At 47.8% G+C, this 71,724-nt stretch overlaps 2 long non-coding RNA genes across 2 annotated transcripts; one reads left to right on the top strand and one right to left on the bottom strand.

Annotated features, from left to right (window-relative positions):
- Positions 1-22,951: 22,951 nt before the first annotated feature.
- Positions 22,952-23,811, bottom strand: LOC147363708 (uncharacterized). The gene is made up of 2 exons (XR_015137379.1): positions 23,747-23,811; positions 22,952-23,216 (listed from the first exon to the last, which is right to left on the bottom strand). It is a non-coding gene; the product is annotated as an uncharacterized LOC147363708 (long non-coding RNA).
- Positions 23,812-27,104: 3,293 nt separating this feature from the next.
- LOC147363709 (uncharacterized) lies at positions 27,105-47,530 on the top strand. Its single transcript, XR_015137380.1, has 5 exons — positions 27,105-28,290; positions 33,507-33,871; positions 34,798-34,904; positions 46,229-46,364; positions 47,138-47,530. It is a non-coding gene; the product is annotated as an uncharacterized LOC147363709 (long non-coding RNA).
- Positions 47,531-71,724: the final 24,194 nt, after the last annotated feature.

The raw sequence follows: 71,724 nt of genomic DNA on the forward strand, positions 1-71,724 counted from the left end.
CCAGTCACATCCACAACCGGGTGTTGTTTTTTTTTGGCTTCGTCTCTTCATTCTTTCTGGAGTTAGTTCTCCACTGATCTCCAGTAGCATATTGGGCACCTACTGACCTGGGGAGTTCATCTTTCAGTGTCCTGTCTTTTTCCTTTTCATGCTGTTCCTGGGGTCTCAAGGCAAGAATACTGAAGAAGTTTGCCATATACCTCTCCCGTGGACACAGCTTGTGAGACCTCTCCACCACAACCTGTCTGTTTTGGGTGGCTCTAGATGGCATGGCTTAGTCATTGCGTTAGACAAGGCTGTGGTCCATGTGGTCAGATTGGCTAACTTTGCTGTGACCGTGGTTTCAGTGTGTCTGTCCTCTGATGCCCTCTCTGAGCTCTTACTTTCTTACTTGGGTTTCTGTTAGGTTGGACATGGGTTATCTCTTCTCGGCTCCTCGAGCAAAGCGCTGTCCTGCTCCTTACTTTGGATGTGAGGTATCTCCTCACAGCCCCTGCTCCTCACCTTGGACATGGCATATCTCGTCTCGGGCGCCACTCCTGACCTTGGACATGGCATACCTCCTCTTGGCCACCCCTCCTGACCTGGGACATGGCGTATCTCCTCGGCCTCTCGCTGCTCCGATTTGCCTTGATTCGTGTACATAAAATTCCAGGTTCCTATGCAGTATTGCTCTTTACAGCATTGGACTTTGCTTCCATCACCAGTCACATGCACAACTGATGTTTTTGCTTTAGCTCCGTCTCTTCATTCTTTCTGGAGTTAGTTCTGCATTGATCTCCAGGAGCATATTGGGCACCTACTGATCTGCGAGTTCATCTTTCAGTGTCCTGTCTTTTCCTTTTCATACTGTTCATGGGGTTCTCAAGGAAAGAATACTGAAGTGGTTTCCCATCCCCTTCTGCAGTGGTCCAGGAGAAGGCAATGGCACCCCACTCCAGTACTCTTGCCTGGAAAATCCCATGGACAGAGGAGCCTGGTGGGCTGCAGTCCATGGGGTCGCTAAGAATCGGACACGACTGGGCGACTTCACTTTCTCTTTTCACTTTCACGCATTCGAGAAGGAAATGCAACCCAGTCCGGTGTTCTTGCCTGGAGAATCCCAGGGATGGGGAAGCCTGGTGGGCTGCCGTCTATGGGGTCACACAGAGTCGGACACGACTGAAGTGACTTAGCAGAGCATAGCATAGCATCTGCAGTGGTCCACTCTTCGTCAGAACTCTGCAGCATGACCCGTCAACCTTGGTGGCCTTATAGGGCATGGCTCTTAGGTTCACTGAGTTATACAAGGCTGTGGTCCATGTGATCAGGTTGGCTACCTTGCTGTGATTGTGGGTTCAGTCTGTCTGCCCTCTGAAGCCCTCTCTCAGCCTCTACTGCCTTAATGTGGTTTTTCTTACCTTGGACTTGCGGTATCTCTTCACGTCTACTCCAGCAAAGCCCAGCCTCTGTCCCTGACCTTGGACCTGGCGTGTGTCCTCTTGATTCCACTTATGACCTTGGTCGTGTGGTATCTCCACTCGGCCGCCATTCCTGGCCTTGGATGTGGGATTCTCTTCTCAGCTGGTCGCTACTGCAATTGGCCTTGATCCGTGGACCTAACATTCCACGTACTTACACAATATTGCTCGTTAGAGCATTGGACTTGACTTCCATCACCAGTCACATCCACAACCGGGTGTTGTTTTTACTTTGGCTCTGTCTCTTCATTCTTTCTAGAGTTATTTCTCCACTGATCTCCAGTAGCATACTGGGCACCTACTGACCTGGGAAGTAATATTTCAGTGTCCTATCCTTTTGCCTTTCATCCTGTCATGGGGTTCTCAAGAATTCTGAAGTGGTTGCCTTTCCCTTCTCCAGTGGACACATTTTTTGAGACCTCACCACCATGACCCATCTCTCTTGGGTGGCCTTACACGACATCGATATTTTTATTGCGTTAGACAAGGCTGTCGTCCATGTGATCAGATTGGGTACTTTTCTGTGACTCTGGTTTCAGTCTGTCTGTCCTCTGATGCGTCTCTCAGCTGTTACCGTCTTAATTGGTTTCACTTAGCTTGAACGTGTGGTATCTCTTCACAGCTGCTGCAGCATAGCGCAGTCATTGCTCCTTACCTTGGACATGGGATTTCTCCTCTGGCCGCCGCTCCATCCCTTGGACGTGGGGTATATCCTCTCGATCGCCACTCTTGTCCTTGAACATGGGGTATCTCCTCTCGGCTGCTCGCCGCTCAGTTTGCCTTGATCCATGAACCTTATATCCAGGTTCCTGTGCAGTATTGCTCTTTACAGTATTGGATTGTCCTTCCGTCACCACAGTCACATCCATAATCAGGCGGTGGTTTTGTTTTGGCTTCATCTCTTCATTCTTTCTGGAGTTAGTTCTCACTGATCTCCGGTAGCAAACTGGGCACCTACTGACCTGGGGAGTTCATCTTTAAGTGTCCTATCTTTTTTCCTTTTCATACTGTGCATAGGGTTCTGCCAGGGTCCAGCCCCAGCAGGATCCAGGGGTACCCTCAGGATGATGGCATAGGCAGTAAGAAAGTAAAAAGGGAGGAGGAAGAGGCCTGATCTTCCTTGGTTTACACAGAAAGCCAATAAAGCTCCTGTGTTCCAAGGAGTCATCCTGAAAGAAGAACAGAGAGAGAAAAAAAGAGAGAAAAGGAATAAAGAATGACATGGGGAGACCAAGCTTCAGTGTGCGAGGCCCATAACTTTATTTTCAAAAGGAACTTTTATATCTTGACTTGTACATAGAGGGAAATGAAAGATGCAAAGTCATGCAGAGTCAGCCCAAACATTACATCTGTTTTGTCTTTATCGAAACCAGGATTTTTTCTGCATACCTTTCCCACAAACAATGTTGTGTACATTATCTTCTGGCCTTGGAGGCCTGTGGACATTTTATGACTCTTTTTTGATAAAGGCTGCTCAACCAGAAAACTTATTTTCCCTTGAAGTGTGTTTTCTTTATATTTCTAATCTATGTCAGCCTCAGAAAGTGCTAAACAGAATTGCATTCTCACGGAGCAAAGGTGCAGTGAGTTACAACAAAGAACGAACCAATTAGCTCAGAGGTCTGATGTGGTTAATTCCAAGGCTACTGCTTGTTTTCCTTACATTCCAACTATGTTAACCAATGCACTCCCAAGTGCACAATGGATAAGGGATATGGGAACTTGGCAGCAAGCATTGGCCCAATAATGAAGCCCTTTACCAGTACTATCTTTTCTAATAATTTTTCATCCCATAAAGGACTCTAAGCTCATTAGGACTTTTAGAATGTTTTGGCTTCCCGTGCCTTTCAAGGTTGGGGAGTTGTGAACAATCACGTGCGTTAATTGCAAGAGTCTGGATAAATCTGTCAGGCAAGCTAGAAGCCATCAGAGGGGTTTGAATTGAAACACTCCTGTCATGTCCAGGAGACTTACTAACTAAAGCCCTAAGTTGACTTCTTCCAGAGAAAGGTGGTCGGGGATAGCCCCCTGTTAATGTCAGAAGAGTTGGTGAAAGGCACAATATAGTAAGACAGCCAGATTCTGGTTTTGGGGTAGATGCTCAAGCAGATCCAGGGAATCCCTCGAGGCCTGATCTGCCTTTGCCTGTCAGGTTCTCTCCAGGCATGACCTTTGTCATGGGTGGGATCTCCCATGGTGGCTCCTGGCAGGGTTCTCAAGCTGGGAATACTTAAGTGGTTTGCCATCCCTTCTCCAGTGGACCGCATTTTGTGAGACCACCATGACCCGTCTGTCTTGGGTGGCCCTACACGGCACGGCTCACAGTTTCAATGAGCTAGACAAGGCTGTGGTCCATGTGACCAAATTGGTTAATTTTCTTTGTCATTCTCTGTCTGCCCTCTGATGGAGAAGGACTAGAGGATTATGGAAGCCTCCCAGTTGGAAATATTGACTGAGGGGTAAACTGTATCTTGTTCTGCTGGGCGGGGTCATGCTCAGTAAATCTTCAATCCAATTTTCTGTTGAAGGGTGGGGCTGTATTCCCTCCCCATTATTTTACCTGGAGCCAAACCTTGGTGGAGGCCATGAAGCTATGGGGACCTCCTTAAACTGTTCCATGCGCACACTGCTACACTCAGTGCCCCTAGCCCTGCAGCAGGCCACCACCGACCCACGCTTCCGCCAGAGACTCCTGGACACTCACGGGCAAGTCTGGGTCAGTCTCCTGTGGGGTCACTGCTGCTTTCTCCTGGGTCCTGGTGCACAAGGTTCTGTTTGTGCCCTGCAAGAGTCTGTTTCCCAGTCCTGTGTAAGTTCTGGCAACTCTATGCTGGGGTTAATGGCGACCTCCTCCAAGAGGCCTTATGTCATACCCAAGTCTGCAGCACCCAGAGCCCCTGTCCCTGCAGCAGTCCACTGCTGATCCGTACCTCCTCAGGAGACACCCAAACACAGTTCTGGCTCAGTCTCTGGGTCCTGGTGTGCAGAAGGTTATATTTGAGCCCTCTGAGCCTCTCTGGCAGGTATGGGGTTTGATTCTAAATGCGATTTCACCCCTCCTACTGTCTTGCTGGAGCTTCTCCTTTGCCCTTGGACGTGGGATATTTCCTCAAAGTTGCTCCAGCCCTGGCACAGCTGCTGCTCCAGCCCCTACCGTCTTGCTGGGGCTTCTCTGCCCTTGGACATGGGGTATCTCCTCACAGTTGCTTCAGCGCCAAGCAGCTGACGTGGGGTATTTCCTCACAGGAAGTTGATAATTGGGATATCCAAGGGCAGGGGGATTTATTAAACATTCCTTTAAGATTTAAAAAGTCATGCCATCTGAATCTTCCCAGAAGACAGGGTTAAGTTCAGTAGTTTTTTAACAAGGTATATAACAGTTGGTTCATAAGGGAAAAGTTTGGGATCCAGTTGTGACAGTTACCTGCCAATCCTGAAAACCTTGCAGTTGGTTTTGAGCTTTAGGGCATTCAGGATGCAGTGCTGCTGTCTAAATGCAGTCCTTGTTTTGAGATTAAATGTCCTAAATAGTGAACTTGAGTGTGAACAAACCGTAGTTTTTCCTTAGAGACTGTGTCACTTTCAGACTAGAAGTTTAGCCGATAGAGGCTATGTTTTCTTGTGAGAACATTCGTGGAGGGGAGCAGAAATATAAGTCACCCTCAGGGAGGGTGAAGCCTTCAGGGAGCTTGATACCATCTAGATCAGCCTTTAAAGTTTGTGAGAAATCAGAAGGGCTTGCAGTGACCCTTTGGGGCATTAATCTCCAGGCGTATTGCTGTCCTTCCCAAGTAAAGGTGAAAAGATACTGTCTGGCTTTATCTACTGGGGTACTAAAGAAAGCATTGTGTAAATCAGGCACAGAAAAAATACTGCTGTCGGGAGGGATGAAAGCTGATAAAGTGTGGGGCTGAGGACAGCAGTATCATAATCAACAATACTGATCATGTCTCATAGATCCTGGACAAACCTGCATCGCTGGCTCTTTGGTTTCTTCACAGGTGAAATAGGAATGTTGTGGAGAATGGTGCAATGGATAATGAGACCCTGGGCTTTACAGTCTCATATTCCTGAATTAATGTCTTAAAGGGCCTCTATTTATAAGATACTAATTCTGGGGAAAAGTTTTGAGGGATCTATTTGGATCTCCGTAGAAGGTGCACTGTGGATTCTGCCAATATCGTTTGAGGATTTTGTCCATAAGGAGGGTGGTAGCTGATCCAATAGAGATGTATGATTAGTGTTCTTGGAATTGGCCATCAGAGACAGAGCAAATAAAAGATATTGAAGGGGCATTTGATTCACCTAATTGGCTATTTTTGTTGCTGCTGTCAAGTTCTAGAATTATTTCCACCTTTTAGGAGAATAATATTCTGTTATGATATTTTTCTTAAATCTCAACCAAATAAATGAATAAGAGCAGAGGAGCTAAGGAGAAAAGGATGGATATCTCCAAAAGGGACTAAGCAAAGGGGGGTAAATTTAGAGCTAGAAAGCTAGTGAGGTTTTTTAGAGACCCAAATATTTGAACTGTTTAGAACTCTGAAGCAGGGACTGTTGAATGGTAATAGGATTGAGCACTGAGAGTGTAGCTCTGATGTCAGTAGGGACAGAAAGAGTCTTTTCCAGTCTGGAGAGTGGTGTTTCTCCAGGACAGTTGGGAGAAGGATTGGGAAGACCCCCTGGAGTCTTTCAGGAGACCTGTCACTGGGGAACATTGGAGAGGCCTTCTGGAGGGCTGGAGGTACCTGGAGCACTTAAACATGGAGCAGTATTTCTTTCAAGGTCCTGGCTTTTTGAAGTAATGACAGAGACCCCTTGCAGAGAACATTTGGTCCTGTTCAAAACATCCCTGGGCAAACTACGGGAGATAATGAGGGATAGGAAGGCCTGGTGTGCTGCAGTCCAGGGGTTTGCAAAGTGTAGGACACAACTGAGCAACTGAACAGCAACAACAAAACATCCCTCGAGACATCTGGTCTATGATTTGTCAAATAATGCAAACATTTCACTTTGTTAAAATTTTATTATTTTTATTGCAGTTCATGATGATTTCGATTTCACATTTATTCTTGTTCTTCCTTATGAAGTTCAGCGAGGTTATTCTGCAGTGGATGAACAGTTGCTGTTCTCATACACATACTGACCTGATTATTGGCTTTATGTTAGTTATATATGTTAAAAATGTTGGTTGTGTGAACTTGATTTTGTTGGTATCTTTATGAAGTTCGTGCCCATATTTGAGTGTGACCACCAAAAGTCTGGATGATGACTTGTTCATTGCTGTGCTGTTCATCTTTTCAACTTCAGTAAACCTCTCCATTGAAGGATGATGCACTGCCATCAGCTTTTGAAATGTGCTTTGCCAGCCTTCCACAGTGTAGTTTATCCTTTGATCACCATTCACTCCTGATGTATAAACATTTCAAGTTTCTAGTGGAAATCCTGGAGCTCTGGTTTTCTGCCTCTGCCATGCCTTCCACAAACCTATACTCTTTCAACATAATTCATTCAGTCATTGACATCTTCTTCTGCAGTCTCCACAGTGTACTCAAAAGTTCCTTCACATCTTCCAAAGGTGTAAGTGGAAGTCGCCACTCACCTACAGGTGTGTCTTTCTGTTGTCACGTATTCTTGTGTTAGACCCAAAGAAGATACTTTTTACCAACATGATGGTGACAGTGAAGCAAGCATCCTTTAATTTCTGTATTTGGTAGGAGTCGTCTAATAACATTTATATTCGCAATCTTGAGATCTGTCGTGCGCAATAAAGGGTTAATGTTTGATTTCTTTCCCATGCAAATGCAGGTAGCCGCTAGTTTTCTTTAACTTCATTCAGAATAATTTTGTTAGATTGTATGGTGACAGCTGTCATATCAGCATGCGTATTGAAATTGGTGAATTTTTGTGTGCGTGCTAAGTCGCTTCAGTCGTGTCTGACTCTCTGAAACTGATTGGACTATAGCCCCCCAGACTTCTCTGTCCATGGGATTCTCCAGGCAAGAATACTGGAATGGGTTGCTATGCCCTCTTCCAGGGGATCTTCCTGACCCAGGGATCGAACCCACATCTCTTATTTCTCCTGCATTGGCAGATGGGTTCTTTATCACAGTGAAAGCAACATTTTCAGCTTATTATGCTTTATTATTTCAAGAAAGGTAAAAACACAATTGAAATGCCAAAAAAAAAAAAAAATAGCTCAGTGACATTTTAATTCATCATGTATCATGAAATCCCAGTCTCAGCTGCTACTGCAGGGTTCGAGCCCTGACCCCATGTGCTGTTACCAGCGAGGCTACTGGGCAAGAAGCAAGACTGTCAGCAATATAGCTACAGCACAATTATTAGACTAATAAAACATCATAGTATTTTTCAGGTATTAATCCTGTAAACCAAAAGTATGAAGAAATGTTACTGGCTGTTTGAACCCAGGGATGTTTCCTAAGCCTGGGTGTTTTTTGACAGGACCAAGCATGTTTTTGACAAGACCGTTGAGTGTGGACCAGATGTCCACATGGATGTTTTGGACAGGACCAAATACCGCTAATCAGATAATTTGTGAGATAAACTTTGAGTGGATAGATTCTGGATTTCCAGCTGGACCAAGTTGTAGACCTCTGTTTTAGTGTAGTTACATATGTATATGTATCGTTGTTCAGTAGCTGAGTCACATCCTACCCTCTTGTGACCCCATGGAGCCACCAGGGAAGCCCGTGTATATGTATTGCTGCTGCTAAGTCACTTCAGTCGTGTCCGACTCTATGCGACCCCACAGACAGCAGCCCACCAGGCTTCCCCGTCTCTGGAATTCTCCAAGCAAGAACACTGGAGTGGGTTGCCATTTCCTTCTCCAGTGCATGAAAGTGAAAAGTGAAAGTGAAGTCGCTCAGTCGTGTCCGACTCTTCGAGACCCCATGGACTGCAGCCTACCAGGCTCCTCGGTCCATGGGATTTTCCAGGCAAGAGTACTGGAGTGGGGTGCCATTGCCTTCTCCATGTATATGTATTGGTGACCTTCAAAATAAAATAGGGTTTTTATCAGCAACTTTGGTTTATCGGTAGTCGATTTCTGGTAGGAGATGCAGCATACATCTTTCCCAGTTGGGGCCTGTAATTGATGATCCCTTCTTGTTGATGATTCTTCTTTTGGGGTCTGTAACTGATGGCACTTCCTGTAGTTAATGTCGGAGTGGTATGGCATGAGCAGCCCTTCTGGCTTCCTGACTCCACTTTAGTGAAGTTTCCCTTTAAAAAGTTTCACTATATATATTTTATTTGCATTAAAATTATATATGATATAATATTTATAGTGTAATTAATATATAGTGTTTGTCGCTCAGTCATGTCTGACTCTTTGTGACCCCACGAACTGTAGCCCTCCAGGCTTCTCTGTCTATGAGATTCTACAAGCAGTAATACTGGAATGGATTGCCATTCCCTTCTTCAGAGGATCCTCCTGACCCAGGGATCAAGCCCAGGTCTCCTGCGTTGCAGGCAGATTCTTTACCGTTTGAGCTACAGGGGAGTCCTATAATTATATATATTATATACATATAATTATATATAGTCCTAAAATTATATATAATTTTAATGCAAAAATACATATACATACACATATAGGTAGATAGATCTCTACAGTTATCTTTTATTTTCTCCCCTGTGTCTAAGTGGATATTTTTCCTTTTCTGTTTTTCTTTTTTAAAAATAGTTTTCTGTGTCAAGCCTTTAGCCCCTGAACTTGAGGTTTTTCGTTTCCATCTGACTGGAGGGAGAGGGGGTGGAGAAGAAACCTGCAACCTCAGGCAGAAGCTCTCCCCAGGACAGCTGCCGACTGCAGCACCATCCATCCCCGTTACCCCTTTTTCTTTTAATTTTTTTCAGGATGGCTTGTATCTTTTTTCTTTATCTCTCTCTCTTTTTTTTTTTTTTCGGTCTCTCATCTGTGCATAACTCTTTTTTTTTTTTCTTTTTTTCCTTTGGTGTGGCCTGATCAGCTCCTCATGGTCTTGAGAGGCCTCCTTTCTATGGTACCCCAGTCCACATCAGAGGGGGCTGGTCTTGGTCCAGGAGAGCAGAGGTGCAGCATCCTGATTTGGGAGGAAGATTGTAGCATTTTCATAGGCAGCAACACGCATGATGCCCAGACACATTGGCCAGGAGATCTGCCGTTTCCTATGAGCTGAGAAGCTTCCCAGGTGGCTCAGTAGTAAAGAATCCTCCTGCCAGTACAGGAGACACAGGAGTTGTGTGTTCAATCCCTGGATCAGGAAGGTCCCCTGGAGAAGAAATAACAACCCACTCCAGTATTACTGCCGGGAAATTCCATGCCCAGCGGAAACCTGGCAGGCTGCAGTCCAGAGGGTCACAAAGAACTTGGTGGAGCAGACACAGGCTGAGAAACGTCCTCAGGTCCTGGGGGACTGGGGACAAAGCACTCCTTACCCATTTCCTTTTCCTTTCTTTAGGAAACTGAGTTATAATTTACACAGAGCAGTGGATGTTGAGCTGCCGGTCTCCTCAGAAGGGATCTGTAACATCCCGCTGGGTCAGGGACAGGCCGCACAGCAGCAAGGCAGGCGACACTCACTCTGGAAGCAGCCTGCACACGTTTAGGCCCATGGCTTCCCTGAGGAGGGCTCCTGGCACCGTGTCGGCCTTTCCCACACTGGAACCAACACCTGGACTCTGCTGGGGACACCCCTGAAAGGGCAGGCCGGGGGGCCCATCACTCATAGAACGGGGAGGGTGACTTAGCTGGGCTTTTACCTTGGTTGCTGAGACTCAGATTCAAACGCAGACAGTTATCCTAGTCACCCTCCAGTTCGCCATCCCAGAAGTGAGGCTGGCTGGGTAGAGAATCAAATGGGACGTTAGGTATCCCAGAGTGGGCCAACTAGGGGTTTACCATTAACATCAGCCTGGACTACAGCACCCGAGAGCGAGTGAGGGTCGCAGAGGCCCGGGCTGCGAGGGCCGCCTGCAATTCAGGCTGGAAAACCACGGCGGCGATGGCAGCCAGAGCGGTGGAGCCCAGGGGTGCCAGCAGCTGGCTGTGCCTCCAGAGGCAGTGTGGGCTAGTCCGTGTGTCTGTCTAGTAAGTCAGGAGCAGTCATGGGCATGCCACTCTGTCAAGGACAGAGTCGCCCTGCTCGCTGCACCAGCTGTGTTAAAACATACCTACAGGATTTTTTACAAAGATGTCTTTGTTTTTTTTTAAATATAAATTTATTTTAATTGGAGGTTAATTACTTTATAAAATTGTTTGGTTTTGCCATACATCAACATGAATCCACCACAGGTATACACGTGTTCCCCATCCTGAACCCACCTTCTACCTCCCTCCTCATACCATCCCTCTGGGTCATCCCAGTGCACCAGCCCTGGGCATCCAGTATCCTGCATCGAGCCTGGACTGGCGATTCATTTCTTATATTATATATGTTTCAATGCCATTCTCCCAAATCATCCCCCCCCCCCACAGAGTCCAAAAGACTGTTCTATACATCAGTGTCTCTTTTGCTGTCTCACATACAGGGTTATTGTTACCATCTTTCTAAATTCCATATATATGCGTTAGTATACTGTACTGGTGTTTTTCTGTCTGGCTTACTTCACTCTGTATAATAGGCTCCAGTTTCATCCACCTCATCAGAACTGATTCAAATGTATTCTTTCTAATGGCTGCGTAATTGCATCGCGTCTTCGTTGCATCATGTGGGACTCTTTCCTTGCAGAGTGCAGGCTCTCTAGGTGTGACGTGAGGGCTTAGTTGCCCCGCAGCGTGTGGGATCTCAGTTCCTGACCAGAGATAGAACGAAAGTCCCCTGGGATTGGTTTTTAAGATTTATTTATTCGGGGGGATTTCTCTAAGTGTTTTTTGGCTGTGTTGGGTCTTCTTTACTGCACGAGGGCTTTCTCTAGTTGTAGTGAGTGGCGGCTGCTCTCTGGTTGCAGTGCACAGGCTTGTCATTGCAGCGGCTTCTCTCGATGTGGAGCGTGGGCTCTAGGCGTGCGAGCCTCTGTAGTGGCAGCACGTGGGCTCAGTAGTTGTATGCGGGCTTACTTGCTCTGAGACACATGGGATCCTCCCAGACCAGGGATTGAACCTCTGTCCCCTGCATCAGCAGGCAGATTCTCACCCACTGGACCACCAGGGAAGCCGGCAAAGTGGATTCTTACCCACTGGAACGCCTGGGAAGTCCCAGCCCACACGGAGGTGACTGAGTGGCAGCGTGGGGAGGGTGGTGCTGTGCCGCCCAGGGCCACAGGGAGAAGCAGGAGGTCCAGCCGAGGCAGGGCCTGGAGAGGGGAGAGCGCGGGCAGAGCTTGTGTTGTGAAGACAGGGAGACAGCAAGGCGCGGGCTGGTTTGAATAATGTCGGGGGCCCTGGGCTGCAGGGTGGCCTCTGGCTGTCTGGTGCCAGCCCTGGGTGACTCGGGCAGAGCAGTCTTGCCTCCTGGCAGGTAAGAGCCATTGGAGGAGGTGGCTCAGGGTGTGGGTGCTGCATTGCTTGGTTTTCCTGTGAGAGTCATGGTTCTTGATGGTGTCTCAGAATTGCTTGCCAAGGGAATGGATACATGCACGTGCATGGTTGAGTCCCTTCGCTGTTCACCTGAAACGATCACAGCATTGTTAACTGGCTATACCCCCAATACAAAAAAAAAAAGTCAAAAAAAAAAATTCAGACCCAAAAAAAGAGAAGAATTTGCTGCCAAGGAAGGGGCCATCTCTTCCCTGTCAGCGAGGCTCCCAAAATGTCGAAGTGTCACAAAATATGGACAATATGATTAAACAAGCTCATTGTAGCATTCCGGCTACAGCCTCTGTTAGAGGTTTTTACTCTCAGAATGAGTATTTCTCTGCAGGGGCTGAGCCTGGGGGCACCCCGCTCTGTGGGTGCAGACCCACTGCTGCATTTGGGGAGCAAAGAGACAGCTCTGCAGAGCGGGGTGCTCCTGGGCAGAAGGATCGGGCCTGGTAACAGTAGAGTGCACTGGAGAAGCTGGCCTGGCTCGTGAGGCTGGCTTGGCTCTGTGGCCCTGAAGGGCAAAAATGGAGCTTGCAACATGGATTACCTCTAACTTTTTACCTCTAGGAATCTTTGTAAAATCTTGCAGGTAGACCTTTATTGTTTAATATGCTCTTTAATGTGAACGGTTTGATCAAGTTTCCCACTGGCTTATCTGCTCTCATCCTGCTGACCCGTTCCCCACCCCTGTCCCATACACACAATTTCCCACTGAACTCTGGGGAAAAAACTTACCAGGTCAGTGAGTTCTATTTGTGTATTGCTTTTTTCATGCTAGCAGAGGATGGTGTCATCATAGCATCTCAATTTGATTGTTTTGGAATGATTTTACCAGTTAAGAATTTGATATGTATTTTTTTTACTATTTAATCAGAAGGGCAGGTTTGAACATAAGTCAATGGAGATAAACTCAGAAATCATGCTTTTTCCTATTTAGAGATAGGCAGTGTGTTTTCACGTTCAGAAAATGTAGATGATTCCTCTGGCTTTCCTTTTATTTCCTAAGTTCAAATCAGAATTCAAGGTGTAATGACAATATTTGACATTTCTTGTTGCTTAAGTGAGACCAGACTTCAGTGTTGCGATGTTTGCTTCATGTATTCTTGAACTGTTTACTTTCTCTCACTGGAAATGTATATCTAACATGTGGCATTTGTTGTAAATAAAAGCGTTGTAAATGTCCTTTAATAAATACTTGTACCCGAGTCATAGGATAGAATGACTGGAAATTAGATCGAATCAATATGCAGGATATTGTGTGATTTTCCATGGATGCTGTGCAACCAGTTACCGCAAGCTTGGTGGTGGTGAACAACAGAAATTTATCATTTTGAAGTTCTTGGGGTTAAAAGTCCAAAATCAAGGTGTCAGCAGGGTCACGGTTTTTCCAGAGGCCCCTCTGGAGGAATGTTTCCGCATCTTCCAGCTCCTGGTGGCTGCCAGCGCACCTGGGCTTGTGGGCAGCAGAGCTCGTCTGTGTCCTCAACGTGCCCACCTTCACTGCATGTGTCTGTGTGTCCGGATCTCCCTCTTCTTACGGAAAGGCACCAGTCATTGGATGTAGGGCCAACCCTGATCCTGCATTACCTCTTCTTAACTTGATTCCATGAGGAGCCTGGAGGGCTACAGTCCATGGGGTCGCAAAGAGTCCGACGTGACTGAGCAACTAACACTTTCATTTCAGCATGGAGGAGGGAGGAGGAAAGTGGAGGAAAAGTCACTCAGTCGTGTCTGACTCTTTGCGACCCCGTGGACTGTAACCTACCAGGCTCCAGGCAAGAATACTGGAGTGGGTTGCCATTTCCTTCTCCAGGGGATCTTCCCTATCCAAGGATTGAACCCTGGTCTCCCGCATTGCAGGCAGACGCTTTGACCTCTGAGCCACCAGGGAAGCCCCCTGGTCATTCACTTCAGCATGACCTCATCTTAACTTGATTACATCGGCAAAGACCCAGTTTCCAGAGAAGGTCACAGTCACAGGTTCCAGTTGGACGTGAATTTGGAGGAACACTATCCAGCTCAGCACAGATGTGGAGCTGTTCCACCTTAATCCAGGAGTAGAAAAATCAGGGAAGAGGCTATCAGTGGCTTTGCTTTAAAAACAAAAATCACTTCTTAAAATCAGTTCTGTCCAAGGCAGATAAGATTTTATTTTATAGAATTTCCAGAAAAATTTTATAGAGACTGAAGCTAATTTTTTTTTCAGGGATGGGGAGGTCATGTTTCTTAAGAAAAGGAATATAAAATTCCAGGTACAGAGCTAGGTATGACAATGCATATTTATTTAGAATTTTTAAAGAAGTAAATTAAAAATATATAAAGCTGGCATACCACACTCATCATAAAACACTGTAAGCTCTTTTTATTAACTATTTGACACCTTTTTGATACTTTTCCTTCCCTTTTTAGTTGGTTCCATATACATTGACCACCTCCTCCTTGAGACAGTTTTGTACTATATTAGTTTCTCAGTGATATTTAAATTCTGTCTGTAGCTTGGTTGTTGAAAAACACAATTTAGAACTTTCAGTCCTCATAAATAGTTATTTGTAACATTATTTAAATTGTTAGGATTGTTGTCATAATTGGGAAAGTCTAAACTGAGATTCTCTTATACATGAGCTGTGAGATTCAGGCCTTTATCAAGGTATAGTGATGACTAATCCTAAATCCTTCATCACTGTCCAGTAGAATTTTCTATGATGGTGAAAATGTTGCTTATTGATGCTAATGTGGTAGCTGCTGACCACAAGTGGTTATTGAGCACTTGGTGTAATTAATGTGGCTAAGAAACTGAGTTTATGTTTAATTCCGTTTTAACCCTTGGCTTTTCACCCAGAAATCTGCCCCTTCCAGCCCCAGGGCCCCCCTCTGACTGTGTCAGCAGACTGGGGACCTGAGCCAGTGAATTTGGTGAACCTACCAAGGATGTGGAGGTCCAAAAAAAATTGTCTCCCTCACTCACCTTCGTGTGCTCAGAATGACTGTTGAAGCACCATGTTTAATAAAGAAAAGACTGGAATTCTAGAACAAGTTCCTTTTGCATATTCTTGAGGCTTCTTTCAAAGCATGAGGTTCAATATGTCTTTCAGGATAGACCACATGATGCTGCAGTAACGAGCAAGCCCCCAAACCTCATTGTCTTCAAATGGCAAAGGTTGTCATGTATTTATTTTACCCACGTGTCATATTCATGCATGGTGGGCACCAGCGATGCGTGGCCCAGGTCCTCTTTAATGTGAGACTGGTGCCCTTCTGCTGGGAGAGTGTCTGGCTGTCGGCCCCTTCAGATGGCCGTGTCCCACCAGGTCTCATCCGTTCCTGGGGAGACTCACATTCGGTAATTGATCAGAGTGATAGGAAAGGGTCCAGCTGTGTCAGCCCAACAGAGGGTCCCACGTGGGAGCCCAGCTGAGGCTGCTGTTGCACCCGCAGTCCGGCTGGACTTCCCCCTCTGCACGTTCCCCCTTCCTTCGGTGTGGATCTCACAGGCATTGTTCCCAAGGGCCTGCCTTAATAAATGTCTTGCAGGATACACTCTTGTCTCAGAGCCTGCTTCCCTAGAGCCAGCCTGCAGTGGTTTCATACCAGGCCAGGAAATCAAGTCTTAAAATGAGGTGTTGGAGCTGGACTACTCACCACTTTCTTGCAGTAAGATCCCTGTCCCTGGCTGGAGAGCCCCTTGCATGAAGTGACCATATAACTGTGAAACTTTCCCTGGTGGTGGACTGAGATGGTGTCCTAGCAGAAGGACCAGTTCATGCCATCTGTCAGGCCTTTGAGAAATGCAGGTGAAGGGCATTGGAACTGGGTAAGGACACTGGAATTGGGTAGCTATTGATAAGACTGATGGATGCTCTAGACAAAGATAAACACTATAAACAATTTATTGCCAATAAAAATCCCTGGGGAATTCCTCCTGGACCTAGTGAACCTACAGAAGTAGCTTAAAGAAGATGCCAGTGCTCCTTCCTAGAGCAGCGGACACCATGGGCCCCTCAGAATCCACCCCCAATACCCTCCTTGTCACTAAGGCTGTGTGCTCAGTGGCTCAGTCGTGTCTGACTCTTTGCAACTCTATGGACTGTAGCCCACTGGGTTCCCCTGTCCACGGGGTTCTCCAGGCAGGAATACTGGATTGGGTGGCCATTCTCTTCTCAAGAGGATCTTACCAATCCAGGGGTCGAACCTGCATCTCTTGTGTCTGCTGCATTGGCAGGCAGGTTCTTTACCACTGCGCCACCTGGGAAGCCCCACTAAGCCTATAACTAGGGCTAAAATCACTTATAAAACCCAACCAGGGACAAGACCTCATCCATGTATACCAGCAGAAGCCAGAGGACAGTGCGTGGAGTGGGATTCTGTGGGCGCTTCAACAAAGGGATTGGAGCATAAAGTTGAGTAAGAGAGAGCTGACGACTGTGGGAGAAATCTGTTGGGATTCCAGATCCATTTAACATGCTGGAAGGACTCCAGGGAACGGGAGAGTGGCTTGATGAACGAGGGTACAGAAACCCTAAAATCCACCCCAGGGCTGATGTGGGGAAGTGTGATACAGAGCCCACGCCACCAGTGGTGCTTGAGATTAGAGAATGCCGAAGCAGGAGAGGCCACAGAACACACGCACCTTCCGGCAGCAGGAGAGCCGTCGCAGCGCGGCAGAGGTGCTGCCGACCGCAGAGGGCTGCAGGATGGCGTTACACCAGAGCGCCCCCGGGGCAAAAGAGGTAGACAGCCACCACGGGAGCCCCTCAGGTTGTACCGCTCGGAGGAATCAGGGAGCATGACCCAGAGGTCAAGGGCAGTTGCCCCAGTAGAAACGCACATTCTTTTGCCCAGTTTCCGTGTCTGAGTCAGTGTCATACCCAGAGCCTGCTGAATGAAGAAGAGACCAGCTCCCCAGGAAGAGGGGGACCATCACACCACGGTAAGTGTCTCCTGTCCTTCTGTAGGGGTTGCTTCAGCTAACAGTGCAACGGGGCAAGAGTAGCAGCTCACATTGTAGAGATTCTTGCATGTAGGACCCTTATTTCTATTGCCGTCCAGGTATGTGTGTGTGCTCAGTCGCTGAGTTGTATCCGACTCTGAGACCCCGTGGACTTTAGCCTGTCGGGCTCCTCTGTCCTTGGGAATTTTTAAGCAAGAAATACTGGAGCGGGTGGCCATTTCCTCCTCCAGGGCATCTTCCCGACCCAGGGATGGAACCCCAGTCTCCTGCATCTTCTGCGTTGGCAGCATGCTTTACCACAGTGCCACCTGGGAAGCCCTGTCCAGGGACATCCAACATCGCCTTGGCACCCCTTTTGCAGTGGGGTGTGTGCAGTCCTGGTCAGGACTCAGCTCCCTCTGGGTCCATTGGTTCACAGACTCCCTCCACCCTGGTGGTCATTTCCCTGGTTCCTGAATGTGTCATCAGATTAGACCTGTTGTTGGCTCTTTGGCTTGAGAGGTCAGAGCTGTGATAGCGGGGAGGGGCAATCAGAAACTGCTGAAACTATCCCCGCTGGCTTAGTCAGATGGCGAATTGAAATAATACCACATCCAGGGGGGAGGGAGAAATCAACATTAAGTATCAAAAGAATGCAGAGGTAGTGGTCCCACTGACTCTGCATTTAACTTCCTAGTCAAGCCCTTGAAAAATCCCAGTGGATCCTGGAAAAGGGGAGTAGATGCTCCTAAACTGAAATGAGCTTTCACCCCGATCGCAGTCTGCAGTACCAGTCTGCTGTTTTTTTTTTGGCCAGGACATAGGAACTTGGACAGAGGCAGCTAGTGTGCAGACTTTGGCGTTTCCTATCAGAGGAGAGGCAGTTTGCATTCACACGAAACCAACATGTACACTTAGGGTTTTGTCCCAGGACTAATGTTGACCCACCTGCCGTAATTACATGGTCTGAAGAAATCTGGACCACGTGGAAGTTGGGCAGAGCATCACGTTCACCCACTGTACTACTGAGAGCGTTCTGACCAACCTGGGTGAATGAGAAGCAGCCGGTGCGTGGGAGGTCCGGGCAAAACACTGCAGAAGGTGGGAGATAAATCCTCTGATGATTCAGGGCCTGCCACCTCAGTCTGGTGGTGAGAGACAGGCTGGAGCGGGACAGCCCACCTGAAGGAAAGGGGGCATGACACCATCTTGTGCCTCCCACAGTGAAGAAGGCAGCACAGCATCTTGTTACCCTTCTTGGGTTTGGAGGCAGCAGGTTCCATATCTGGGATTCGGTTCCCACCAGCAGACAAGATGAAACATGCCTGCAGACTTTGTGGGAGGTCTGGGCTGTGGTATAATGATCCCTGGCATTTGGGCTGTATAACCTGGCAGATGTATCGATGGGAGAGAAGCTGTGTTTCTTTATGGAAAATCACAGTAGGAGGAGCACAGCACACACTCCTTTGCTCTGCAGAGCAAGCCTGTGCCTCTTACATCTTTCAAAAAAAAGAAAACGGTTCTAGTGTGCTGCAGGAGGCTGGCAGAGATGGGACCCTTGACCAAGGGGCATATAGCTGTACAGATGACTGTGACAAGCTGGGTTCTGACAGCCCCTGCCCCAGGACAAGGGGTGTGGGCCCACAAAGATTCATTTTATGGTAGATGCGGTCTACAGTCAAGGCGGGTCAGAGGGGACAGCCAGCTCTGCGACCCACAGCCCAGGTCTCTGTCTCCACCATCCGCCCGCCAGCGAGGCTCCTCAGCGCCTTCCTGACACTGACCGGGAGCTTGTGTGCAACCAAGCGAAGGAGGAAGGAAAAGTCCGACTCTAGTTCATGGTCCTGTGGGCTTGGTACACATGTGGAAGCTGAAAATAGATGGCAGCTTTATACTCCTACAGTCAAGGGTGGTCTTGAAAGAGCTTTTTAGTAGCCCTGGTTCCTCCATCCATGGAATTCTTCAGGCAAGAATACTCAAGTGTGTTGCCAGTCCTTTCTCCAGGGGATCTTCCTAACCCAGGGATTGAACCCATGTCTGCGCCATTGGCAAGCAGATTCTTTATCACTGAGCCACCAGAGAAGCACCTTGAAATGGTAGCAAGGGGGGAAAAACTTAACTCCTAATTCTAAGCTCTGCAGATTGAGATGTCTTTGTTCTCAAAGGTAGATCTCTGCATGGGAACATGTGAGACTCACGGAATTACAAGCTGTCATTGTATCTGAACACGTCAGGGTCACCAGCAAGCAGGAAGAAAGTCACATCCTGAAGGGGGTATTTGCCCAGGAGCGGGAGGCAGAGCTGCTGCACACGGGGGAGAAAGGGGATGCATGTGAAGCCGGGTGACGCACAAGGACGGGAGACTCTTGGAACCCCCTTGGTTAGTGTTGATGTGAATGAACAAGCATCAGCTCCAGCCTAAGAAGGGCGTGTAGACTAGGGCTCATACATCTCAGAGATGAGGTTCTGGTCATCACATTGGTGAAGCCACTGAGACCAGCAGAGTTGCTAACCGAGGTGAGGGGAGCCTGGAGTGGACAGTCCAGGAGGGAGACCGTGGTCATCAGATGTGGCCTCAAGAGCAGCACCAGAGGCATCTTACTGTTCAGTTGCTAAGTCGTGTCCCACCTTTTGCGACCCCATGGACTGCACAGCATGCCAGGCTCCTCTGTCTTCTGCTGTCTCCTGGAGTTTGCTCAATGTCATGTTCATTGAGTCAGTGATTCTGTCTCATCCTCTGCCACCCTCTTCTTCCATCTTGGCCAGCATCAGGATCTTATTTACATCTTATGAAGAAACGCTGTGACAAACCTAGACAGCATATTAAAAAGCAGAGACATTCACCAACAGAGGTCCGCATGGTGAAAGCTATAGTTTTTCCAGTGGTCACGTGTGGATGTGAGAGTAGGACCATAAAGAAACCTGAGTGCTGAAGATTTGATGCTTTTGAACTGTGGTGTTGGATGAAACTCTTTTGAAAGTCCCTTGGACTGCAAGAAGAACGAACGAGTCCATCCTAAAGGAAATCAGTCCTGAATATTCACTGGAAGGACTGATGCTGAAGCTGAAACTCCAATACTTTGGCACCTGATGCAAAGAACTGACTCCTTGGAAAAGACTCTGATGCTGGGAGGGATTTGGGGCAGGAGGAGAAGGGGACAACAGGATGAGATGGTTGGATGGCATCACTGACTCAATGGACATGAGTTTGAGTAAGCTCCGGGAGTTGGTGGTGGACAGGGAAGCCTGGTGTGCTGCAGTCCATGGGGTCGCAAAGAGATGGACATGACTGAGTGATTCTACACACACGCACACAACCTCCTTTAAAGTGTCCCCAGGGAAAGAGGCCATGGGAATCTTGAAGGGGCTGCTTCTGGAACATCCAGTGGAAGAAAGGGTGGAAGTGGTGTGTCTGAGAGGCACAGGGTGGGCTGCGGTGAGCGCTGCCACGTGCTGCCGCTCAGGCCCCTTTCAGCCAAGGACAGTTTGCTCTGGGGCTGGAAGTGCCCTCTGCCCCCAGCCTTCAGCTCTGCCTCTTCTGGGCTTGCCTAACTGCAGAGAGTCCCTACAGCTCAGACCCAGGAGTGAGTGCAGCCAAGCTCAGGACACCTTTGAGAGGTCATTCCAGCTCCAGCACTCCCCGTGGGGTCAGCCCAGCCTGTGGTCTTGCTGCTCTGCCCATTTCTGCCTCCTGCCTTTCCCTTCTGTAGATGTTGACTCCAAGGGCATTTCTTTTCTTTTTTTTAAAAAAATTATTTTTAATTGATGATTGCTTTACAATATTGGTTTGGTTTCTGTCATACATCATCATAAATTAACCAGAGGTGTACCTATGTCCAAAAGCATTTCTTAACTAGCATCCCGCAGACCAAGACTCCATCTCAGAGTCTGTTTCCCAAAACCCAGCCTGCAGCATTTCTCATATCAGTAAAATAGACAGCGGCAGGACGTGTGAGCGATGAAGCCTGTATCTGGTGGCAGCATGTCTGGTGAGCAAATGAGAATGTCGGCCTCTTGGCAACTGGGCACAGACTAAGGGCCCAAGGAGGGGTGGGTGGGCTTCCCCTGGCCAACAGTGGTTTCTCCAAACCCAGAGACCTGGCTGGGCCATGCGGGAATGCCTTGCCTAGGTTCCCAAGTCCTTGTGACCTGGCGCCTAAGGGCTCAGGGCCAGGCCAGGTGGCCACAGGCAGGCTGGGTGAGTGCTGAGGCCCTGTGTGGCAGGCAGAATGACTCCCCAAGAGGCCGGTGGGCTTCCCTGGTGGCTCAGTGGTAAAGAATCTGCCTGCCAACGCAGGAGACCCAGGTTTGATCCCTGAATCAGGAAGATCCCCTGGAGAAGGGAATGACAACCCACTCCAGTATTCTTGCCTGGGAAATGCCATGGACAGAAGAGCCTGGTGGGCTACAGTCCATGGGGTCACAAAGAGTTGGACACGACTAAGCATCTCTCTCTCTCTCTCTCTCTCTCTCTCTCTCTCTCTCACACACACACACACACACACACACCCCTCTTGAGATGGGGAGATGATCCTGGATTATGTGGATGGGCCCACACAGTTAAAAGGGTCCTTAAAAGCGAGAGAGAGACAGGGAAGTCAGAAAAGATGATGGGGCAAGGAAAGCAGAGGTCAGAGCAATAGGATAGCTGGCTTTGAAAATGGAAGTGAATCATGAACAAGGAGGGTGAGCAGCCTTGAGAAGCTGGAAAAGGCAGCGAAACACACTATGCCCCAGATCCTCCAAAGGAAGACAGTCCTGATGACACCTTGATTTTAGCCCAGTGAGACCTACATGACATTTGACCTTGACGGAAGGACTTTTCACATTGACAGGTGGGGGAAGTCATTCCGGCTTACACATGATTTACCTTGAGCTTTATGATCACTAGAACGGTTTGTTTTGTGGCCCATCAAACATGCATTGTGCACCTGCTTTAACTTTGAAAGGAAAGAATACATTTAAGAAATAAAAATGGAGTCACTGTGGTTCAGGCATCGAAAATGAAGCCGGGTGGCCATTGTGGATATGGTTTCAAGCACGAGCCTGCCTCTCTGAGAACCTACGTTTCCCGAACTGTGTCGGACTCAAGGACACCATCAGCCGTTCTCAAAACACCTGTCAGCAGCTTCCACCTGCAGCCTTAAGGTCTCAAGGTCTCACCCTTGTAACTACAACCATTCCAGACCCCTTGCCTAATGAGCGCCCTTCCTTCTTGCCAGCTCTAGTTATTATTCTTGACAACTTATATATTTTGTGGGTTTTTCCTTTATAAGCCTCCTCCACTTTGCAGACCAGCAGAACACAATTCAGCTGCTTCTTGAATCTGTCTTCCGAGCAATGAGGTGCTCAGTTGTGTCTGACTCTTTGAAGACTCATGGACTGTAACCTGCCAGGCTCTTCTGTCCATGGGGTTCTCCAGGCAAGAATACTGGAGTGGTTTGACATTCCCTCCTCTACGGGATCTTCCCAACCCAGGGATTGAACCTGGGTCTCCTGCAATGCAGCAGATTCTTTACTGCTGAGCCACCGGGGAAACCATTTTGCTGAGTTAATCCTTAAAATATATTTTAAAATACTGGCAGTGTGTCAGTCACAGGAACCTTGGAGTAAGTTGTTTTTAACCAAACAAAAGGATTTTCCTTTTGGAGGGAGGGCATGGCAACCCACCCCAGTGTTCTTGCCTGGAGAATCCCATGGACAGAGGAGCCTGGTGGGCTTCAGTCCGTGGGGTCTCAAAGAGTTGTTTACAACAGAAGCGACTGAGCACGCACACATGGAACATTTAAATGAGTTTCACAAAATTCTGAACCTAACTGTACAAACAGTGAAAGATGACACTATGAGGGGATGTTAAACCAGAGCAGACCAGGGTCAGGTGGAAGGTCTCACCTGTGGCTACAAAGTCAGCAGCATAGCAGAAGAAGGATGAAGGGTCTCCATGAAATGTACCCGCAAAGTTGCTGATTTTGCAGCAGACCATTCTATTTAATGCTCCCCCCTCTTCCCCATGGTGGCACAGCAGCAACAACCTCCTCCTCCAAAAGAATGTTTTGATGTCGTTTCTCTCTACTTACAATTAAGAATCATTAATAACTGCCAAGCAAGGAGCTTTGAAAGGTGGCCCTTGGGGCAAGATGCCTGGCTGAGTCCTGTGGCTCTTCCCCTTCAGCCGGTGCTAGTGTGAACGCCATGGGATTGGAAGTCAGTTCTAGGTTCAGATTGTGCCTCGGTCACTCACTACATGGTGCCGGTGACAGCCTCACTGGGCTTCCCTGGTGCTCAGCAGTGAAGAATCCGCCTGCAATACAGGAGACGTAAGAGACAGCTTCGATCCCTGGGCTGGGGAGATCCCCTGGAGGAGGGCATGGCAACCCACTCCAGTGTTCTTGCCTGGAGAGTCCAAGGCTACAGTCCTTGGAGTCACAGTGAGTTGGACCCAACCGAAGCGACTGAGCACAAGAGCAACAGCCTCAATAAACTTCATTTCCCTCACCTGTGAAATGGGACTAATAAACACCATCTGGAAGGGTTATTATGAGAATGGATGCGACAGTGCATGTAGACACAGTAGGCACTGAAGAAATAGAAGCTCTTGTCACCGCTGGTTACAGACCAGACTTCTTTCTTTTTTCTGCCTGGAACTCAGAACTGATGGGTGGAGCTCTAGCAACCCTATTGTGATCATAATGTAACCTTGTGGACCTACTTCAGGGTTGATGAAGCAGAAAGCAGAGCAGTGTCTCATGACACGGTGGAGTCACCATAGCAACCTTGGGTCACCTGTACCTCTATCAGACTTTAGATTATGTGAGAGAAAACACCCCCTACCTTGTTTAAGCCACCATGCCTTGACACATGTTAACCACAGCCTTGATTTTTCATAGTGGGTTTCTGAGGAAAAAAAAAAAAAGTCACTACAACTTTCATCAACTGTGAGCCAGGAAAGATTATACAAGAGTTCCCAAATCCTATAACAATGAAAACAGTAACAGGAAAATTCTGCAAGCTTACTTTCCGGGTCAAAGGGAACACTAAGACTGTTGCCTCCTGGCTGCAGTGGGGGACTGAGCTGTGCAGAAAGGAGCGTCTTCCATCCCTTCCAGGGGCAAATCCATCCTCAAATCCAAAGCCACCTAGACAGCCTCCCTCTACCCTCCTGCTGGCGCCCGTCCCATCATCTCTATGTCGGCAGCGACCCCGTGTGGCCATTTCCCAGTACTGCTGCCCCTGCTGCTGCTAACTCGCTTCAGTCGTGTCCGACTCTGTGCGACCCCATAGATGGCCATATGCAATTCCTTCAGAAGAGACCTCTGAAAGTCGTTTCCCTCACTCACATTTAAAATAAAGGAGGGGCTTAGTGACCCATCCCCGGACCATCACCTCTCACGTAACAAGCCCCCATTTTCACCTCCTGCCTGAGGCTGGAGGTTATACCAAGGCAGAGTTTGCCTGGTTTCACCTGTTTGCCTTGATCTTTCCACCAAGTTTCAGCAGCCTGGATTTGGGGAGGGCTGGGGGGCGGGGTGGGAGGCGGGGAAGAAGGGGGCAGGTGGAGGGGCCAGTAGAGGGCAGCAGCATAGCTTGGGGTTAAATGTTAGCTCAGTACCTTGAGGTCCCACCACCACCTTGCTGTCCCCGCAAACAGTGCCCAAAGGGGTCGCCCTCGGCCGGCTTTCTGAGCTCAAGTGTCGGCATGGCCAGCATGCCAGAAGGACATTTGTCCCCATAAGCTTAGCTGACCTCTTCCCAGTCACAGCTGCTTCCGTTGCCTCCTGTGCAGTGAGATGAAGGCAAAATGTCTAGCAAAAACAATCTGGTGATTTTTTAAATAATGAAAAAATAGAGCAACGAGAAGCTGTACTGAGAAATGGCCACACGGTGTCGCTGCGCACTCAGAAATGAAGAGATGGCTTTGGGGACGGAGCTGCCCTTGGAAGGGACGAAGATGCTTCTTTCTGCACAGCTTAGCCCCCACTGCAGCCAGGAGGAAAGAGTCTTAGTGTTGTCTTTGACCCAAAAAGTAAGCTTGCAGGGTTTTACTGTTACTGCTTTCATCGTTATAGGATTTTGGAATTCTTGTGTAATCTTTTCTGGCTCACAGCTGATGAAAGCTATAGATCCTTTCTCGCATGATGCTCAGTCGTGTCTGATTCTTTGTGACCCAGTGGACTGTAGTCTGCCAGGCTCCTCTGTCCATGGGGTTCTCCAGGTAAGAACACTAGAGTGGTTTGCCATTTCTTCCTCCAGGAGATCTTCCCCTGACTTAGGAGTCAAACCCATGTCTCCTGCCTTGGCAGGCTGATTCTTTACCACTGAGCCACCTGGGAAACCCCACTCTCTCTCTGAAAAGATCAAATACCCACTAGGATAAATCAAGGCCAAAGCCTGTGGCTCAGAGGGTCCTGAAGGTAAGTTTGGGTTCTATCGCCCCCTGCTGGATGGATGATGAAAAGACCCACAGAGCCACTGCAGATAGCTTTCAATCCCACACTGGCAGCATGGCCCACTTCACTTACTGGAGACTTGATTTTCTTCTTATTATAAAATGGGAACGCTGAACTCCACCTTCGTCTGGAGTTAAAGTTGCTAAAGCACGTGGAAAGGCATTAGTAGGTGACTATGTGCCTCCCCGGTTGGGCACTCAGGAAGGAGAGGCTTGGGGAGAAGTCCATGGGCTGGGATGTGGTTACCGAAAGTGGGGTCTGGCTTCTCTCAGCTCAAAAGCCAACAAAGAGGGGAAGTTGGTAGAAAAGAAAGTTTGGTAGAAAGTTGGTAGAAAGGCCAGCAGCCCAGGGGATGCATGCATGCTCAGTCCTGACTCTGATGCGTGGGGGGTGGGGGGTGTGGAGAGATGGGGGGGGTCAGACTCATGTCCAAAGGCTGACACCCTCCCCCAATCCTCCCCCTGCCCTCCCCCAATCGAGGGGCAAGAGCTTTTATAGGCAAAGGGAGGTGGGTACATGCAGAAACAGCATGTCGCCTCTGACAGCCGTCTTCAAACTGGTCATCAGTGGTCTGACCAGAGTCATCTTTTTTTTTTTTTTTTTTTTTAGGTACAGTTAGTCTTCAGTTACAGGGTCGGCTTGCTCCCATTTCTTTGAGGCCAGTTCTGGGAGTGTGGCAGTTCACGTCATGGCTACAGTCTGGTCATCATGTAATTAACTTCTTCCACCTGGTGGAGGTTTCAGTATCTATAAGACAGCTCACAGGGTATGGCTCAGAATATTATCTATAGCCTCTGAGAAGGAGCTGAAGGTCCTTAACTTTGCTTAATGACTATTATTATTTCGTTTTCCTTTGTTTCTGCATTTTCTCACTTCTCTGATTAAACTTATTCTTTGGCTAAAGTTTTTCACAGACAAAAGGCAGGCTGAGGACATGAGGGAGAGGGGGTGGGCGGGGACCACAGGGTCCTGCTGCATTTCCATCTGAGCATGGGCGTGTTTGCACTTGGCTCCCCAGGTGGCGCTACTGGTAAAGAACACGCCTGCCAATGCAGGAGATGTAAGAGACTCGGGTTTGATCCCTGGGTCAGGAACCATGCCCTGGAGGAAGGCATGGCAACCCACCCCAGTATTCTTGCCTGGAGAATCCCACGGCCAGAGACTGGCGGGCTACAGTCCATGGGGTTGCACAGAGTCGGACATGACTGAAGCGACTTTCGGTGCACTTGGTCAGGAGGGGCAGAATTAGGGTTAGGGACCAAGAAGCAGAGGAGGGGGTGGAGCACGGTGACTACTGGACGGGCCCAGCGGATGCTAAGGCCTAACCAGTGCGTCTGTCAAGGAGCCCGGGGAAGGATGGGTGAGTCCTTCCTCCGGGAGCCCCAAGGAAAGGAAGAACTAACCCCGCCCCCGCCGACCCCAGTACCCCGTGCGCAATAACTGCTCCATAAATACTCAGTGGACCCCCGCGCTCACCCACCCGCGGCCCCCGGGGCCTGGACCAGGGCTTGCGTTTCTCCCGCTGTGGGACTTCTAAGGACTCTGCCTCCTCTCGCTCTGAAAAGGTGCCTATTTTTAGCTTCAGTGCCTGTGTAGCCACTCTGTCGAATCAGTTCAGACCTCAGCCGGGAAGGGCTCAGATTAGAGCCGGGAGATGATCTGAGCTCAGCAGCCCCGGAGTAAACACAGGTTTAGAAGGACCTGGGCCCTGGGAGGTTCAGGAGTGGGAGGAATGCCCTGCCTGGTGGAGGGAGGCGCTCCCAGCCTGCTGGCTACCTGACCCACAGAAGTGGACTTCATCCAGGAAAAGCAGGTTTTGCACTCATTTTGGGAAGCTGATGAAATTTTTACCTTCAAAAGGTCCTAGATATAAAAGTTAAGAGGCAAATGAAAGAAAATAAGCCACAAAGCCATGGGAAGTGATTTTGAGCTTACTTAGAATGTCCGGCTCCCCTGGGGCTCCTTCCCTGGCTTACCCTTCAGTCTTCTCTTGTTCCCGGCTCCTGGGACCACCATCCCAGCCACAGTGTAAAGCTAACAGCAGCAGCAGTTATTGCCAAGGACGGCCCTGAGCATGGTGGGGGTGCTTCTCCACAGGTGGGTGTGGTCTGTGGAAGGGGCACCAGCCCAGAGAGGTTGTGCAACAGGAGTGGTGCAGCTCAGCGTTTGAGCCCATGCAGCCGCCTCTTCCTTTTCTCATCTCTGCCCTGGTGCTCTCCTGTAAGGAGCTCGATTGTTGCTCAGTCACTCAGTCGTGTCCGAATCTGCAACATCATGAACTGCAGCACACCAGGCCTCCCTGTCCACCACCAACTCCCAGAGCTTGCTCAGACTCATGTTCATTGAGTCAGTGAGGCCACCCAACCCTCATGTCCTCTGGCATCCCCTTCTCCTCCTGCCTTCCGTCTTTCCCAGCATCAGGGTCTTTTCCAATGAGTCAGTTATTTGCATCAGGTGGCCCAACTGTTGGAGCTTCAGCTTCAGCAGCAGTCCTTCCAATGAATATTCCAAAGAACTGATTTCTTTTAGGATTGACGGGTTTGATCTCATTGCAGTCCAAGGGTCTCTCAAGAGTCTTCTCCAGCACTCAGGAGCTATGAGGGTTCATTTTATGTGTCAACCTGGCTGGGCCATGATGCCCAGGTATTATTCTGAGTGAGTCTGTGATGGTGTTTTTGGACAAGATTAACGTTTGATTGATGGATGGTGAGTAGAGCAGAGGGCCCTCAGTCATGTGAGTGGGGCCTCCTCCAATCAGCTGCAGGCCTGAGTAGAACAAAAGATGACCCCCACCCCCAGTGAAAGAGAATACCTCTCACCTGAAGTCTTCAAACTGGAACATGAGCTCCTCTTGGTTCTACGTAGCTTCCAGCCTTTGGACCTGACCTAGGACAGTGGGTCTGCAAATTTTGGGCTTGACAGCCTCCAGTACGTAAGCCAATTCTGTATTTTATAATTTAAAAAACTGCTTGTTTATTTATCTTTGGCTGTGCCGGGTCTCTGTTGCTGCATGTGGTCTTTCTCCAGTTGCAGCGAGCGGTGGCTTTTCTTGATGCTAGACATGGGTTCAGGGCTCGAAGTCTTCGGTAGTTGCAGCATGTGGCCTCCGTAGTTGGGTGCATGGGTTTAGTTGCTCCATGGCTTGTAGGATCTTTCCGGACCAGGGATTGAACCTGTATCGACAGGTGGATTCTTAAGCACTACGTGCGTGCACACTCAGTCGCTTCAGCTGTGTCTGACTCTGTGACCCCGTGGACTGTAGCTGGCCAGGCTCCTCTATCTGGGGGTTCTCCAGACAAGAGTACTGGAGTGGGTTGTCATGCCCCTCTCCAGGGCATCTTGCAGACCCAGGGACTGAACCCGTGTCTTTTATGTTTCCTGGATTGGCAGGCAGGTTGTCTACCACTAGCATTACCTGGGAAGCCCTCTTAAGCGCTCGATCCCCAGGGAAGTCTGAGCCAATTCTTTCTAATGAGCCTCTTTCTTTCTCTCTATACATCCTGTTGGTTCTGTTGCTCAGGAGAACCCTGGCTACTAGAACGCTTTGCAAAGCCTGTGGTTTTGGTAGCTCCAGGGCACTCGGTGTAGCACCCAGCTCATGGGGGCAACAGAAGCATTTGTGAGCCCAGGGGTCCCCGTGCAGTGGACCCTCACCCCTGAGAAGGGCATTTGCTCTTCCTCGACCCCTGCGGGCTGGTGGAAAGAGGTACAGGCCCTGGGAGCAGGACGAGAGTGCCTGACCAGTGAGGGTCAGGGCGAAGCAGGGAGGAGGTCAGCCTGTGGTCCCCGGGAGGGTCCAGGCTGGATACTGATCCTTGTCGCTGTTGACCAAAGCAGAGGGCAGGCTGTGTGCCACGTGGCAGGGGGATCCCCAGGGGTGCGGCGGGCAGCAGAACCGAGTGTCCCAAAGGTAAGTCCCCGTGTGCGCCTGGGGAGGGGTTTGGCACTCTGGGAACTGTCTGTCACTGCGGGAGCAACATAGTAGCAATAATAAACAGCAGACTGATCCCTGGTTAGATTTTGTCATCTAAATTCTCCTCAGTGCATCCCTTGCTGCCAGCACCAGCGCCCCCACTCCCACCATCCTTGGTGAGAAGCCCTTAGAATGTCCAGGTCACTGAAATAAAGTTTTTCGTTTGCTTTCTTACTATTCTGGTTATTTTTTAAAACCTGATTCCCATGACCCACCTCCCAGAATATTGGAAATAAAAGCAAAAATAAACAAATGGGACCTAATTAAACTTAAAAGCTTCTGCACAACGAAGGAAACTATAAGCAAGGTGAAAAGACAGCCTTCAGAATGGGAGAAAATAATAGCAAATGAAGCAACTGACAAACAACTAATCTCAAAAATATACAAGCAACTCCTACAGCTCAATTCCAGAAAAATAAATGACCCAATCAAAAAATGGGCCAAAGAACTAAATAGACATTTCTCCAAAGAAGACGTACAGATGGCTAACAAACACATGAAAAGATGTTCAACATCACTCATTATCAGAGAAATGCAAATCAAAACCACTATGAGGTACCATTTCACGCCAGTCAGAATGGCTGCGATCCGAAAGTCTACAAGCAATAAATGCTGGAGAGGGTGTGGAGAAAAGGGAACCCTCTTACACTGTTGGTGGGAATGCAAACTAGTACAGCCACCATGGAGAACAGTGTGGAGATTCCTTAAAAAACTGGAAATAGAACTACCTTATGATCCAGCAATCCCACTGCTGGGCATACACACTGAGGAAACCAGAATTGAAAGAGACACGTGTACCCCAATGTTCATCGCAGCACTGTTTATAATAGCCAGGACATGGAAGCAACCTAGATGTCCATCAGCAGATGAATGGATAAGAAAGCTGTGGTACATATACACAATGGAGTATTACTCAGCCATTAAAAAGAATACATTTGAATCAGTTCTAATGAGGTGGATGAAACTGGAGCCTATTATACAGAGTGAAGTAAGCCAGAAAGAAAAACACCAATACAGTATACTAACGCATATATATGGAATTTAGAAAGACGGTAACGATAACCCTGTATAACGAGACAGCAAAAGAGGCACTGATGTATAGAACAGTCTTTTGGACTCTGTGGGAGAGGGAGAGGGTGGGAAGATTTGGGAGAATGGCATTGAAATACGTATAATATCATATATGGAATGAGTCACCAGTCCAGGTTTGATGCACGATACTGGATGCTTGGGGCTGGTGCACTGGGACGACCCAGAGGGATGGTATGGGGAGGGAGGAGGGAGGAGGGTTCAGGATGGGGAACACATGTATACCTGTGGCGGATTCATTTCGATATTTGGCAAAACCAATACAATAGTGTAAAGTTTAAAAAAAAAAAAAAAAAGCCTGATTCCCTTGGAATATGTGGGGAAACGTTCCCTTAAAACTGGAATAGAATATCAGCCATAGTACAAGTCATGGGTAAGCTGGTGGTCATACTTTTAACAAATGGAAAGAAACAGGCAAAATAAATGTTAACAATATAGTTTATTTAACTTGGTTTGTTAATTCAATATATCATCCATATAAAATTAAGAATGAGTTATTTCACTTTCGTGTGTGTGGTGTCTTTGAAATCCAGTATGGATTTTAAACTCAATACCCATCTCCACTGGGACCTGACACCCTTCATGGGCTCAATAGCCAGATGTGTAAAGTAGCTTCGGAACCCACAAACCCCAAAGCCTTGACCCATCGGTGGAATGAGTCTCAGTCAAGTTGGTGGCTGCTTAGAGCTCCTTAGCACTTAGAGATGTTTTGTTGTATTTTTTTTTAACTTTTAGTTTATTTATTGGCGGTGCTGAGCCTCTGTTGCTCTGCACCGGCTTTCTCTAGTTGTGGTGAGTGGGGGCTATTCCCCGGTTGTGGAGCACAGGCTCTAGGGCATGCATGCTCAGTGGGCGTGGTCCACCGGCTTAGTAGCTCCGCAGCACATAGGATCTTCCCGGACCAGGGATCAAACCCGTGTGTCCTGCATTGGCAGGCGATTTTTTCCGCTGAGCCACCAGGGAAGCCCTGATTTTGTTTTTTAATAGGACACATGGATGTACCATTTAGCTCTAAGTATTGATGACACGTGGCCATTTTCTCCAGGGGAGCAAATTCTCTTTGGTTCAAAAGCACAAGCAGAGTGCTCGCCTCCTGGAGTGGAAGGGTAGATGCTAAGGGGAGAGTCTCTACTGTGTCTTGGTGCCCATGACCCAAAGGCAGGAGCCTGCTCCCAGCAGAGCAATGAGAGCAGGCAGGGCGGGCGGGTGGCCGGTGCGGGTGGCCGGTGCGGGTGGGCTCAGCAAAGGCTTGGCCCTCGGTGGGTGCTCTTTGGCTTCTCCATCTTTGGTTGCACTGTTAAGTTTCCAAGCACACGCTGCTTCCTTCACTGGCCTCAAGGTCAGTGCTGGGCTGTGGGCTTCAGTAGATCCTAGGGATTGAGCACCTACACAGAAGAGCAGCCCTTTCCCACTAGGGGCCTGAGGCAGCTGAGCCCCTGGGCGGTAGCCGTATGTGACCTCCTGTCTCTTCCTGGTGAAAGATGAGATCCGACCTTGGGGCACCCGCTGCTCCCCAAGACCCACATTCTGGGAAGCAAGGGCTCTGCATGCTCGGCTCTCCCGCCAGGTGGGCCCTTCCCTCTGAGGACCTGCCCAGACTCAGGAAGGACAGACGGGAGTGGGGGTCAACCACGGAACCTCGCCGCCCAAGTCGCCCCCATGGTTCTCTGCCCTCCTGCCTGAGTCAAACATGGAGAAGAGGGACGTGAGAGTGTCCGGTAGTCATTTCCCGGGCCGTTTTGTGCCCTCTTCCCTACCCTGTCTGGGGACTCTCCTTCCGAGACGTGGACGGACGGCAGGAATGGAGGCTGGATTCTGGGCGTCCCAGCTGGACTTCTCCCCGGAGGGTCCAGGCAGCTAATCCTCACCCAAGAGGCCTGTGCAGGCAGGTGAATGAAGCCTGAGTTCCCACCTGGCGGACTGCACTGGGCCCTCTGCCACCACAGACATCCTGGCATTGTCAGTTCATGGCAACCCTGGAGTCAGCTGCAAATCATCTGGAACCCGGGACCCCGGCAAGAGTGTTATATTCTTCAGGGAAGGGGCGATGAGCTTCAGATGATTACTCAGGACGCATGCCTCCATGCCCATTCTCCCACTCACTGCACCTCTGTGCTACATTCGTGTCTTTCCCTGCCCAGGACGTCCAGCCCTTTCTATTGCTGGTGGTATTCCATTGTATGAACAGATATATTGGGTTGGCCAAAAAGTTTGTTCGGAGTCCCCCCTGAACAAACTGTTTGGCCAACCCAATACATTGAGGACTACACTCAAGTTCAACACATTTTGTGTCTAACTTACTGCATTTGTGTTTTCCCTCTGTGTAAAAAGTTGTAAAAGGCATCCCAGGAATGCGTACCGCCCAGTACAAAGTCTGGCAGCTGCATACAGCTGCAAGGAGTTCTCATCCATGTGAATATTTTAGGATGCCCAGCACACAACCTAAAACAAATGTAAAATACACAGTACTCTTTACTGTAGAACCTATATAGCTAGTGGATCCACACAGACTTCTAAGAATGTTTTTCTGGAACTCTCGTACCTTTAGCCACCCTGTGGTCAAACCTCAACAATGATGTGATAAATGGAGGGGTTTCAATGTGTCACATGATTTTTGTTTTTGTTATTTTCTATCTCTTTTCATCTTACTTGCATGTAACCAGCTTAGCCAATTTCTCTGTCATTTGATATTTTAAAAATATTTTTCTTTTTTTTTAAGTATTTATTTATTCGACCTTTCTGGGTGTTAGTTGTGGCACTCAGGGCACGCAGGATCTTTGATTTTCATTGCTTCCTTGTGGCATGTGTAATGTTTAGTTGCAACATGTGGGATCTTGTTCCCTGACCAGGAATCGAACCTGGCTCCCTGGCACTGGGAGAGGAGAGTCTTAGCCACCAGGGAGGTCCCATGTCATTTGACATTTTGGGACTAGAAACTGAAAAATAATTCTACACTGTGAGTGAAAATCATGAGACCAATTGAAGATTTACAAAATGTTCTGTTTGTGATCTTGTTGTTTACATTTAGAAATGATATAGATTTTAAGCAACTTTATTTTTCAGCTTATACCTGTAATTTCAGGGACTCACTGCTGCTGCTGCTGCTGCTGAGTCGCTTCAGTTGTGCCCGACTCTGTGCGACCCCACAGACATCAGCCCACCAGGCTCCCCCGTCCCTGGGATTCTGCAGGCAGGCATACTGGAGTGAGCTGCCATTGCCTTCTCTGAGTGACTCACTATTTCTTGCAAAATCTACAATTAGTCTTTATCATCTTATCACCGACACCAGTGTCACAAAATCAGGTGACAGATAAGTGCATAATACAATCTGATTTGGCAGAGAACTCACTCATATCATTCTAAGTGAATAAAACCTCCCCATAAATGTCTATTGTTTACACGGCAAAGTGAACCAACGAAGATGTATGTCACTCATTTGTCAATGAGGTAAGCAACTTCTTTGCTGAAGCAGATAACAGTTTGCAAATACTGGAAGAATATTTGCTCAGTTTTTGAGCTATTTGCAGTGTAATCGTTACAGGCACAGCCCTCTTTTACATTTAGTCTGCATTATTAACATGTTTGTCGTATTTTCTCAAGTCTAGACAATCATGCAAATAATAGATCACCCCCTGGTTTGCCGTGTTTGCCAATTTCCTTTGTGTAAATACTCCCAGCCCAGCCAATTTCAAGCTCCTGACATGTTATCATAAAGAAGTGACACCCAAGCTTGTTTGTGAAGGACACATCTGCGTTAACTGGATGGACAACGGAGTGGGTGCTCCAGGCAGAGAGCAAAGCAGTGTGAGAAAACGCATGGGGGGGCTCCAGTGGAGCGCGAGGGGCCACATGCAGGCTGCGGAAGGCCTCGTCTACCCAGGAGAACAGACGGTATTTAGTTCAGGTGTTCCTTGAATGGACTCACTGTGCTAGGGTCTAAGCTAAACACTGTCCTATTTAATCCTCATCAGAACCCTATGAAATAGGAATTTTCCACATAAGGAAATTGTCTGGCTTAGAGCAGTTGACTGACCCACCTAAAGTCACACAGTAAACGGTAGAGCTGGGATTTGAACCTAGATTAGTCTGATGCTAGAACTCTACCTGTGCACACATGCTAAGTCTCCTCAGTCGTGTGTGACTCTTTGCAATTCTATGGACCATAGCCCGCTAGGCTCTTCTGTCCATAAGATTCTCCAGGCAGGAATTCTAGACTGGATTGCCGTGCCCTCCTCCAGGGGGTCTTCGCGACCCAGGGATCAAACCTGCATCTCCTGCCTCTCCTGCGTTGGAGGCAGATTCTTTACCCCTGAGCGACTGGGGAAGCCCGGATATCTACCTACAACCTCTTAAAGAGCTCTCCTTTTTTATAGGGAATCCAGGCAGAAAGTGACGGGGACTGAGCCAAGTCTGGCTGTTGTAAGGTCAGAGAGAGGAGGGGAGACTCAGACAAGATCCTGTAACCAACCAGGTGTGGGAGGTAAGAGAGGAAGGGAAGAAAATATGTCAATGGAATTGTTAACAGGAACAGTTGCGTGACTGGTGCTACCATTAACCAAAGTTAGGTATAGACTCGGACAAGAGCGTGGGAAGGGAGCTGATAAAGCGGGCTTGGATATGCTGAGTGGAATGCAGGCTGAGCATCCAGGTGGAGAATTCTAGGAGGCAACCTCTTGTGGTTGCCAAGAGGGGGTGGGGTGGGGAAGGATGGGTTGGGAACCTGGGATCAGCAGGTACAAGCTCTTACTTATAGGACGGATAACAGGGGACTATATTCAGTATCCTGCGATAAACCATAATGGAAAAGGATATGAACAAGAACATGCATATATGTATAACTGAATCACTTTGCTGTACACTAGAAACTTCACACAATATTGCAAGCCAACAATACTTCAATAACGTAAGTTAAAAAGAAAGAAACTCGGCCCAGACGTTATCGGGGAGCCTGCCTGTTGGCCCAGGAGTGGACGTCATCTTCCTGTGGGTGGTGGTCTCACCTGTGCGCGTGTGAAATCAGCTGGGGGCGGGGTTGGTGGTGGTGGCAGCATTTGGCTTCAATCAACCAGATTCGAAGAGCCCACAAGGAAGAAGAGTCTTTCTCTTTCGGCGGTGTTACCACTTGGCTGAGTGCTCCTGGAAGGCTGATTTTGATGACCGCAGAGTCTAGTCAACAGTAAGAAAGCAATCCTCCTGAAAGCTGCTGAAAGTGTCAGAGATGGGCCGTCTCTTGACTTCCACTGGGAGGCCTCAGTGGCTTGAATGGAAGCCAAGCCTGCAGCCCCCAGGCCCAGGCTGCCCTGCCAGGTCTAGTCTAACTGCTTTCCTGGGGACCCCATCCTGGCCTCTTTGGGTGAAGGAAGAGGGGACCCTGCTGACTGAGAAAAAGAGGGGCTTCTGAGCCCTGAAACTCCCTACTGGCCACGAAGCTCAGCTGTTTTCCTTTATAGGAGAATAAGAAGCTGCTGAGCTGCCTGCAGATTCCTAGGTGCCTCCAAACATGTGTATTCATTAGGTCTGAGGCAGCGCTCGAGAATCCTACCGACTACTGACATCATGGTTCTCCTGATTTTATATATATGGCCTTCCCCGGTGGCTCAGTGGTAGAGAATCCACCTGAAATGCAGGAGACATGGGTTCAATCCCTGGGTTGGGAAGATCCCCTGGAGAAGGAAATGGCAACCCACGCCTGTATTCCTGCCTGGAGAATCCCACGGATGGAGGAACCTGGAGGGCTACAGTCCATGAGTCGAACATGACTGAGTGACTAAGCACACACACAGCATTAAATGTATATATGCATATATGTGTATATATACGTATACCTATATGAAGTGAAAGTGTTAGTCGCTCAGTCATGTCCAACCCTTTGCAACCCTGTTTTGCAACCCCATGTTGTAGCCCGCTAGGCTCCTCTGACCATGGGATTCTCCAAGCAAGAATACTGGAGTGGGTTGCCATGCCTTTCTCCAGGGGATCTTCCTGACCCAGGGATTGAACCCAGGTCTCCTGCATTACTGGCAGATTCTTTACCATCTGAGCCATGAGGGAAGTTGAATACAATATATGTGTATATACATATATATGCAAATATATACATATATTTCATATACACGTGTGTATATAGCTATGGAATTTTGACTAAATGTTTGGACACCCCATGGCCCAGGCAGGGTGACATAAACCAATCCCTCACCTGCCCCAGGTGAGTCTGAGGCTGGGCAGGCCTGAGAGGACCATGCTGGGAGCAGAGGAGATGGAAACTGGGAAGGTGGTTGAAGACAGGTCAGCTGAGAGTCCGGGAGGGTCATGTCACCAGGATCTGGGGGGTTTCAGAAAGGAAGGAGGGCCAGCTGTGCCAGGGAATGGGGCGAAGTGGGGCTGCCGAGGACCCGGGCTCTCGCCGTAAGAAAGTCCCCAAGGCCTGGGTGGAGTGGTCGGCAGGGCCTGCTGTGCTGGGCAGGAGCTGGGCTGAGAAGGAGGAGGGCTGGCAGGCGGGGCTTTCCGCAGACCAGCAGGGAAAGCAGGAGAGACACCACTCAGCCATCCGAGGGGAGCCCAGGGCCGGCTGCCCGTGTCGGTGGGCGGTGGGAGTGTTCGGGGAAGGTGGGAACTAACCCAGTGGCTGGAGGGACTTGTTCAGCCCCTGTGCCTTTTACTGGAGATCATCCGCAGGTTTTCTAACAGGCAGTGGCTTACCTTGATTTCGGGTGGTGATTCCACCCAGCAGTTCCTTCCAGAAACCTTTACCCATGAAGCGACTTGTACCAATATTTGGAGAGTAGACACGCATGCCCTCGGGCTGTGTTCACAAAAGACTCTTGGTATCCACTTTCTGAACGGCTCCTGTAACAAGTTACCCCAAAATGGATGGCCTGAAACCACGGGAACTTAGTCCCTCACAATTCTGGAAACTAGAAATCCAGAATCAAGGTGTCGTGGGGCTGGGTTGGCCTGGAGGCTGTGGGAGAGACTATCCTCCCTGCCTCCTCTGGCTTTGGGTGGGGTTTGATGGTGCTTCTTGATCCATGGCCAAATCAGCCAGGCCCCTGCCTCAGTCTTCACGTGGCCTTCTCCTCTACATGTCTCTTAAAAGATACTCGACATTGGATTTAGGACCCCTTTAGGTAATCCAGTATGATCTCATCTTAAAATCCTGAAATTAATTTATCCACAAAGACCCTTTTTTATTTTTTTAATTTGGCTGTGCCAGATCTTAGCTGCAAGATGCCAACTCTTAGTTGCAGTACGTGGGATCTAGTTCTCCCAGCAGGGATCGAACATGGGTCCCCTGCTTTGGGATCTCGGAGTCTTAACCACTGGACCACCAGGGAAACTCCCCTTTTTCTAAATAAGGTCACATTCACAGGGTCTGGGGATTACGACGTGGACGTGTCTTTGGGGAGGGACCAATCAGTCTACACTACTACTTGCTCGTGAAACCTTCTAGACAGCAGAGGAGACCTTGAGCATCTAAGACGAGTGACTCAGGGGTCCCTGAGAGGAGGGGCCGCAGGGGTCCTGGAGCAGAGCTCCTGCAGGCCCACTGCACAGAGGAGAACGCTGAGGCCCAGAGGGGAAGTGGCAAAGCCGAGGACAGACTGGCAAGACTTCCTCTCTGGACTCGAAAATCCTTGTGCCTGGAAACAACATCCCCGGGCCCTTTTGGCAAATAGCAGACCTTGTTGGAACATCTTTTCTTCGATCCAGAAGTCACGGTCATGAGCAGACTCAACGCTCAAGGCCAGAAGATAGGGAGCAGCGACCTATTGATTTTGGCTGAAGCTCTTAAAGTTTCTTGGCTTGTGTAAATGATTGTCCTCTTCAGCTGATGCCTGGAATCCATTTGATTTTTCTTGAAGAGCACAGCTGATTTTAAACGTCATCCATTGTACACCTCCATGGCTAACCTTGGGGTTCCTTTGTAGCTCAGACAGTAAAGAGTCTGCCTGTAATGCAGGAGACCCAGGTTTCACCCCTGGGTCAGGAAGATCCCCTGGAGAAGGGCATGGCGACCCACTCCCGTCTTTTTGCCTGGAGAATCCCATGGACAGAGGAGCCTGGTAGGCTATAGTCCGTGGGGTCACAAAGAGTCAGACAACACCGACCAACTAACACTACTACTACGGAGCAGCTAACACTTTCACTTCCTTTCACTTTCATGGCTAACCTGCAGTAGATTTCAGACGAAAGGTTTGTTTGTCATTGTGAGGTTTTTGTGGCGGGAGATGGGATTGTGTGACAAGCTGGAGGAAGGGCCTGTGTTCAAAACCATCCCTGATCTTTTAACTGCTAAGCTGTGCGACCTGGGCCAATAAGCTAACCTCTCTGAACCTCCTCTTCTCCACCTGTGAAATGGGTTGATGACACCCAGCTCTCTGTTGGCTTGGGCCTTGATGACGCGGCTGTGAAACACCAGCATGTAGTCTACTCGACACATAACTCTGGGTTTTGCCTTTTAAGGAAAAGGTGCTTACAGTCTAGAAAGGAAGGGAGAACTTGTTGTTCAGTCACTAAATCGTGTCTGACGTTTTGTGACCTCATGGACTATATTGCACACCAGGCTTCCCTATCCTTCACTATCTCTCAGAATTTGCTCAAACTCATATCCATTGAGTCGGTGATGCCATCCAACCATCTCATCCTCTGTTGCTCCCTTCTCCTCCTGCCCTCAATCTTTTCTAGCATCAAGGTCTTTTCTAATGAGTCAGCCTTCCACATCAGGTGACCAAAATATTGGAGCTTTGGCTTCAGCATCAGTCCTTCCAATGAATATTCAGGGTTGACTTCCTTTAGGATGGACTGGTTTGATCTCCTTGCTGTTCAAGGGACTCTCAAGGGTCTTCTCCAACACCACAGTTCAAAAGCATCAATTCTTTGGCACTCAGCCCTCTGTATTGTCCAACTCTCATATCCATACATGACTACTAGAACAACCATAGCTTTGACTATACAGACCTTTGTCAGCAAAATGATGTCTCTGCTATTTAATACGCTGTCTAGGTTTGTCGTAGCTTTCCTTCCAAGGAGCAAGTGTCTTTTAATTTCATGGCTGCACTTACCATCTGCAGTGAAGCCTGTGGGGCATCTGCAGTTAGCACTCTCGTTTTACAGGTGGGTGAAGGGAAGCTTAGTGCAGGGAGGTGACCTGCCTGATGTCACATTGCCCCTCAGAGCCAAGGGAGGCTAAAGGAGCTCAGGCTGGATTTACAGGCTCAGAGAAGGACGCCTCAGCTGGAGACATGAAGCAGGGCTCCAGGACTCAAGTGTCACGGGAAGGGTTGAACTGGGTTTGAACAGATGCTGGGTGTGAAGCGATGGCCTCGCTGGTCTCTGCCCCGGGGGCGGCCTGCTCTCCTCAGCCCACAGCGGCTCGTCTCGGGCTTCCAGAAGGACTTCCAGCCCCTCTCCAGCAGGGGTGGAGGTGCTCCAGGCTGGCCAAACTTTAGGGGCGAAGGAGACGCTGCTGGCGCTCGAAGCTTCCTCACCAGGTTGCTATCGTTCAGTTGCTAAGTCATGTCCGACTCTTTGCAACCCCATGGACTGTAACCCTCCAGGCTCCTGTCCACGGAATTCTCCAGGTAGGAATAGTGGCGTGGGCTGCCGTTTCCTTGTCCAGGGGATCTTCCTGACCCAGGGATCAAAACTGCGCCTGCTGCATTGGCAGGTGGATTCTTTCCCACTGGGAAGTCCCCTTTACCAGGTAGGGGGACCGTCATTGTGGTCCAAACCGTGACACTCTGGAGTTCTTAACCATTCATCCCGGACAGGAGGTGTCAGCCGGGGCTGTCCCAGGAAACCAGGTCATGTGGCCAGACTGTCAGGGAGCAGCCAGATGCCTGGGCCTTCAGGACACGGGTCACATGTAAGCAGCCCAGCACAGCCCTGACACCCCAGCTGGGGTGGGGGTTTGGGTGGCAGGGCTCAGGTGAAGGCATCCTGACCAAACAGGATGTGGCTGGCAAGAGACCCTCTCAGAGCCCCCTGTAAAGGGGAGTGGGGGCGGGGGGGGGCCAGGGAGAGATGAAAGCATCCCGTCTGTCTGGAGGCACCTGGACGACACACCTGTGGCCCCTGCTGGGTTCTGGGAACAGAGAAGCCCAAACCTCCCACCGAGAAGGGACTTTTTCGCTGGCAAAAGGAAGACGCCACTGGGGTTGTTATTTGAGTAAGGCAGGCAAGAAAACCCAAACCCAGTGTGCGCTCCAGTCTCTAGAATTACCCCGGACAAAAATAGCCTTGTAGGTGGTTTTCCTTCTTTTCACCCAGCCAGCTACTTAGAGGGTCTGCGGTGCGTCCCGTGTGACCATGTGCCCCAGAACTCTCAGCGGCCTGTGTCCAGACCACTGCTGGAGGCCCTGCCCTCGGGAGGGGATTTCAGCTCCCCTGGTCCCTGGGGGGAGAAGCAGACACAGGGAAGGGCCCTAAGGGTGGGGGTGAAGACGGGCGAGCTGGGTTGGAACACGGAGGGAGGGGATGATGCTGGACGGCACAGGTGGCTTGGGGAGGGGGTGGGGGCAAATTTCCTCTCGTCCTACTGGGACCCTGGCCAGGGATGTTGTGGGCCCGCCTGACACATCGGTGAACAGCGGGGCTGGGACCCCCTGGGGTCACGGTGCCCTTCTGGGGCCCACCCTGCGGTGTGACTGACACATAAGCGCTGGGCTTCTCTCGGGAGCAGAATGTATCCACTGCACAGCAACATCCCACGACTTTGCTTTGTCTCCTAGGAAATAATTAACCAGTGCTTGTATGATATCAGAAAATTGCTAATTATGGCAATGAGAGAAGGCAGTGATCTGGGAACTTATGGAGCTATCGTTAGCGATGACAGAAAAGGAAAATATTTGACTGTTCGGTGCTGTGCCCGGGCTCTGTGGAGGAGGCGTGAGGCGAGGCGAGGCTTGGCACTGAGCCAGGCTCGGAGCCCCTGGGCGCAGGACTCCGCTCGGTCCTGGGCATGGTGTGGGTGTCCTGGGCTGGCAAGTCCAAGGAGCTGTGAGGAGCCCCTTGGAGGGCTGCGCTTGGGCCCTGGCTGACTGCCCCGAGCTCACACACTTACACACATACTCATGTTCACATACCAGCCTCACACACTCGCATACATAATCTCAGGTTTACATACACATTCACACAATTCACTCACATATACACTCACAATCACACACATACACCTGGTCCCCAAACAGTCTACACACACACGGCTCTCACATGCTCACACACTCATGTATACAAAGAGCAGACACATACACCTGGTCTCACACACTCGCACACACATGGCTCTCACACGCTTCCACACACTCATGGACACACACACAGCACACCACTAGCAATCACACATATATACCTGGTCTCACACACTCACAATCTACACACACACAGAGGTCTCACATGCTCACACACTCTCATGTGTACACACACATACACAGCACACACAAACGCACTTTAAACCCAGTTAGAGCTCTCTTCTCCTCAAGAAGGCGGGCACGTTAGTGTCTCAGGCTCAGGGCCCTGGCTTAGATACTGAGCCCTCCTTGTCACCTTGAGAGAGTCAAGTCCTCACCTTCCATGGTCTCTGGGCATTGAGGGGAGGACGGACCTCCAGGGGGCGACAGAGAGAATGTAAGCAATGCCTGGCATAAATCCTGCTAAGATGCTGCAGCTTCAGCAAATGTTGGTACAAACAGTACTTTCAAGTGACTGCAAAGAAGAAAATGTCACGTCGCCGCGTGTCTTATCTGGGGAATAACGCGTGAGGTGGAGGGGCTGCTGTGTGGTGTGGAGCCCTGGGCAGGGGTGAGGACCCACCTGTGCCACCAGCTGGTGGATGAGGTCTTGCCATTTGCTGACCAATTGCCATAAGAGTCAGTGTTTGCAGAGGGTCCTCTCTGGGTTCCCTGTGCCCATGCTCTGCTCAGCTGTCAGGATACCTGAGATACCCACGAGCCTCCTAACCTGGGCTGGGTGGCCGCTCATCTCTTAGCTGCATCCCTCCGTCAATGGCCATACTCTGCCTGGAAAACTAGGCTTCTTCTCACTCTAGATTCACCTCTAAGATTGGCCCCGTCCCAAGGCTCTGAATCCTCCCAGTACTCCAGGGTCAACCCATGTGACTGGCAGCCTCCTAAAACTCAAAGGCCTTTCTTTCTTTCTTTTTTTTAAATTTATGGAAGTATAATTGATGTACAGAAACATTATATAAGTTGCAGGTATACAATATAGAGATTCACATAAAGGTTATACTCTATAGAGTATAAAATATTGGCTATAATCCCTGTGTTGTCTGATCTATCCTTATAGCTTATTTTATACCCAATAATTTGTACCTCTTTATCCTCTATTCCTATATTGCCCCTCCCCTCTCCTCCCTAGTAACTTCTAGTTTGTTTTCTATATCTGTGAGTCTGCTTCCTCTTTGTTATGTTTGCTAGTTTATGGTACTTTGTAGATTCCCCATATAAGTGATATTATACAGTGCCTTTCTCCGCCTGACTTTTGTTTTACTTAGCATAATGTCCCCCAAGTCCATTCATGTTGCTGCAAATAACAAAATTGTGTGTGTGTGTGTGTGTGTGTGTGTGTGTGTGTGTGTATGTACTGCTCAGGCTCTTCAGTTGTGTTCGATTCTGTGCGACTCTATGGACTGCAACCCTTCAAGTTCCTCAGTCCATGGGATTCTCTGGAACAGGTTGCCATGCCCTCCTCTAGCGGATCTTCTTGACCCAGGGATCAAACCTAGGTCTGCTGCGTTGCAGGCAGATTCTTTACTGCTGAGCCACCGGGGAATATACATACATGTATATATACACGTATATATACGTGTGTGTGTATCTGCTGCATCTTCTCCATTTATTCATTTGTTGGTGGACACTTAGTTTGCTTCCATATCTTGGCAATTGTATACAGTGCTGCTATGAACACTGGGGTGCATGTATTTTTTCAAGTCAGTGTTTTCATTTTTCTCAGGTATATACCCAGAAGTGGAATTGTGGGTCATAGGGTAATTCTATGTTTCGTTTTTTGAGGCACTGTTTCCATAGCGGCTGTACCACTTTCCATTCACACCCACGATGTACGAGGGTTCCCCTTTCTCCACATCCCCACCAACGTTTGTTATTTGTGGTCCTGTTGATGATGGCCGTTCTGACCAGTATGAAGAGCTCAAGGAGGGGCATGATCAGAAAAAGCTGAGGTGGGAGTGAGGGAGACACATGAAGATACACCCTAAATTGGTTTCAACCCCCTGGAAGCTCTGTGTCCCTTCCTGTGATCAGCTGAAAACCTGATACCAGTTCTGTCCATTTCTGGTCCTGAAAACCAACGCAGACAGTGTGCAAGTGCCTGGGAACAGTAGTGAGTGAGACATGGCTGTGCCTTCAAGGAATTTACAGTCTATGGGGAAGATGGATGTTAAACAAAGGTGGGAATGTGAACAACCTCTGTGTGTATGTTTCAGAGCACCATGGGAACATGTACCAAAGACAGGAACTCAGCTAGTCTTTGTGTGTGTACATGCTAAATCGCTTCCGCTTTGTGGTATCATCTGCATATCTGAGGTTGTTGATATTTCTCCCCACAATCTCCTTAAAAGAATCAAGGGAAGCAATAGCATTTGGGTTAAGAAGTGTGCGTTTCCCACTTTTCTGTGTTGACTCAGTTCATAAAAATAAGCAACTCCGGACGGGGAGCCTGGTGGGCTGCCGTCTATGAGGTCGCACAGAGTCGGATACGACTGAAGCGACTTAGCAGCAGCAGCGGCAGCCTTGAGTTGTAAGAGTCTGTAAGGTTGGAATGCATTTGGTGGGACTAAATAAGAAGAAAAAAACAGAATCCAAAAAATCCAGAGGAAGCTCTGAGAGGTCTGGGGTTGCCGGCCTTTCCCTGAGTCCGGATTGTGTTAAAGGGCACTGGCTGTGCCTGAGCCTGCCCTGGCGTGGCGAGGTTGAGGTGCCCCTGGTCTCCCTAGAGCGGATAAGAGAACCCGAGCCCCTCTGAGTACTGAGCCCCTTCGGCCTCCAGGTGGCGCTCTAAAGCCAACGTCCCGCTTCTACCTTGGAAAGAACCAGGTGACCCCACCCCCAGGTAATTAGGAAACTCCAAGGTTGAACTTTCTAGAAGTGCAGGGGGCGGTGAAGAGGGGTAAGAAAGCATCCTGCCTGCTGCAGGCTCCGTCCCCAACGGGGTTTTTATTCACATCTTACATACTTTCTAGCCGGCGGAACTAGACCATTTCTAAGAGGTTCAGTTCTGCCCATCTCCGCTTTCCTCTCCCCTCCCATCCCTTTTTCGAGCACCTGCACGAGGCTGTCTACAGAGCCAGAGAGGAATGACTGGCTGCCTGAAGGTCCGTCCTCCCCCGGCCCCCCCGGCCCTTTCCCATTCCCTTTTATCCCGCTTCACGTTCTTTTCATCAGCTCACTTCACCTGGTGCCCAGGGACCCACATGCCACCAGGAGGGCTGCCTCCATCTCCTTGTAGCTCACAGGACCTCGGGCAGGAAGTACTGAGATGCCAAGTCCACACTGTGGCGGGGAGGGAAGGTGATTTGAGCACAGAATGAGAGAGGACAGGTCGACCCCTGCTCGCTGGGGGATCCCTCCTAGCTCAGACCCTGGTCAGGAAGACACTCTTCCCTCCAAAGAGGCAGAGGATGAATCTGGGGTCTTGGCCACAGTTCAGGTGGGGAGCGAGGGATCAGAGACGGTGAGAGCCAGGGGCCCAGGCTGTGCAGGCTGTCGGGTGGCCAGGACAGGGTGTTCCACATGGAGGGAGGCCCTTAGCAGAGTCCTAGGGGAACCAAATCTTCTCTGCAGTCCCTCCCGTAAAACCGCCGAGGCTCACTCTGAACCTGGTGGCAGAAATGATGTCCCAGTGCAAACTTTGCAGGACAAGCAAAGTCCAGAGAGGAGAAAATGCTGAAGCCAAGGGATCTGGCTCAGCTTAGAACAGAGGCCGGCTCTTCTCCACGTGCCAATAATAACGTTCTTACTTTTGGCAGCGCAGACAGTTGAAACTTGATGTCAGAATCTGTTTATATTACCCAGAGATCGTTTTATATGTCTATGCTCAAGTTAAGTATATAAGAAATTGCCTTATGTCTCACTCTAGAGCAAGAACCTGCTCTTCCTTTGTCTTTATGTTCATGGAAGCTCTTCTGGGGCTTGTCACAAACAGGTTTCTGGTTTCAATGCCCAGAGCAATGAAACGGGCCACAGTCACACTTAAGGGACTTCTCAGGTAGCTCAGCAGTAAAGAATCCACCTTCCCATGCAGGAGACACAGGTTCGATCCCTGGGTTGGGAAGATCCCCTGGAGAAGGAAATGGTGACCCACACCAGTATTCTTGCCTGGGAAATCCCACGGACAGAGGACCCTGGTGGGCTACAGTCCATGGGGTCAAAAAAGAGTGGGACACTACTGAGAGACTGAGCGTACACACTTACAGATGTGCTGAGAAGCTGCCTTCCTGCCTGGTTCTCCAGCTAGTCCATGTGTATAGGTGGGGGCATGAAGAAGAAATCTCTTCCTGGTTTCCCAGCAAAATACATCCTGAGACAAGGTCTGATATGACTGGTTAATTTGGGGCTATATAAATAAACTGGGTGGTCCCAGGAAGCAGGCGTGAGGGAGAAGGAAGGGGAGAGATGTGTGATCCAGCTGGGTGCTGCAAAGGGTCACTGGATGTTGCTCCTTGGGGCTCTGAAGAACCTTCTGGAATAAGATTCAGAGCCCTCTCCCTGAGCATTGCAGGGGGAAGCATGGCCTCCCCTCCCACCCTCACAGGCATTAACTTTGCACTTTCAGGTAATGTGTGGGTGAGACATTTTCCATGGGCATCCTCAGCATCAGAGAGAAGACCCAAAGCAGGTGTGGCCAGGCAAGAAGCTGGCTGTTCACACCTGCGTGAGGCTGGTCCCCAGGACACAGGCTGGAACCAGAGGTGAGGCAGATGGGAGGTGAGGTGACTCACCAAAGGTGACCCCCTCCCAGTGCAGGGTGAGTGGTTGGCACTCAGATCACACTTCTCCATCAAGAGCACGCTGCACGAAAAGGAGCTTAGATTACCCTGTAGACCAGTGCACAGACATCTCGAGCTGCATCCGGATGCACTGCTCTGGGAAATATAGCCATACCATCAAGGCTGTCTCTGCAGAAGACAACAGAAAAACAAATCACATTGCAGGAAATCATGTTTGTGAAGTTCATCTTGAATGCTAGTGCTTGAGGAAAGCAGGTTTCCTTGGAGAAATAGACTGAGCAGTTAGGGGCTCCTGGAGATGAGCCAGCGCTCCTGGAAGTGTCATTGCATCTGCCTCCATGGCAAAGGCGGGCACGTCTCTCCCAGGTGGACCCAGATCCCCAACACCACTTGTGCAACATCTGCCCTTGATTCTGGTTCACGTTTGGCTCCCAAAGGGAAAGAGGGTTAGGAGGTGGATAGGGTGTTTCCTGAAGAAACTCCAATGAATTTCAAGAGAATGAGGAAGAGGAAGAGGTTAGAGAGAACGTGGGTGTGTGTGGGAGAGAGGGTCTCCAGTGGAACTGACTCATGCTCTGCATGTGAATGTTCATTGCAGTGGTCCCCAACCTCGTTGGCACCAGGGACCGGTTTCGTGGAAGACAGTCTTTCCTTAAACCAGAAGGTGATGGTTTTGGCATGAGTCAAGGGCATTTCATTTCTTGTGCACTTCATTTCTGTTATTATTACATCAGTTCCACCTCAGATCATCAGGCATCAGACCCTGGAGGTTGGGGACCCCTGATTTACTGGATGCTGGAAGACAGAAGGACCATGGTGGGAGCCTGGGGTCGGGGAAGGCACATGCCTTATGCTGATCGTCTTCTCAGAAGGACACATGAGGAAGCCAGCTGCAGGCGCCGACCCGAGAGCTCGCATGGACCCCAGGGTCTGGGTGGCTGCCTGGCGGGGGGGACCAACATGGAGGGGTTTGGAGGATGTGTACAGTGGTGGGGCACGCAGATGGAAACATGAGTTTCCTAGGGTGAAAGTGCAGGACACGGAGACCCCAGCGATAAGCTTCCATTAAAAAAAAATGTTTTGCTAACATCTCACTGTAATGGAGAAGAAGCTTTGAGAGTCACCTGGTCCTGCAAGTCTAGCCCCACAATACTCTCACAGGTCAAGATTTATCTGAAATGCTCAGAAGAGGCCGTCATAGATGTTGATGCATATTTCATCGTGTCTGGCACACTGCTAATCTCACAAACAGATTTATGAAAACATAATATTTGTTGTATCATATCCATGCATGCCTGTTGTCACTTCAGTCGTGTCTGACTCTTTGTGACTCCATGGACTGTAGCCTGCCAGGCTCCTGTGTCCATGGGGATTCTCTAGGCAAGAATACCGTAGTGGGTAGCCAGGGGATCTTTCCTCCTCCAGGGGATCTTCCCAATCCAGGGATCGAACCCAGGTCTCGTATGTCTCCTGCATTGGCGAGAAGGTTCTTTACCACTAGCGCCTCCTGGGAAGCCTTTGTGCCATATCCATGTCTTAGTAAATGTGGTTACACTGCGAGGTAGAGGGAGGTCATGGCCACAGCCTCACTTTTGGGATGAAGCCGAATTCCCGAGATGCAGGGACCAGACGAGGTTGGCCTGGCCCCGTCAATAACCACCCTCCTTGGTCTGTAACCTTGAGATCCCCCTTGCTGGGGAAGCCCCTGCCTGTTCTGACTCTGCAGGGAGAGAATAGCTATCTCTCCTTTCCGCCTGGGCAGGCAGCAGAGCAAGCCGAGTATTAATAACATGGTTGGAGACGGCGGACTCAATCTTATCTGACCTCGAGAGGAGTCTGGCTCGTTATCCTGTCTGCCGCCCTCAACTTATCTGAGGAACCACACAGCGCGGATTCATCCTTCAGCCCCAGCGACCCTTCCCTCCTTGGAAACCTGAGAGTCTTCGCTTCAAACACGGCCCTCCGGGCCAGGCATCCGATGGGCCTGGCTCCCCTCTGATCTCCAGGAGCCTGGGAGCCAGGGGTCCCGGCAGCTGGAGTAATTCTATGCCTGCAATCTGGCTTCTTTTCTTTTCCTGGACAAGATTTATAAGGCAGGGTATAGTCTTACCGCAGTCATTCCCAGGAGAGGCCCTGAACCCCTGAGTCTCCACAGCCCCTTTCAGCTCCTTGCAAGTTCACGTTAAGATGGGCTTTTAGATAAAGTGAGGTTGATACTTAGGGCAAACCAAATTTGCATGTGATTGAGAAACTGCCTTCCACAACTCGAAGGATGGTGTCATAGCCCTCTGGAGGGAGGGGAGTAGGGAGAGGGGAGCTGTGTCTACCCGCCAGGCTGTGTGGAGGAGCAGGTGTGGGCTTGGAGTCAGGAACAGAGCAGATGGGCATCTGAGCTACCTCACCGTGCTGGCTGTGTGACTTGGGGCTAGTTACTTGACCTCTCTGTGCACAGCTTCCTTAGCTGGAAAAGGAGGGTACTAACAGCCTTGCAGGGCTGTTGTGAGATAATAAATATGAAGCACTATCTCAGGTGCAGAAAAAAAGGTCAATACAAGTTAGCTATTATTATGAGGTCATTTCATTAATCCATATAAGCCACGGACAGAGGAGTCTGGTGGGCTTCAGTCCATAGCGTCACAAAGAGTCAGAGACGACCTAAGTGACTAAGCATGCACGTAAGCCACGAGCCAATGGCTTTGCTGGTGTTGTTTGATAAAGGTCATAAATGACAAGTGGACAGTGTCACATGCAGAGACGCCGCAGCCCAGGAAGCGAGTGGAGGGACCAAGAATCAGACCCCAGGCTGTGATCCATCCCCGCCTGATGCTACGTCTAGTGGTCCAGGTACTTGCTGGCTAAGGCTGTTGAGGATGGAGTGGGTGCTAAGTGACATGAAATAATAAATTACACAAAGCATGTGTAATTGTGCGCAAGGCATGACCCCTGCATTTGAGGAGCTGGAGACACATCCACATGGGGACTACAAATGCCATGGGCGCAGGCGTCTCCCCTTCCACGGTGGGAGGTGACAGCGTGCTCCATCTGCAGTGAATGCCTTTTATTTACCTGGCGATGTCAGTTCCAGATGGCCAGGCCTGGCTGCTGATCTGAATAGTAATCAGCTTCTCATGTCTCCCTGTCTTTGCGAGAACCCAAGATCCTAGCAGCCTCCTTGGGCGGGGCTTCGGCCTTGCCGAGGGAGCGTCCGCACAGATGCACAGCATCAGGTGTCCCCGTAGGTGGCAGCCAGGGATGAAAAGGGCTTTTCAACTTGGCTGACAGTTTCATGTAAAAAGCAAAACAGAGTACACACTTGTTTTTGTTGGCCACGGCAGACAGACATTTGTACTTTTGAACAATTACTCCAAATGACTTTCTATTGGAACCTCCATTTTATTTTGTCTGTTTTTAAAGTCAAAATGCTCCTAGTCTCTTGATTTGTCATTGAGTGCCCCAAGAAATTGTGACCACAGTGCTACACCCAACTCGAGTTTCCTATACACAAAGGGGGTTGTGTGGGAGGAGTCCCTCTGTACACCATCACCCAGAGAAAGGACGTGGGCTGTTGTAAGAGTGGTTTTTTATTTGAATGCCCTTGAAATTGGATCCAACCATTCTTTCATTTGGTATTTATTTGCTCTGTGCACTGTCGGACGGATTGACACCCTGCCGTTGGGGGCTTCCACTCAAGGCAGGGTTCTGGAAACTTTAGCCCAAGTATTGTTTAGGCCCTTCCTGCTGTCCAGCTCTCCCTGTTGCCTCTGCACCCCTGCTCTGACTAGGTTGTGCTGGGGTGCAAGGCAGGAGAGACGAACAATGCCCAGCAGGCAGCTGGGCATTGCTCAAGGAGGACTCCCCGCCCCCAACTCAGAAGCTTAGCCTCCCTGTGGATGTCCAGCCTGCACCATGCCTGTCACCAACCCCTGGGAGGATGCAGAAAAATTACTGCAGGGACTGCTAGAGAGGTTTCCATTCCCACAACTAAATTTATTCCATCAGAGTTTTTTCTTTGCTTAAGCCTAATTGGTGCAGTCATTATGTCAGAGTGAATATTGCTATTAGTCAAAAGCAGTAAACTAGAAACGACATTCTGGATCGCCTCTCCTCCCTGTCCTAGGCTAGGATCCTTAGGAAGGAGCCCACAAGACCTGATTGCATCCTGTTGCTGCCAGCACAGACCTTCCAGGGCCCTCAGAGAACAAACAGAAAACTGGCCTGTGGGGTTTGCCAAAAATAATTTTAAACAAGGTGGTGCATAGACATGTGTATAGACTACACTAATGTAGAGAGAAAGAATAGTTCTATGCTACTTTCCTTCTGGGCTTGAAGATGTGAGTTCCATCCCTGGGTCAGAAAGATCCCCTGCAGAAGGCAATGGCAGCCCACTCCAGGATTCTTGCTTGGGAAGCCCCAGGCACAGAGGAGCCTGGTGGGCTACAGTCCATGGGGTCACAAAAGAGTCAGACACGACGGAGCGACTAGACAACAACAACTTTCCTTCTGGGATGGGTTGTTTTATCCTGTAGGGCTCCTGCTCATCATATAGGATGCCGGGCACAGTAGCAGGGGAAGGGTGTGCTTGTTGAATGAGTGAATGAACTCTGCAGGGCCCATGCAGCGTGATGCTGGGCCATGCTCGTGTTGCCTGAGGCAAACTGAACCCCAGCTCCACTTGTGGTGAGCTCATGTCCTGACTGTGGGTGTGCTGTGACAGTTACCAGTGATGAGGAAAAAAACAATCCCAAATGGAATTCATGTTTATGTCTGCATCCAGCAAAATGCATATCAGATGACAGAAAAATCAGAAATGTCTGTAGATAAAATTACAGCGCAAGGCTTTACAAAGTCATCAAGGTAAATCCTATTTTGTGAAATTGCCACAAAATCATGAATGTTTTCATGGCCCTAATTCAGAAAACGTCCCTCAAACAAAGAACATCTTGGTTTGATTCCATTTGTTTTGGAGCCCATATTGTGCGGATGTTTTTCTTCTGTGTGTTATAAACATGTAAGGATAGTAAGGGAAAACCTAGATACTTTTTTACATGCATAGATTTCCAGTCGGCAATTACATGGAGGACTAAAACACAGTTAAGTGGGTTAAATGGAATCAACATGCACTTAATCTAATCCTTGTCTAATATTTAGGACTTTATGCTTAGGGTATCAGCTCTCTGGTGTTTTGTGTGTATTTACAATATGTCAGTTAAGACACACATATCCCTTGCAGGTGGCACTGCCCTTGATAAGTAGATGGTTCTTGGACAGTTTCCTGAGACATGAGGGAAGTCTCACGAAAAGCCCATGATCCTGTTTTAGGCTGCGTGTATGCTGTTGTGTTCAACTATTTGGGACGCCATGAACTTTAGCCCACCAGGCTCCTCTGTCCATGGGATTCTCCAGGCAAGAATACTGGAAAGATCCCCTGGAGAAGGGGATCTTTCCAACCCAGGAATCAAACCTTGTCTCTTGCATTTCCTGCATTGGCAGGCAGGTTCTTTTCTAGCTGAGCACTGGAGAAGTCCTAGTTTCAGCTAAAAGCATGTAATTCCGGCTTTGCTGTATTTTAATGTGTAGCCTTACACTGGGAACTGTTGTAGACAGTCTAAGTTTCTCTTAGCAGGATGTCGAAAATGAGCTGTTGTGTTTGTTTTCAAAGGCAAGCATCACAAAGTCCACAAGCTAGGTGTCTTAAACCACAGAGATGTGTTTTTTCCTGGTCTGAAGTCTTCTCAAGCCTGTCCCTGTGGGTGACTAAAACATCCTTACAGACTTGTTTCACTGCATCTTGGAGATTTCTTCGTTTTCAGGAATCTCACCTGGTTGTGGTCATGCCCAGGAGAGATTTCAGTCATGCTCAGACTTCAGTTAGCTTTCTAGCACCAAGACCCTCCACTTGTGCACTGCAAATCTGTCCTGCCAAATTCTGATCAGTCTGTGCATTCTGTGTCAGCTGTACCTGACTCTTTGCAACCCCGTGTACTGTAGCCCACCAGGCTCCTCTGTCCATGGGATTCTCCAGGCAAGAATATGGAGTGGGTTGCCGTTTCCTCCTCCAGGGGATCTTCCTGATCCAGGGATCGAACCTAAGGCTTCTGCATCTCCTGCACGGGCAGGCAGATTCTTTACCACTGAGCCACCTGGGGAGCCTACGCTGGCCCAAGGGGCCCACAAAATGCATTGTAATGGCTCCAGTATTGTTGGTGGCTTTATCTTTCTCCCTGGTCCAGTCCTGGCTGGCAGTAAAGGCATAAGCCCTACAAGACTGTCCCAGGTTCACTTGATGGCTTGTCTTTGCCACAAGAGCTGCTCTCAGGGTGAGAATCAGCCTGGAACTGTCCCCCGCCCGCCCCTCCTCTTTACTCCCCTGGCTCCTGAGCTGCTGCTGAGTTCTGCATGCGCAGCAGAGCCCTCAGAGCTTCCTGAGCAGTGGGGAGGCTGTGGGTAGGAAGGGGAAACGGGGGTGGCCAGGGGCTGCTGCACCTGGGCTGAATCAATGGCCACGTTGTAGAGCAGGCTCCCTGGGGGTGGCCGGAAGGCAGGCTCTGGGACTGGGGGTCTGTCATTGCCTCTTGAGGTCCTGGTTGGTTTTGCACACGTTTGTGAGTGTGATTTGCACCTCCAGTGACTCATCTGCAATGGTCCTCCCTCCTGACTCATATTTTCTTCTTCCTAATGCATTTCTGTCTATCTCTGTTTTTTCTGATTTTCTTCAGTTGAGTAACCTGGAGAAGCGGAGGCTTCGGATGAAAGAGAGAAAGTATTGGAGTGGGAAAGTCCACTGAGGTTATTCTGGAAGGGTCTGTGTTTAGCTAGATCGGTGGTGGTCAGCCAGCTCGCACTGCCCTGGTGCCAGCACATCACCTGCACTTCCGTACCCGCCCGCTGAGCCCTTCTCAACCAGACCTTAAAAAGGACTTCTCACCCAACTGAGGCTTCAAGAGACTTAAAAACTGCTCACTCAAAACCCACAACCAACCACACTCTTTTTAAAAAATTTATTTTTAATTGAAGGATAGTTGCTTTACAATATTGCTTTGGTTTCTGCCATACTTCCACATTAATCAGCCATAGGTTTACATATGTCCCCTCCCTCTTGAACCTCCCTCCCACCTCCCGCCCCATTTCTCCCCTCCAGGTTGTCACAGAGTCCCTGTTTGAGATCCCTGAGTCATGCAGGAAATTTCCATTGGCTATCCACTTTACATCAGTTCAGTTCAGTTCACTTCAGTTCAGCCGCTCAGTCGTGTCTGACTCTTTGCAACCCCAATATGGTAGTGTATATGCTTCCAACTGCCCTTTTTCAAAGCTTGTATCTGTTTTGGCTGCACTGGGTCTTTGCTGCTATGCCCAGGCTTTCTCCAGTGTGGCAGCAGGGGTGCGGTGTGCCGGGGTGTGCTGGCTTCCGTCTTGTGGAGCATGGTCTCTGGAGGTCGGGCTTCAGTAGTTGTGGCGACGGGCTTATTTGCGCCATGGCATTTGGGATCCTCCCAGACCAGGGATAGAGCCTGTGTCCCCTGCGTTGGCAGGTGGATCCTTAACCCCTGGACTGCCAGGGAAGTCCCCCGGGTGCGATCTTTGATGTGATATGGAGTCTCCATGAACCTGCAGCGTGGCCTTGGCTGTGCCTCCCCTTGTTTATTCACACCGGAGATGCGTGTCCTCTGTGAAGTATCACTCACCTCATATGTTCCTGTGTGTAAGACCATCACAAATAACTCCTGCTAATATTCCCTGGCTTGAGATGTGTTTCAGAACTATACTGCAACACTGTCCTATCTCTTTGTCTTTTCTTTTTTTCAAAAAAATTTATTGATGTGTAGCTGATTTACAATGTTGTGTTAATTTCTGCTGTACAACAAAGTGACTCAATTGTACATATGTATATTCTTTTTCATATCCTTGTGCATTATGGTTTATCACAGAATATTGAATAGAGTTACCTGTGCTACACAGTAGGACCTTGCTGTTTTTCTTTTTTGCTGATTAAATGACTCCAGGTTACTTAAAATTCCAAGGTTTCCAGGAATGTGCATTATTTCCCTTCTAGAGACAGGCTGCCAAAAATTGGTAATTAATTCTCTACCTTCTTTTTTTTTCACACTGATATTAACTCTATTACTGTTGCCATTGATTATTTTGGATGTGGACTCATATGAGCCAAGCTGCTCTGAGCTTGCATTTTTCACTTTCCACATCAGTATAAAGAGGTCTAATTCACTCTTAAGACATGTACAGTATTCTACTGTGTGAAGCTGCCAACATTTATTTAATCTTCTTTAGCGTTCACTTGGGTTACTTGTATGTTTTTAATACTTGCAAGTTTTTAAGCAAAGCCACAAGGAACATTCCTGAGTCTCAGAGCACTCATAGAATGGTTCTGGAGGTTTAAATAGAAATACCAGGTCAAGAGGTATGACCTTGAAACATTTCAGTAGATACTACAAGTCAAAAATGTGTACTGCGACCTCCCTGGTCGTCCAGTGGCTGAGACTCTGTGCTTCCAAGGCAGGGAGCCTGGGTTCAATCTCTGGTCATAAAACTAGATCCTGCACGCTACAACTAAGAGTTTGCATGCCACAGCTAAAGCTCCCGCATGCCGTGACCAAGACCCAGTGCAGTCAAATACGTAAATACATCTATTTTAAAAAGTGTACATGTTTTTAAAAGCTTGCTCCTTGGAAGAAAAGCTATGGCAAACCTAAACAACATATTAAAAAGCAGAGACATTACTTTGTCAATGAAGGTCTGTCTAGTCAAAACTATGGTTTTTCCAGTAGTCATGTATGGATGTGAAAGTTGGACCATAAAGAAGGCTAAGCACCAAACAATTGATGCTTTTGAATTTTGGTGTTGGAGAAGACTCTTGAGAGTCCCTTGGACTGCAAGGAGATCAAACCAGTCAATTCTAAAGGAAATCAATCCTGAATATTCATTGGAAGGGCCAATGATGAGGCTGAAGCTCCAATACTTTGGCCACCTGATACAAAGAGCCAACTTATTGGAAAAGACCCTGATGTGCTGGGAACGATTGAAGGCAGGAGGAGAAGGGCATGGCAGAAGATGAGATGGGTGGATGGCATCACTGACTCAATGGACATGAGTTTGAGCAAGCTCTGGGAGATAGTGAAGGACAGGGAAGCCTGGCGTTCTGCAGTCCATGGGGTCGCAAAGAGCCGAACACAACTGAGTGACTGAACAAAAGCAACAGAAAGTATACTGATTTATACTCTCATCAGCCGTGGACCCCAGCATCCATTTATTTCTTACGCCCTCACCAGTGCTGATTCTAATGGCCCATTTTTGGCTTCAGCAATCTGATCACTGGAACAATAGGTCACTGTAGTTTAGTGCACATGTTTTTTTTTTTTCTTTTTTTAATTTTTTTCTTTAATAGAAAACTATTCAACTAGTATACATGTGTTCCCCATCCTGAACCCTCCTCCCTCCTCCCCCCCCGACACCATCCCCCTGGGTCGTCCCAGCGCACCAGCCCCAAGCATCCAGCATCGAGCATTGAACCTGGACTGGCATCCCGCCCCACACATGACGCCTCACATGCTCCAATGCCACCCCCCCAAATCTTCCCACCCTCTCCCGCCCCCACAGAGTCCACAAGACCGTTCTACACATCAGTGTCTCTCCTGCTGTCCCGCACACAGGGCCATCGCCACCATCCCTCTAAACTCCACATATATGCGCCAGCATACTGCATTGGTGTTTTTCCTTCTGGCTTACTTCACTCTGTATAATAGGCTCCAGTTTCATCCACCTCATTAGAACTGATTCAAATGTATTCTTTTTAATGGCTGAGTAATACTCCATTGTGTATATGTACCATGGCTTTCTTATCCATTCATCTGCTGATGGGCATCTAGGTTGCTTCCATGTCCTGGCTATTATAAACAGAGTGCACATGTTTTGATTATCTCCTGAAAAAAGTTGAGCCAGTGGTTTCCCAGGCTTGGGCTGTTTCCTCCTCCTGGCCAGTCTGCGCCTTGACTCTTTTCTCATCCCTTTACATTTATGTAATTGGGAAATGCCCGTGAATTTTAGTGGTAGCCTCAGCAGAGCCTACAAACCAGCTTCAAATTTATGCCCTAAGTTCAGAGCAGAGATCGTGACTTTTAGATCAGAGGTACCCGCGCAGGCTTCCCGGGTGGCGCTAGTGGTAAAGAACCTGCCTGCCAATGTGGGAGACAGAAGAGATGCAGGTTCAACCCCTGCATCAGGAAGACCCACTGGAGGAGGGCACAGTAACCCACTCCAGTGTTCTTGCCTGGAAAATCCCATGGACAGAGGAGCCTGCTGGCCTACGGTCCAAAGGGTCGCACAGAGTTGGACATGACCGAAGCGACCTAGCGTGCAGCACGCACTCACCAGCACGGGCTTCTGTTAGCCCAGCCAGGAGCTGGTGCAGTGTCATCAGATCTCACCACCGAGATACTTTCCTGCTGCCTTGATAGAACAGAATGATGGCAAAGGGAACGCGAGCATCTGAGGGTGGTTGTGTTTCATAGGAAGGTGGCTTTTCTCCAGCCAATCAAGCAGCCTTCTTGACCAGCTTTCAGAGTGTGATGTCCCACTGAAAGTCAACTTTCAGGAACAAAGGCATGGCCATGGAGACTGTAAAATTCTTGAGGGCAAAGATCAGGTCTTATCCTCATTCGATACCCACCCAATTCCAACAAGTCTTACCCATGATGAGTGTGGATGAATCTGGTGCTGTCCTGAATCTGAAGGGCTCCAGTGTGTGTACTGTCCAGATTCCCCAGGTGGTTTGACCTGTCTCCCAACCCCACACCCACCCTACCCACTCCCCCGCACCTACCTGCCACTCCCTGGCTTCAATTTAACCTTGCCTAATGAGGCCTGGAAAAGAGCCAGTTCCAGAACTAGCCAGAGACCTGACTTGTCCAGGTGGCCCTCAGACCACCCCCAAAGCCAGCCTGGACCTCTGCCCCCAAGTGAAACTTGTCATAAAGCAAGAGCCATGTTTCTCCTCTCAGACACATACTCCTGAAATTAACTTGTCACCACCCTCACCAGGGTCCCTGCCTGATGGAAGGCAAAGCTATGTCGACTCATGTACTTATATCTGATTTTTTTAAAAGAAGAAAAATGCTTCCATTTGTAGCACTGCGTGTATTTCTTTATAATTTCTGAAGATTAGTGTTTGAGTACCATGTTGCTCTCATAGCACTTGGCCGAAACGTCATTAAGCCTGCTTTTGCTAAGCTTCACACTTCCAAGTGTGAATAACGTAACTCGTTCAACCCCACTTTTAGAAAAAGAGGAAACATGCAAAGCTCATTAGAGGTTTTCAGGCATTCTTTCAGGATTTAATTGCCAGATTTTATACCCCATTAGAGCCTTTCCAGCTCTCTTTAGGAGCCATTCCTAAAATCAAGACTTTATTAACACTTTTGAACACATTTGCTCTGTGACAGCATCTATGAGAGGAAAAATTCCTTCCCTTAAATTTTCCTACCTGCAGAAGAATATTGTGGACTATATAGTATGAATGGAAACTTGGAGAGGGCTGTGATCGGTGAGGAGAGATTGTGTTGCAAGTGACTGAAAATTCATTGAGGAGTCAGAAAATGGTATGGTTAGATACACTGGAATAACTCAGCCAGGGGAGGAAAGAGCCTGATGAGTGACTTAAAAGAAGAAAGCTAAATTCTTTCTTTTATAAACCTTTCAAACTTTTAGTAATTGGTGAGCATTTCCTTGCAGTTCTGTGTACATTTAAAATTTCCCTTTGAAACTCCATTTTTGACCAGTAGATTTTTTAAAATAAGGATTTGTTGATTTATTTCTTTTTGGCTGTGCTGGGTCTTTGTTGCTGTGTGCGGGCTTTCTCTAGTTACAGAGAGCAGGGCTACACTCTAGTGAGGAGCACGGGCTTCTCACTGCAGTGGCTTCTCTTATTGCAGAGCAGGGACTCTAGTGCACAGGCTCAGTAGCTGTGGCTCCTGGGCTTAGCTGCCCCGCAGCATATGGGATTGTCCCACACCAGGGATCAAACGGGTGTCCCTTACACTGCAAGGCGGATTCTTAACCCTTGGACCACCAGGGAAGCCAGACTTTTTTTAGAAGTATATTGTTTAATTTCCAAGGGTTTAGAGATTTTTCTGTGTTCTTTATCTTGTTGAGGTCTAATCTAATTGATTCCATTATGACACAGAACATGATCTGCATTTTTTTCAGTGCTTTTACATCCTTTGAGATTTGTTTTATGGCCCAGAATATGGTAGGTCTCATTTCACATACAAGTGCTAGGTAGGTAGGTAGATTTCACATACAATGATCATGTATAGTGGCTGTCTTTCTCTGACTTGTTTCACTTAGCATAATACACTGTACTAGGTCCACCCATGGTGTTGCAAATGTCAGAATTCAGTTCTTTTCCATGAGGGTGTGTGTGTGTGTATAACACATCTTCTTTATCCATTCATCTGCTGATGGACACTTAGGTTGCTTCCATGTCTTGGCTACTGTAGAATAAATAGCGCTGCTACAAACATTGGGGTCCATGCCTCCTTGCAAATCAGTGTTTTCATTTTCGTCGGATGTATACCAGGGGTGGAATTGCCTGATCATATATAGTTTAATTCTTAATCTTTTGAGGAACCTTAATACCATTTTCCATAGTGGCTACACCAATTTCCATTCATACTGATGGTATACAAGGGTTGCCTTTTCTCCATATCCTCACCAACATTTGTTATTTGTAGACTTTTTGATGACAGCCATTCTAACAGGTGTGCGGTGACATCCCACTGTGGTTTTGATTTCCATTTTTCTGATGATTAGCAGTGTTCAGCGTCTGTTCACATGCCTATTGGCCATCTGGATGTCATATTTTGAAAAAAGACTGTTCAGCTCTTCTGCCCATTAAATTTTTTTATATTGAGATATAAGCTATTTAAATATTTTGGATATTAACCCCCTGTTGATCATATCGTGTACAAATATTTTCTCCCATTCAGTAGGTTTTTTATTTTGTTGATGGTTCCCTCCCAAAAGCTTTTAAATATATTTAGACTATGTATATTTAAACATTGATATGTTAGAACTAAGTCTGTCCTTCCATCACTTGTTTCTTTCCTGTTTCTCATTTGTCTGTTTCTTTGTCCTTGTCTCCCTATAGATACTTTGCACAAATTTTAGAATTACATTTTCCTTTGCTTATAGTATTCTGAGTGTATCCTTTTGAAAAGGCTTCTTAGTGATTACTCTGTTACAATAAACAATGTGACTTGTGACCATCTACTATTACTAGCGTTTTACCACTTCAAGTGGGGCTTGGAAATCTTACCTCCACTGAAGTACCTTCAGCTCCCCTACACTGACTTACGTGTCAGATGGTGTTATTTTTGTTTACATGGTGAAATATGATTCGTGAAACCTAGGAGTAAAAGGATAACCTGTTGTATATATCCATAAATGTTCTCTTTCCATTGTTATTTTCTTCCTTCCTGGTGTTCCAAAATGCTTTCTTTTACTATTACTTTTCTCTGTGTGGAACTTGTTATAGCCATTCATTAATGGTAGGTCTGCTAACTGCAAATTTTGTGTTTGCTGACTGACAATATTTTTATTTCCTCTTTATCTTGAAGGATAGTTTTGCCAAATATAGAAATTGTGCGTTAGCAGTCTTTTTCCTTCAGTTCTTAACAAATATTCCCCTGCCTCTGGTATCCGTGGTTTTCAGGTGATGAGAAACCTGCCCTCATACAATTTGCTGTCCTTCTCTTGGTAATGTGTCGTTTTCCTCTGGCTGCTTTCAAGATTTTGTTCTTTTTTTTTTTTTCAGAAGCTTAATTGTGATGTGTCTTGGCATGGGTTTCTTTGGATTTATCATGTTTGGGATTCACTCAGCTTCTTGAATTTGTAGGCTGATGTCCTTTGCCACATTTGAGAAGTTTTCAGTTATAATTTCTTTGAATCCTCTTTCAGCCATAGTCTCTTGCTTTCTCCTCTGAAACTTTGATGTGACAAATGTTGGATCTTCTATTATTGACACACAGATCCTTGAAATTCTTTTTTTGTTTGCTTGTTTTCTTTTGTTTTATTTCCGTTTATTTTCTTTCTCCTGTTCAGACTGTGTAAAATCTATTATTATTTTCTCATTTACAAATTCGATCATCTCACATCTCCACTCTACTATTGACCTGATCCAGTACTTAAAACGGAGAAGGCAATGGCTCCCCACTCCAGTTCTCTTGCCTGGACAATGGACGGAGGAGCCTGGTGGGCTGCACTCCATGGGGTTGCTAAGAATCAGACGTGACTGAGCAACCTCACTTTCACTTTCATGCATTGGAGAAGGAAATGGCAACCCACTCCAGCGTTCTTGCCTGGAGAATCCCAGGGATGGGGGAGCCTGGTGGGCTGCCGTCTATGGGGTTGCACAGAGTCAGACATGACTGAAGCAACTTAGCAGCAGTACTTAAAAATTCCAGTTGTTGAGTTTTTCAGTTCTTCAATTTCCCACTGATCCTTATTTATTTATTTTGGCTGTGCTGAGTCTTAATTGTGGCATGTGGGATCTAGTTCCATGACCAGGGGTCGAATTTGGGCCCTTGCATTAAGAGTGCAAAGTCTTACCCACTAGACCACCAGGTAAATCCCCCACTGGTTCTTTTTGTGTTTTGTTTTCTTTTTAAATAACTTGTGTTTCTTGCCGAGATTTAAATTTTTTTCATTTGTGTCAACAGAATTGTAATGGATTGTTGAAACATTTCTATAATGACTGCTTTACAATTCTTGTCGAATAATCCTACATGTCTGATTCCTCTTAGTATTGCCCTCAGTGGATTGTCTTTTTTCACTTGGGTTGTGGTTTTTTGGTTCTCGGTATGACTGGTGATTTTTAATTGTATCCTGGACATTTTAGTGGAGAAAGAAATGGAACCCACTTCAGCATTCTTGCCTGGAGAATCCCATGGACAGAGGAGCATGGCAGGCTACTGTCCATGGAGTTGCAAGAGTTGGACATGACTTAGCGACTAAACCGCAACTGGACATTTTAGCTATAATGTTAGGTGACTGTCTTAGGTTTAGCATCCAGACTAATTTCTTGAGCTAAGGTTGCAAAAACAATTAAATCTCACAGCCTTCCTGGTGCTATTTTGATTTGTTTGATATATCTGGTGCTGAGGTTTCTGCTGGTTGCTCCTTGTGCTGCCATAGAGGGTGGAGGGAATTTCTCAGCTGGTGCCTGTAAATGACGGAAGGGATGCTGCAGGTCCTGGAAATAAAGAGTGATTCCTGGGCAGGCTCCTCCCTGCTTTTGGGGGCAGAGAGCACTTCCTGGGATGGGTGCTTATTGTGGCAGATTCCCTCTTGCTGATGCTGCCCTGCATCTGGTGTCTCTGGGTTGGAGTCTTTATCAGGAGACAGAGATGCTTCCTTGGCTCAGAACTTCCTATGGAAGAGCCCCTTTGCCAGGACTTTCTGGCTCCCTGGTACCTCTAGATGGAGGAGGGTGTCAAGCCAGAAGGAAAGGAGAACGCTTTTCCTTGCCTTGTTTTGTAGGCAGGGTTCCTGATCCATCCCTTCTGGCATTTGGGGGGCAGGATTCCTGCTCTGTCCAGGGGAGGAATGTTACCTTGGCCATTTTCTATTGCAGAATTGGGAGTTGCAAAACAAGAAGGCTGTGTCACTTTCATCTCACAGGTCAGGGGTTGAAAAAAGAAAAACACAGCCATGTTGCCTTGTTGTTATTCCACTTGTCAGTCTCTCTGTTTTCCTCTATTTTTCAGAGCTCTCTCTAGTTGCCTCTTACATTAAAGCAAAAATATTTGGGGCCTAGGGCCAGACAAAGTGTTCTTGCAAAAGTCACATCTGAGAAAGGACTGTTAGTTAAATATACAAGTAACTCTTAAAACTCAATTATAGGAAAGCAAACAACCTGAATAAAAATTGGGCAAAGACCTGAACAGACTTCTCACCAAAGAACATATACAGATAGCACAAATGCATATTAAGAGATACTTCCCATTATATGTCATTTAGGATTTTCAAATTAAAACAATGAGATACAACTACACACCTATTGAAGTGGCCAAAATCCAAATCATTGTCAACAGCAGATGCTGGTGAAAAGGTGGAATGACAGAATTTTTTCAGTGTTGGTGGGAATGCAAATGGTATGGCCAACATGGAAGACAGTTTAAAAAAACCAAACTTACGCTACATTCCAGCAGTTTTGCTCCTTGGGACTTATCCAAGTGAATTGGAAACTTACGTCCTTACAAAAATCAGTGCATGGATGTTTAGAGCAGATTTATTCATAATCACCCAAACTTGGCAGCAACCAAGATGTACTACAATAGGTGAATGGATAAATAAATTCTGATATAGCCAGACAATGCAACGTTATTCAGTGCTAAAAAGAAATGAGCTATCAAGTCATAGAAAGACATGGAAGATCCTCATTGCATATTACTAAGTGAAAGAAGTCAATCTGCAAAGGCTGCATGTATGATTCCAATACATGACATACTGGAAAAGGTAAAGCTGGACACAGTGAAAGAGATCAGTGGTTGGCAGGGGTTAAGGAGGACGGAATGATGAAAAAGTGGAGCACAGAGAATTTTGAGGGCAGTGACTTTATTTTGTATGAAACTACAGTGGTGGATGCATGTCATTATGCATTTGCCTAAACCCATAAACTACAACCCTGAGCGTGAACCCTAAAATAAACCCCGAATGTTGGCTGAAGATGTGTTAGCGTGTATTCGTGGGTTGTAATAATGTACCACTCAGGTTGGGGGTACACGTAGAGCCTTGGTGGCTCAGATGGTAAAGAATCTGCCTGCAATGCAGGAGATGTGGGTTTGATCCCTGGGTTGGGAAGATCCCTTGGAGAAGGAAATGGCAACCCTCTCCAGTATTCTTGCCTGGAGAATTCCAGGGACAGAGAAGCCTAGTGGGCTACAGTCCATGGGGTTGCAAAGAGCTGGACACGACTGAGCGACTAACACTTTCACTTTCGGGTGGGGAGTGTAGGGGAGGCTGTGCGTATATGGGCACATGTACTTTCTGCTCACATTTGCTGTGAACCTGAAACTGCTCTGAAAAGCTACTCTTTTTTTGGTTTGTTAAAAAAACCTCAATAGTAATACAACAACAACAGTTTAATCATAAAATGGGTAAAAAAAAACAAAAACCATGAACAGACATTTCCCCAAAAGGTAGATAAATGGCAAAAAAAAAAAAAAACCAAAAAACAAAAAACCCACATGAAAAGATGTTTAATATCATTGACTTTCAGGAAAATGAAAATGAAAATGATTATAAACTGATCAGAATAGCTAAAATTAGAACATAACAACACTACCCAATGCTGGTATGAATGTGGAGAAACTGGATCACTCACACATTGCTAGTGCGAGATGTGAAATAGTCCAGCCATTCTGGAACATAGTTTGGCAGTTTCTTATAACACTAAATGGAATTATCATGTGTGCTCAGTCGCTCAGTCATGTCTGACTCCTTGTGACCCCGTGGACTGTAGCCCTCCAGGCTCCTCTGTCCATGGGATTCTCCAGGCAAGTATACTGGAGTGGGTTGCCATTTCCTTCTCCAGGGGATCTTCCTGACCTCCTCTCCTCTGTCCATGGGATTCTCCAGGCAAGGATACTGGAGCAGGTTTCCATTTCCTCCTCCAGGAGATTTTCCCGACCAAGGGATTGAACTTGTGTCTCTTGCGTCTCCTGCATTGGCAGGCGGATTCTTTACCATTGTGCTCTTGGGCACTTATCCCAGAGAAATGAAAACTTAAGTTCATAGAAAAAAACTACATGGATGCTTGTGGAAGCTTTATTTGTAATAGCCAAGAACTGGAAACACTCTAAAAGCCTTCAATGGTTAAACAAAATGTGGTGCACCCAGGCCATGGTATACTAATCAGCAATAAATAGGAACCCAAATTGACACATGTAGCTACTTGGAAGAATCCCTTGGATGGGTCTACAAGGAAGTAGGCTGAGTGAAAAAAAAAAAAAAAGAAAAAAAAAGCCAATCCCCAAAGCTTACACTCTATATAATTCCATTTATATAATTTTTGTTGACATGAAAAAATGTAGAAATGGAAAACAGATTGGTTGTTGCTAGAGGTTAGGAATAGACCAGGGTCAGAGGAAGGAAGTGGGTGTCTGTAAAAGGTCAACAGAGGGGTCCTTGTAGTGAGGGAGCCGCTCTGTATCTTGACCGCTGTGTTGAAAGCATGAAACTGCACCTGTGATGAAATTGTGCAGGACTCAACACACACCCACACATGAGTGCAAGCAAAACTGGGGTGATCTGAATAAGATCGGTGGATTGTGTCAGCCTCGTTTGATATCCTGGTTGTGGGGTTGTCCTACAGTATCGCAAAGTGTTACGGCTGGGAGCACTGGGTGACACTGTGTCTGCGTTATTCTGAGTCTATAGCTATTTCAAAAGTTTCAACTTAGAAAGGCATTCACTTCTCTCTTTTTTTTTTTAAACACTAAAAGATAATTTATTAACTTGTCTGTTCTGGGTCTTTATTGCCGTGTACAAACTCTTAGTTGCAGCGTGTGGGATCTAGTTCCCTGACCAGGGATTGATCTGGGCCGCTTGTATTGGGAGCACAGAGTCTTAGCCGCTGGACAACCAGGGAAGTCCCCATTCACTGGCCACCTGGTGCAAAGAACCGACTCATTGGAAAAGACTCTGATGCTGGAAAAGGTGGAGGACAGGAGAAGAAGGAGACAACAGAGGATGAGATGGTTGGATGGCATCACCAACTCAATAGATGTGAGTCTGAACACACTCCAAGAGATGGTGAAGGACAGGGAAGCCTGGTGTGCTGCAGTCCATGGAGTTGCAAAGAGTTGGACATGAGTGAGCAACTGAACAACAGTAAAAAAAGTTACTGTATAGAGAGTAGATTGTAAAGGGGAGGAAGAGGCGACGGGGGAGTCAATTGGGCCACTGAAATATTCTGGTAAAGTTATGGTATACATGGTAGAAAAAAAAAGTTTGGAATTTTAGACATAGTCTGAAGAATTGGGTTAAGAGTTCACCCTTCCAATGCAGAGGGTGCAAGTTTGATCTCTGGTTGGAGAACTAAGATACCACATGCCTTGCAGCCAAAGAAACTAAAATAAAAGAAGCAATATTGTAACAAATTCAATACAGACTTTTAAAATGATCCACATTAAAAAAAATAAAAAAGATTGAAGATCAGGAAATAACTGACCTTTCTATTTTTATTTATTTTTAAAATGAATATCATCTTTTATTACAATTATGTTTATATATTTTATACATGCTACTTGCTCATCCTGGCAAGCAGATCTCCACCCCTGCTCACCAGAATCTCACGTCTACAGGCAGGCTTTTGTGGGGGCCAGTCGCCTACGCCACCCAAAGGGTCTCACCAGCACCCTGCTCTCTCAGAGCTGTGTCCAGGGCTCCCACCATGGGAAGGAGCGGCGGGTGTACACGGCAAGGCCAGGGGAGGGCGAGGAGCCTCCCCGCCCGCTGTCAGGCTCGTGGAAGAGCTGAGCGCACGCCCTCTGGATCACCCCACCCTCCTTCAGCAAAGTGTCATGAGACGCTGAACGGTCTGCGGGATCAACTCCATTTCCACCGGCTTTTGCTCTGTCTTTCGGCTCGCGATGCAGGCTGTCCCCTCCGCGACGTGAGCTGAGACAACAACTCTCCCACAGAGAACACGTTTCTGTCAGATTCTCCACTCGGGTCCTCAAAGAGCTGCCAGACCGCGGAAGGGATCATGGCCCTCGGACCACAGTCGGAAGAACCTTCTACCTGAGTGATTAGCAGCTGTTTCGCCATCGTCGCTCAGAGCTTGTGGACATGAAAAACACCTTAAAGCAGCCCCTGCGGGAGACATCCCGCCTCTGACACTGCGGGTAGGCATGGCGTGCGCGACACACACTTCCGCTTCCGGCCCCTGGCCCTCCTCACCCGCCTAGCACATAATGTGTGTGTTACATGTACATGTATGCTTATTATATCTGTGGTATAAAAACACGTGTTTCTAGAAGCTGCCATAGCTACTGATGCTTGTGTCCACCCCGCAAAATGCATATGTTGAAATCCTAATTGCATAAAATATATGTATACTGCATATACACGTTTGTATATCTGAGGTAAAAAAGTGTTTCTAGCATCTACCATAACTACTGACAGTTGTATTCCCCCAGAATTAGTATATTGAAATCCTACCAGCACATAATATATATATTATGTATATATGTGTGTCTATCTACAGGTACATATATATGTTTATATATCTGTAATTTTTAAAAGAGTGTTTAGAATTTACCTGGCTCAGTTGGTAAAGAATCCACCTGCAATGCAGGAGACCCTGGTTCGATTCCTGGATTGGAAAGATCTGCTGGAGAAGAGATAGGCTACCCACTCCAGTATTCTTGGGCTTCCCTTGTGGCTCAGCTGGTAAAGAATCCGCCTGCAATGCAGGATACCTGGGTTGTTAAGATCCCTTGGAGAAGGGAAAGGCTACCCACTCCAGTAGTCTGACCTGGAGAATTCCATGGACTGTATAGTCCAGGGGGTGGCAGAGAGTCGGACATCACTGAGCGACTTTCACCACTGATGCTTATGAGCCTCCCGGGTGGCGCTAGTGGTAAATAACCTGCCTGCCAATGCAGGAGTCATAAAGGGACACAGGTTTGATCCCTGGGTTGGGAAGATCCCCATGAGAAGGAAATGGCAACCTACTCCAGTATTCTTGCCTGGGAAATTCCATGGACAGAGGAGCCTGGCGGGCTACAGTCCATGGGATTGCAAAGAGTCGGACACGACTGAAGCGACTTATCGTGTACACGCACTGATGCTTGTGTCCCCCCGAAGTTAATATGTCGAAGTCCTAATAGCACATGATATATATATTATGTAAGTGCAGTGCTTAGTCGCTCAGTCGTGTCCAATATATGTTTATATACATATATATTTTTATGTATCTTTGGTTAAAGAAAACAAAGTGAACTAATCTTTTTTAAAAGGAAAGATAATAATTCTCTGGGCATTGAATTTTATTTTTCTACTTGGGAAAAGAAGGAGAAAAAGTTTTCCCATAAGTTGCCTAATCAGCATGGTGGCCCTGGCTTCACTCAGCTGGTTAAATGGACCCACAGGAAATTCTGTTACAGGGTCAACCAGGTCTTTAGGGACGACCAGTACCTGCTTGGGCGATGGGATGTTAAGCCGTGTAAAAGGTGCCTTCCTGCACCCGGATCCCTTCAGTGAACAAATAGGAAACTTCTACCTCACAGTCTTGCAGAGAGAAAGACAATAACAGAATTGGTGCATAAAATGTAAGGAAGATAGAGGTTGTAGGGGTAGGGATGGACTTGAAATTTTAAAGAGTGGTCAGGAACAGCCTCACTTTGTTTTAAACTGAAACATAGTTGACTTACAGCGCTGTGTTTATTTTTGCTGTACAGCAAAGTGATTCATTTATAAGTGTATATACATTCTTCTAAATTTTTTTTCCATTGTGGTTTATCATAGGGTATTGAGTAGAGTTCCTTGTGCTCTACTGTAGGACCTTGTTGTTTATCCATTCTATATATAGCAGTTTGTGTCTGCTGACCCCAAACTTCCAATCCATCCCTCCCCCACCCCACTTCCCCTTGGCAACCACAAGTCTGCAGAGTATGCTCACTTTGAATGTGATGTTTGGGTAAATACCTAGAGATGGTAAAAGGGTGAACCTGTGCCTCTCTAGGGGAAGATTGTTCCAGGCAGAAGGAACAGAAGATACAAAGACATGTTTAAGGAGACCACAAGGCGGAAGCAGGTGGAGAGCCCGGGAGAGCAGAGAGGCAGGTGGGGAGCCGCGTCAGGGATGGCCTTGCAGGCCACAGTAAAGACTGGCTCATCTCCTGAATGAGATTGGGAGCGATTGGACTAATCCTAGCAGAGAAGTGCCATGTTTCTGACTATGTTTTAACAAGGGCACTCTGCCCCTGGGGTGAGGGTAGACCATGGTCGGTGGGAAGAAGCAGGGAGAGCAGCAGGAGTCCTGGAGTCACCCAGACAAGAGGAGACGGTGGCTTGGCTCAGGGTGGATGTCCCAATAGCCATGTACTGCTTTTGTGGGGTTCTCACCCTACTTTTTCAGACTCCATGAAGGAAGAGACCTACATAACTTAGATACAAAGGGAGTCTACTTAATGGGAGCAGTTTGACAAGTTCTCCTCTCAGGAGTAAACAGAGAACAAGTGAAAAGTAAGGGCCTTCCATGCAGGAAGGAAGCCAAAAACTATGGTCCAAGAATGACTGTGAGAATATGGTTGGATTTCTTGAGTCTTACAAGTTCTCCACGGGTATTAGTTTTTGCACATAATTCCTTTTCTAGGTAATGATAGAGACAATGAGATGTTGGTAACAACAAAAATGATAATGAAAGTGACTCTCAGATACACCTAGAAATGAAGTCCGGGAAGCTCACTTCCTTGCAGCCAGGCTGAATTGGAAAAGCAATCACAAGAAACTGAGTCCACAGTAGCAACTCTGAAGGGCTCTGGTCCTCTGCAGTGGGGGAGATGGTCGTTGATTATAACTCTTCAGCGGCCTTTGAGCTATCCAAGAGGAAGAGAAAAAAAGAATGTGTGTGTTTTTTTTAAAATGCATTTCCTGGGAACTGACCACCTCTAAGAAGTCCTGTAGTATCAGCCAGCCTTCTCCAGCTTTAGAGAAGAGCTATGGGCATCTCAGTGAACACCTGCGGCATTTTGTATTGGAAATGATGGGCAAAATGATGGGGATTTAGTTCCAGCAGGCTTTTGCTCATTCACAAGCCCATATTTTGGACCTTCTTGTGGAAAACGACTCATTTCAGATCACATCCCTGCCACTCACAGTGGCATCCTTAAGTATCCACAAGCAGGCGGCTTGTGATTTCCTCAAAACTAATATTTCCAATGACAACCGGGAGAGAAATCCAATATGCCTTCCTATCCCCAAATTATTAATAGACCCTCAGTTCCTCACTCAGAGAACTTTGCAATGCTGATTAAAGTCTTGGTTCCTGCAAGAGATGTTTACACTTTAGTATGAATGAATTATAATTAATTTTGTGCCACATGTGGAGATAAACACAGAAATTGAGTACCTCTAAGGACCCGAGGATAAACTGGGAAGCCAGTCGTGATTTAGAAAAGAACTTTTCTTGATTCTCTGTGTTGACTTTACCCCTTCTACTACATGAGTGCTCAGTCTCTCAGTAGTGTCCAACTCTTTGTGACCCCATGGACTGTAGCCCACCAGGCTCCTTTGTCCATGAAATTTTCCAGGCAAGAATATTGGAGAGGGTTGTCATTTCCTCCTCCTGGGGATCTACCTGACCCAGAGATAAAACCCGCATCTCTTGCGTCTCCTGCATTGGCAGGCAGATTCTTTTTTTTTTTTTTTAATTTTTTTATTTTGTATTGGAGAATGGCCAATTAACAATGTTGTGATAGTTTTCAGGTGAACAGCAAAGGGACTCAGCCATACACATACATGTATCCATTCTCCCCCAGACAGGCAGATTCTTTACCACTGCGCTACCTGGGAAGCCCTCACCCCTCCTACTAGTGAATGTAAAATGAAGGAAGATGCTTTATCCTAGGAGAAGTTTTATAGCTGATAAAACACATGCATGATCTTACTTGGTCTTTATAGTAAATAACTCATGAAGTAAGTGTAAATGTGGTTCCCATTTTCCAAAAGAAGCAAATAGAAAAGAAAGGTAAGGACCACCCCAGGTCATGCTGTTATTAGATGCTAGAGCCAGAATTTCAGCCCGGGTCTATGAATTCCAAATCATGTGTTCTTTCAACTACACTAATGTGGATGGAGCCAATTCTGTTTTTTTCCCCAGAGAATTTAAATCTCAGCTAGTACTATTTAATGCAACACAAAAATTATTTTAAAATAATTTTAAAGGAGTTTCTTAGAGCAACGAAGGGAAGAAAAACGACAAGCACTCTTTCATAAATTCATCACTACAATACTTTAGCTCCATTTTTTCCCCCAAATGCCCCATCCTGTGAAGGATGCATAGAATTGCTAGGCCATGAGCCTGTGTTTGAGAATTCACTGTTTTAATTCAGGCCCTCGAAGCAGCATCCGTGTGTTCTGACAAATAAATTAAGGCACTTTTCAGAATTGGCCCTTGCTGGGGAGGTGGAGGGGGCTTTGATTGAGTTACTCTAGACCCCAGGAGAAATGCTAATGATATTAGCATTCGTGCGGGTAGGAGTCAACAGGAGTCTGCCTTACCCGGGAGTACCTGTGTTGGTGGCCTGAAAGTGGGTCAGGGATTTTTTTTTTTTTGAAGATAAACATTGTTATATTTCCATATTAAACTCTATGTAGGTCAGTGCCTACCTAAGGGCTCTCGGTTGATAGCGCAGCTGTGAGAATCAGAGTTGTGTGTGTTTCTGTCACACAGGGGTTTGGTGGCTGACAAGTGGCTGCATGTGTTGCAGGGGGAAGAACACAGGGGTGTAGGATGGAGGAGAGAGAGGAGGAAAGAGCATGCTGCCCCCGGTCTCCCTGCTCCCAGGAAGCAGTAGCCTTGGGACAAGAAGCACAGACAGTCTCTCCCTGCCCCCAGCCAAGGTGGGGCGTTTTGATAAAACAGGGACCTTCCAGGACTTAAGGAGCGAACATGAACTGCACTCCCATGTCAGGAGGCCTTGGTCACCTTCATCCTCTCCCTCTGGCTGGTGGGGGGCCTCTTGGGGCCAGGAGCAGGCCCCCATGGAGCCTAAATAAGTCTGTGTTGAATTTGGGGGTGCCACTGAGGGATGACCCAGCACTGAGTTTGTTCAGCAATGCCACTGCATCTCTGTACCTCAGAGCCTCGAGGTGAAGCCTGGGATCCTCCACCCTAGGTAGGACTCTGATGGTGAGGCACCCTAGAGAGGAGACCCTGACGATGAGGACATCCTAAGTAGCACTGTGATGATGAGCGTACCCTAGGTAGGACTCTGACGAGGACGCTGATGATGAGGACACCATAAGTAGGAGACTCTGATGATGAGGGCGCCCTAGGTAGGATGCTGACGATGAGGACACCCTAGGTAGGACTCTGCTGATGAGAAACTGAATGATGTCACTGCCCTCCCCCCTCATGCCTGTTAATTAGTTTTTCTGTGATGTCAGGGTTTCCCACCTGCTTCTATTAAAACATTCAAGTTAGAGAAAAACCTGTCGGGGAAAGAAAGGAGTGTGTGTGTGTGTTACATTTTTATTGAAATGTCTGAATGTTTTTTAAACATAAACTTTAAAAGAGTCAGAC

The sequence above is a fragment of the Bos grunniens genome, chromosome 11 (assembly GCF_055505025.1).
Source record: "Bos grunniens cultivar Pamir isolate PY7600 chromosome 11, Bosgru_T2T1.0, whole genome shotgun sequence".
Taxonomy (NCBI): domain Eukaryota; kingdom Metazoa; phylum Chordata; class Mammalia; order Artiodactyla; family Bovidae; genus Bos; species Bos grunniens.